A 71,534-nucleotide genomic window follows, 5' to 3' on the forward strand; every position below is an offset into this window, starting at 1 on the left:
GCACTTTCCTGCGTTTGCTTTGGTGTAACTGGCTTCCCCTGCATGGGCGAATGTGAAGAAGATCCTTAGTAAGTCATTGAAGAAACCCGAGAAGAGGTCGGAGTGGTCTCTGTCGTTCATCAACGATCCAGTCAGGCAGTACTCCTCTGTAAAGCGCCGTTCGTTCACATCAATTGGCTTTTTTTTGCCTTCATTCGTGCAAGTAGTAAAAGCAGACGCCCCTATTCTGCCGTGACCCGGATTCGAACCGGGGTTGTTGCGGCCACAACACAAAGTACTGACCACTATACGATCACGGCGAGTTACCGATACACACGTGGCAGGGCGGAAAAGGCTGTGCTCTCTTCGTGTGACATAATTCGGGAAAGTCCTGACGTTGCATTTCAACTGAGCCCCAGTATACATCGACCCTTCGACACTCTGAGTGACAGCTCTCTTGCGTGTTTTCTCATATTTATGTAGTTTGCTTGCATGATGCCCGGAACAGCAGGGTTGTGCACTCCCATATGGTCTAGCGGTTAGGGTTCCTGGTTTTCACCCAGGCGGCCCGGGTTCGACTCCCGGTATGGGAACGTGTCAATTTTGCCTCCTGCTTTCCAAAAGATCAGCACTGTGTACGAAGGAGCCGCATTAAAACTACTCAACGTGCAAAACGTGCGAGAAGAGGGGGCGCTTGTTTCCAGCCGAAACTTCACGCGTGTGAGACGAGCTGACCATCGCTGCAGGAGGTGGGAGGGTCACTCTGGTAGACAGGGCTGACCTTCGGCAATAGGATTTATACTCTCCAAGATGATATTTGCACTTTCTGGAGAGGCGATTTTCTCCACTTCAGTAGCCCGATTTCGTCGATTGCGTGGAGAGGGCTGTAGAATGTGGCGCCGTCTTTCCTGCTCCGTCCATGACAGGCGTGCTGGTCTCTGGAGAGAGAGCATGGTCCATCAGCGCATCCCAATAAAGGCACTGGAAGCAGCTGAATCGCATTGGTGAAGCTCAGCGCTGGGCCGCTGGGCACATCTGACCACAGTTTCCGTAGTGTAGTGGTTATCACGTTTGCCTCACACGCGAAAGATCCCCGGATTGAAACCGGGAGGAAACAGACCAGACTTCTTCTGTCGCCACGCACAAAAGGGGATTGGGGATTCGCCTAGTGCTGTGATCGAACAGACCCACTCACCTCTTAGTGTGGCGGGATCTGCACAGTGCATGTCGCAGCGCATCCTGCTTTCACTTCAATGCGCGTCCTGACGTACCCCGGTCTCCCGCGTGACAGGTGGGGACAGGTGACAGGTCCACGTGACAGGTCCTATACTAACGAGGAAGACATCGCTCTCTCCGACCCCCGGCATCGTGTCCCGACCCACCGTGCTGGAAGCCGACTCGTGCTGTGATTCCTTTACGGAGCAGAAATGACAACCGAGGAGCCGAGAGATCATTTCAGCATTTCGCGTCTGAACGGAAAACACAAACGACCAACTCGGAATGATTTGCCTTTGACGCTTATCAAAGCGTTCTTTGTGCATCGAACAGACCCACTCACCTCTTAGTGTGGCGGGATCTGCACAGTGCATGTCGCAGCGCTCCCTGCTTTCACTTCAATGTGCTTCCTGATGTTGAGTCGTGTGCCGTGCGGAGGCTCTGAAAGCGAGAGCAATGAAAAGGTGCACGACACTGTGAAATAAACATTAATAAACGCATATATAACGTCGAAAACACATCTAACACTAGGAGTATACAGCACTCTGCACAGTGTACGAAGTAAATTATTTTCGCAGTAATTAATTATATTTACTATATTTATTATACACGTGTAAATTAATTACTGCGAAAATAATTTACTTCGTACATTGTGCAGAGTGCCGTATACTCCTAGTGTTAGATGTGTTTTCGACGTTATATATGCATTTATTAATGTCGTCGATTTTACGGTTGCAATTCGACGTTGATTATACGTCGAGGCGACGTATATATACGTATAACCTTATTTTCGCCGTGAATATACGTATATTCGACGAATCAATGCCCACAGCTTGGCATACAAGGGTTTTGCGGAGGGGTCTTGCCACCTGCCTGAAAAAAAAAACAGTAAAATGTTTGAGTGCCTATAGAGTTTCTATTTTTATTTTCTTGAGAAAAGTTGATACCATTTCCTGGAAACCCCGTCTCCCATCAGTGCGCGGTGCCCGGGGAAAAATCTGTAGGGGGGCGTCTGAAATTCTGAGCGGGGGTGATATTTCGGTTGAAACGGAGCTGTACGGTGCAGCTACCCAAATGAAATCTCGCAGCTATGCCATTGATTAGTGCTTCATGATAGAAGATATCGACTAGCAATCTGGTATTTGCGATGAAGTTCAGTTTCACATTTTTCGTCACTCTCACTGGAGAGTATTGCCTGGAGCGAAAAGTACCATAAGCGTTCATTTTTGCAGCTACATGGACGTTCTGAATCGTTAAGAAAAAATGTTGTAAAACCAACAGAAAGCACAGACTGCTATAACTAGTCCTAGTTATATAACGATTTTAAGTATAATGATAAACTACTGCAAGGAATCGGTCCACCTGAGCAAACAGGATCGTAATGTTGACACTCAATAACGACACTGATATGTGCAGTTCCTGGACGGATAGCCCTCCTGCCCATCAAACAGACTGAGTGACTGTTCGTGTCATTTAGTGTTGTCTGACCATTGACAAAGTACAACTATTTTTTTAGGGCGCAAATTAAGTTAGGTAAATCTTTTTGCCCAAAACTGAAGGGGCGACATTCCCCCCTCCCCCCGTGATGCCAGGCCTGTCCCCATCCTATTCCATAATGTCATTATATATAATACCATACAACAGTGACCGATCCTTACTAACTACATGCGTTAAAATTGCACATCAGCTCATAGCAGGGGGCACATAGCCGCGATGTATTTTCAATGTTATATTTCAACCATAATATCGACAACATTAATAAACGCATACGTTGAGAAAATATCGAACCCAGCATATTTTCCGCTTATATACCACAATGCATTGCTAGTATTCGTTGGTCACCATTTTGGACACGTTTTTCAAATGTAGAAGTATATCCGCAAATATCTCAGCAATCCTCTTTTGACGAGTAAGTATGAACAATAATAATACTATCTGAATACATACAGATCTTTCTTAATATTATTTTGATTAAAATAGTACGTGAATAAGCAAAAAATGGCACATAAAATAGTGTGAATGGGGAAGATGACACAAAATCGTTTTGCCGTTTCTCTATTCTTATTCTATGTTGTACTTTCAAACTTTGGGTACTCTTTAATTAGGACAGACTTTATTGCTCAACTGCTATGATGCAAGCTAAATTTTATACATTTATTTCAGTTTTGAGCTTAGTAAACCGTTCATTTTTTAGATTATACTAAAGAAGATATTAATCATCATTTATTTGGGAAGTAATATTATATAATTTTCTCCTAGCTGCGGTGCTGAAGTCCCACCCTACATCAACAGAAAAAGAAATAAAGGACCATGCAATGTGTTACTTGAAGAATGCATATGCAAGGCAGGGGGCCAGGAGATCTGGACACTGAAAATAATAGGTTTTTGGTTCTAACTGTTAGGACAATTAGACAGGGTTTGCAAATAGTGGACAAAAATCATCTTAACTTCCATTGTAATATTTTTTTTTCTTGGAAATATAGAAGTTGTACATTTTAAAATGTATATTTGAATCAAAATGTGGTTTTGAGTTAGTGTGTTAATGTAATTAGTTTTGTGTTTGTCATTACTATACTGTATATTGCCATGTTACCAGAATTTGTAGCTGAAGTTCAAGACTAGTTGTGTTTTTTATGATTATTGCCCATATGTTGATTGTTGATTGATTGTATACAATGTATAATTTGAAATACATGTTTCAGGTGTGAATGTGTATTTTCAGAATACATTTCTAAATCTAATCATTGGCTTGGTTTACTTGTTTCTACACCTATAAAACCTATCTTTGATGTATAATAGACCTCTACCCATATACGTATAATAGACCTCTAACCATATACGTATAATAGACCTCTAAAGTTATCCGTATAATAGACCTCTAACCATATACGTATAACAGACCTCTAACCATATACGTATAATAGACCTCTAAAGTTATCCGGAACTCCAACCATATATGTATAATAGTCCTCTAAATTTATCCGTATAATAGAACTCCAACCATTTATGTATAATGAACGTCTAAACATAGACGTATAATTGACGTATAACTTTAGACGTATATTAGAATTTCATTCTAGACGAATTGTAGACCACATTTAGACGTCTAAGGTATGCGTTTAATAGACGTATATTATACGTCTTTTGCCCACTGGGTGGGCTCCAGATGCACATGGAAGAAATCAAGTGTTTCATCCGAGCTGTTTCAAAGACTGCCCAAGAGCTTTCCTTTCACAGAGGCGCAACGATTAATGATGGGGGTGCACCCTTCAATGCGCCTTACGACTCTAGGGAGTGATTGAGACGATTCGTAGCGTGTGCTCATTTCTCTCTATTCCCCGTGTTGCAGTGGTAGGAAGACGTAAATTACTGCTTCGACACGTAACGGCATTATAATCAAGTGCAGGAGCTGAGGGCTTTAGTTTAGTTTCGTTTTCCATGGCGTTCGTAAGCGCGCAAATCAAAGGCAAGTCCTGCGTCTAACACGAACGTAAATGCTTTTGAAAGTGCAGTGTGGTGCAGCTTGTAAAATCCTTGTCCACATTTGTGGTTTGTTGATGTTTGTTCTGTCTGACAACGTTGCATTTTGACATCCGGACGGGGGGACTTTATCATTTGAACGTGAAGCCAGCCTTAAACCCTCTGAGGCGTGTCTGTCTGCCGGCACGTATCTTGTGAAAGGTATTTTTTTTTTAACGGAGAGCAACTTTAAAAAGGTTTCCGCAGCCACCTCGCAGTCCGTGTTTGATTATAGGAGGAATGCGGCGGCGGCGGCGGGCTCGCTTTTGTCGTGCTCGAGTGGTTAAGGCGATGGGCTCGAAATGCGTTGGGGCTTCCCCGCGCAGGGTCGAAACCTGCCGACTCCGGCGTCTGCCGCACGTTACCTTGTGCCTGCGAGGCAGAGGCTAAGTGCCGCTTCTCCTTTCCTGGTACTATAAGAACGCTAAATCGCTTGGCCCTGCTGCCATGGAAATACATTCTTCAGATAACCACACATTTTGCGTTCGCACCTCTGGTGCTCTACTTATGCCTTTGAAAACCTAATGAATACAGCTGAAAGAACCGACACAATATGTAGGTGCTCGTAAAGCACGCAGTAAAGAACTGTTAACAGCAAGGGTTTCAGTGGGTTAACTGAGGAGAAGGCGTGATCGCTAATTGTTGACTTTTTATTTGGTGTTAGAAACACTCTTACTGTGCATGACGTGCAACAAATGTAGCCACAGAAATTGCATCACGCTTTCATGTATGCTATTGCAGACACCAACGTTGCCTAGATAGAAAACCGAAATAGCCGTGGGTTTGCTTGCTGGTCTGAAGGATCTCTCTTCGAATCTCTGTCATTTGTCAATGGAAGTAAAAGGCGCTGAAATCTCATACGTTCAGAATCAAACCCGCAGCTGTTGTTCGACTTTATTTCTTGACTAATTACAACTCAGTGTCGTATGAGCAGTTACGTAAATGGTATATTTGAACACAAATGCCGTTCTTCAATTAAAACTAACAGTACATTGTCAGGGACATTCAGTTCTATACAAACAAGAGACAGACAAGAGAATATTTCTACCGTTCATGTGGACTACGTGTTGACTTACTGATCGGAATAATTGAAAAGTTCGGGTTCATAGCCGATGCAGTGCGTGCTAATTAGAACAGCAAAGCTGAGCTCTCAGCACCGTACTGAGCCCAGGTGTTTTTCTAAAGCTTTCAGGTGCAGTTCCTTTACATGAAGGGAATCTCTTACTGGGTACTCTTACAATGCAGGAAGTAGCACAGACTACTTAGGGAGTAGCCCGATGCGTTTAAAAACAACCCGAGCCAGGCAGGAGTCGAACTTACAATCTCCTGATCCGTAGTCAGACACGTTATCCAGTGTGATACTGCAGGACTGTAACCCAGTGAGATCAGCACTGCAACTAGTAAAATATTACCCCCAGTCCATTCTTTTCCAAAAGTGAGAAACACCTGTTTTCTACATTTTGTCTGTTTTAAAACCATATCTCTTTAAACCAAACCAAGAGTCTGTCTTTTGCACTGATATTCTGATTCATTTCGATTTCAAAGAAAAAAAAAACATTATCTTCCAAAGCATCATAAAATTGTCCCTTCCTCCAGACTCTACGTCTCTCTTGTAGTAGTACAGCAGACCTTTCCAGGTGAGCAGATCACAGAGTCCGAAATGAGCTTCCTCCATCAAGCAAAGTACCTGAACATGACTCTGTCATCATAAAAGCGCCCCTGTAATAAAGAAATTAAATCCGAAATCAAGAGGGCAGCACAGTGGGCAAAAGACGTATAATATTCGTCTATTAAACGCATACCTTAGACGTCTAAATGTTGTCTGCAATTTGTCTAGAATCTCTGCACAGTGTTCGAAGTAAATTATTTTCGCAGTAATAAATTTACACGTGTATAATAAATATAGTAAATATAATAAATTTATTACTGCGAAAATAATTTACTTCGAACACTGTGCAGAGTGCCGTATACTCCTAGTTGCGGCACACACGATACATACAGTAAAAAGCCTCAGGCACTGTGTTAGATGTGTTTTCGATGTTATATATGCGTTTATTCATGTCGTCGATTTTATGGTTGCAATTCGACGTTGATTATACGTCGAGGCGACGTATATATACGTATAGCCGTATTTTCGCTGTAAATATACGTATATTCGACGAATCAATGCCCACTGGGAAGGCGCATTGAAGGGTGCACCCCCATCATTAATCGTTGCGCCTCTGTGAAAGGAAAGCTCTTGAGCAGTCTTTGAAACAGCTCGGATGAAACACTTGATTGCTTCCATGTGCATCTGGAGCCCATTTCTTATTTTCACTTCACGCCGCCCAAAGCATTTCTAAAACAGGAGATTCGCATTTGGGAATGCGCCCTGCCCTACAAATAAAACAGGTCTGCGGGTCTGAAAGCTGCTCCACGGAAAACAGTTCTGTTGCGCTTTTGATCAAAGGGAGATTCGCTGTTCTTACTTTTTGATGACATAACACCCAAAGGGGCTTCTTTGGAGCTGGATTCCAACCAGCATCCTAAAGTTTCTTGGCGGTATCCTTTACAGTACTCTGTTCGGTCGACAAGGGACAGAAGGGGGCAGCTTTCCTCACACATACAGTGCAATGTACTGTAGTGTTCCCCTTCATTGAATTCGCAGTTCTGCATCAGACATCTAACTCGTTTCCTTAGCTTGGATTTAAGCCACGAAGCAGGCTTCTACTGTATAAACGTCTAGAGGAATCACAAACTATTTGAGAGGCCACCATCCCAGGGGGAACTTACAAAGTCTATCCCTATGCACCTAGCGCAGTCTCTCAAGAGACTGTCAAAAATCGCTTTCTCCGTTTGCGTTGCAAGTAAGTGGAAACGCGGTCTCAACCCAGAGCCACTTGGCAGCAGTGGCACGTAAATACTGTTACTGTCACTGCTCGATACCGACGTTAGCCTACTATACCATGTTCAGCCACCGCTAGAAAATGTACAGCTCTAGATCTGGAGCAAACAACAGGAGGGCCAACGTCACACGTCAGACATGGAAACCGACGAGGATGGGATTCAAACCCATGCGTGCAGAGCACAATGGATTAGCAGTCCATCGCCTTGACCACTCGGCCACTTCGTCAACAAAACTGGGTTGTCCCAACTGGGTTGGCACACTCCAGATGATCTTTTTCTTTTTTTTCCCTTGTACTCGAGGGTCATTTTCCTGTTCCACATGCGATTTCAACATTTTCCTTGGGAGATGTCAAGCCAGCAAGCCACTGCTGTAGTTCAGTGGCCAGTGTGGAGTTCAGTGGCCCTGTTGTACACAGAAAGCACATTGAGCTCCTTGGACATGAAAAGTTCCAGATAAAAGCCATTTGTCATCCTTTCTCTTGGTGTCGATGTTGCTATTGTATGTAAAGGTGGCAACTTGCTCAGCGAGCAGGCGGAGCACACACCGAATGCAGATGTGTCTGAGTGGTGTGTCCAAGTGGCTGCAAAAGGACAGCACTCCCGGGGCTGTTTCAATGTAACAGATTTACTCCAGGGAAAGGCAGCATTGAGAGTAGCTCAAGCTTTCAGCACTCGTATCGGACTGCGTGTATGCAGACACCGCTCAGAATCCCCTGTAAGATTCTCCCTCAATTCCGTTTTGCAGTGCTTTAGCTCTTTCAGAAGGCTTCGCTTTGCTAGTCACAATCCAAGGCTTGTGACAGCATTTGAAAATATTCACCACTGCGTTGGCTGGGAATCAAACCTGGGTCAACTGCATGGAAGGCAGCTATGCTCACCACTATACCACCAACGCTCAAATGAGTTGCATGGCCAGATGGACTGTTTCCTCCAGCGGTATAGTATTGCAGTGAGACAGCAAGATGCCTGCAAGACTATGTCACGCTAAACGCCACAGATTGTGTTTGTCCGTTCGTGTCAGTCGTCCTGCAGTCACGGGAAGTGGGACACAAACATGCTGCAATGCTTTCAAGACGTTAGGATTTGTTTGTGCAACATCCGAGAAGAGTACTTGTGGCTTGAATGTGAACTGTACGTGCCCGCCCCCTTTCCACTGTAGTGCATGAGTTCCTCCCGGCATGCCCTTCGTCATTGTTCTGTCATCTTGTATTTAAAGGGTTGTATTTCTGGTGCTGAAAATAAGCAACTGTTTTCTCACAACGGCCTTTGTTCCCGACGGAGCCCTTGTCTGTCATGAAATTCTTCAAAACCTCAAGCTAGAAGAAGAAGACGACAAATATGAAGCGTTACAGCAACGACATGCCATGAGACGATCGATAACAATTTTCATAGGATCCCTGCGGTTGCCTGGCAACCGTCAGCTTTGCGCAGTGGCAGTATCGTAGCCTGTGAGGTTTAGCCGAGGCGCGATTATTGCTAGTTGAAAACGTTTCCCAATACCCTGCTTCCGCCGGTTTGCAATACAATCGGCGAAAGCAATGTTTGACAGTCTCGTCAGAGACTGAGCAAGGTGTTTAAAGACAGATTTGGTCATGGTGACATCATGGTAGAAAGAAACGAGCTTGTTACGTCTCAACAGAAACGCTCTTTAGCTCTTTCAGCGTTATGCAGAGAACAGCGTCTGTCGAGATCACTTTTGAGTCAGCGCGAACCGCCGTGTGCTGTCAGTTTGATTTCATATTGCTCGTAGCGGCGCCCGGCTTTTGTCTGTCAAACGTTAGGTTGCGCTTCTTCATGCTGCATCGTCGGCATGAGTGGAGCTTTTTAAACGTCTGTACTTACTGCGCCCCATAAGAAATCGTTTGTCCCCGTTCAAAAGAGATTGTGCGATGTCCTGCAGCGTTCGCAAAGCAAACCTTTGACAGTTTGAAAAGAGGAATTTATTCTGCTTCCTGTGCGTGCAGTAGTTACAAAGTTGAACGCCTTTATACGATCTGCTGCAGTTTTCAGTGGGCGGGCGTTGTCAAATGGCTTGGAAAAACGCACTGTGTTTCGGCTCGGGAAACATCGTGAGCAGTGTCCTGCATGTTTTCTGTGTATAGCTGTCTTTTAACGCATACAGAATTCATTCGAAATCATTGATTTCTCCAATTAACAAGGGTCCCTTAAAGGATGAGTCAAAGTAACGTCTAATCGGATTAGTTTCCTTAGAGCTGGTTCAGAGTTTGCTCAAGAGTTTACCTTTCACAGATGCGCAAAGAAGAATGTTGGGGGTGCACGCTTCAAAGCGCCTTACAGCTGTAGGGAGTGATTCGAGACGATTCGTGGCGTGTGCTCGTTCCCATATACCGTACGCCCCGGGGTGCAGTGCTAGGATGACATACAATACCGCTTGGGCACGTAACGGCGTTATATGCAAGTGCGGGACGTGAGGGTTTTCGTTTGTTCGTTTTGTTTTGCTCTGCTTTGCTTTGTTTCGTGGTCAAGAGGCGTAAGGTAAGTCGTAATCCAGGGAGAACACTGGTGGCAAACAGTCCGAGGTGAGAGGCGAGGTCCAAAGTCGAAAAGGCAGAAGGGGAGTCCAATATCCAGAATAAACGAGGTAATGGAAAAACGCCAGGTAGAGCTCTCAAGGAGTAGACTCAATACCGAGCAGCGGGAAGCAGGTAAAGATGGTAAAAATAGCACTGCGTACCGCACGGTGGAGTGTGTGCAGGTGGGTTAACTCGTGCGGCGGCGTTTGTTAATAATCACCCACTGCTGGTGCTGATTAGATCGCTTATGAGTTGGTCTTAACTGCCTGGCGGTCATGACAAGCTCCTCTTTAAGCTGTGGTTTAGTTTTGCGTTCATGTGTTTCTAGAGCAGTTATTTATAGGGGTGGGTGGGTCTTTCACAGAGGCTCAGGACAAATCCCCCACATGAAATTTTACTGTGTGCGTTCAGACAGTCACAGGTCAAGAGCCAGGCAGGAGGACAATGGACAGAAGAGCCAACGAACTAAAAATAAAAGAACGAATATGAAAAAGCCACCATCTTTTTCTTTTTGACATTTTCCGACTTTCATGCAAGCCAGGACAAAGTTGCTCGTACAGATGCAGCCATTCAAAGTAAGCGGTACAGACACGTACAGCAGGTAAGATGACACGCGATACCGCGGTGCGTGATTGGTTGACCGACAGGGGCACTCGTGGTCCGTTGGTCTGTCGTAGAAAGACTTACTGTAAACGTCTTTACTGTGCCCGTTGTAGATATTGAATTTTACCACTGAAGGGAAATCTTAGTAGCTGAGCATAAAAAGAATAGGAGCATACTGTAACGCGTGTGAAGGCCATAAACGATATTAATTTTGGAACGTAAACATACAGTATATAGCTGGTCTTGGTACTTTAAAGAAAAAAATACACACCAGTATTCCATTTCTCCCTAAACATTGTAAGCTTCGAAGTCTTTAACTAACGTGATACCGGAGTCAACAAGCATACTTTTAGAATTTGATTAAAAGGGAATATAATATGGAATCGCGTATCTAAAGAATTTAATAACGGTATGATTATATCCGTGTACTGCGGCAGAGCTATGTAGGGCTGTTTCGCCTGCCTGATCATGCGAGCTGTCTTGTAGCCTACTGGTCTAGGTGCGTGACTACCAACTGGCAGGTTGTGTGTTCGAATCCAGCTGCTGCTGGACTTTTCATTTTTATTTATTTATTTTTTAATCGCGTAACATAAACATATTACCGTATGCAAACTGTACTGTATACAGTATGTATATGTATATTTAATGTCTTAACTGTGCCCGTTTAATTGAATTAAAAAAAAATATTTAACACGATTAAATATTAAGCTGTTTACATCTTCCGCCTGAGAACAGTCACCCGTTGCTACCCAACGCAGAATGGTGATTGGCTGACCCCTCTGATTGGAGAAAAAAGACGTGCTGGTGTGCTATACCAGGAAGAGGATTTCTTTCTATTCAAAACGTGTATTTTAAAAGTTTAAGAAGTAAAAACCTTACAGCGTACACAGATTTCTAAACTGATCAGGATCGTTATCTTTGTCTTATGCATAATAATGTTCACCGCTCTGTCCAGCAAATTAATAATAAACTTTATTTTATATAGCTTTTTAAACGAATAAGTAATTAGATTGCTCATAAACCTAATCACTTGCTTTTTCTTTTTATTTAGGCTCAGATTTCAACTATAGATCGTATTATTAATAACCATAATAACAACCAACCAACAAAAACAACCATATAAACATAATACCAACCAAAAACATAGATAACAACCACAATACAAAATCAAATAATCAAACCATTTTACACTCGCAAAGTCCTCCAATTATCATAATCCCGCCCCTTATGCAAAACCAAACCTTCCTCCCATCCCAGTTTATCCTGTTTATCATAAACAAAATCCACCTCAATTTTCAACATAAAACATTACACAAAATCAATACCTCAACACTCCATACTCAACAACGATAATTCACAAACAGCCAGAACATGTAACTACACATTCCCAAACATACCTACTTTCCATAGCCCCGCCCCTTATGCAAAACCAACATCCCTCCCCTGTTCTCTCTTTCCCCTGGCGGTTGTAATTGTTTTTATTTTCAAATAAATTTTAGCAAAGTCATGTATTTTAAAAATCTTAAGATTTTTCTATTTATGTCTTTATTTAGTGGTTTCATTAGTGACAAAGGCTAAACTTTCTTGGAAAAATGTCTTTTATGTAAACCATGTTTGCTATTAATTCATTCAGGGCTAAAATATGTTCATTGTCTTCTAATGAAAGAAGGGTTCCTTTCGCCGTAGTCGGGAGCCTAGCCTTTAACTAGTAAGTACTGTATTTACTGGGTTTTTGAGGGGGTGTCTTTCGCTGGAAATCTCGCCTCTTACTTTGAAAATACCCGTGAAACCGGTTCAATTCGTCACAGCCAGCACTCCTGCAGAGAGTTGGGTTGTACAGTACTTGCAGTGTATACAGTACACGCGTTATGCTCTTCGTTAATGTCTGTGAAGTTTTATTTAATCTCTGAGCCATACTGATTCTTCTGGAAGCACACCAGTATTCCACTTTCTCCCTAAACATTTTTAGGATCAGAGTCTTACATGTGGTTATTTCGAAAACGTTTGTACGTGCTCCTTCTTACCATGTTACTGTTTACCGTTACTGACCATATTAAGTTTAAGTGCCTGTGGGCACTTTTCCTGTCCGTGGGGGGTGGACCGTCTTTCATTAGAAGGTTAGTCTGTTCTACTCTGAGAATGTAGAGGGGGTGGGAAGTGCCCGCGGTCATTTAATTAGTATTAAAATCTTAGTTATCTTTCTAGTTCACAGGTTTGCATGCATAATTTAATTTTGAAAGCCACTGAGACATCAGGTACTACTGTTGTATTTATGAAAAAGAAACAAAACAAAAAACATACTAACAACTGTGCCATCCTACTCCTTAGTTAATACATTTTATTATTCATAAACAGTTAACATTGTTAGCAAAATATTTTGAATTATATTTAACCCTATTTTTTCTTTAGTTTTGTATTTAACTTATTATATGATAGTCAGACTTAATGTATATTAATGTATATTTGAACAATGAAAATATATTTTTACAAGATTTTACATTAAGCACTTAAAATTAATATGGTTAATAATAGTAAACTGTAACATGCTGTAACAAGATCGGTTAAACTTCGAAGAAAATCCTTTCAGAGAAAATGTTTCAGGTGTGAAGAACAAACCTGTTCCCACACACCCTGCCCCCACTACCATTAGAATATACACAAACATTTTAGCGTTTCATTCTGAGCAGAAGACCCTCACACCTGAAGAGTGCTGGCTGTGACGAATTAAACCGGTTTTACAGGTTTCAATCACAGATTGGGACTCAGTAAAGTAACACACAGCGCCACTGGATTTGATAATACTGTACCTAACCAAAATCAGCAATATGGAAACAGAACCTGTGTAATTGTTGATAGATGATGTACTCATAACATTTTTTCAAGACGAACTACAACATTTAAAAAATGACTTGTATGTACTTGATATCTCTAATCAATCCACGGGTTCCAGCACAAAACGAAACTAAAACGCATACCGTTTCGCGCTTCTTATTAGTTGCTCAAAAGTAATTTGACCGTATGAAATGCATAATATAAACCTAGAAACATATACGTGAGCAGTACTTAAGCACTGTAGTATCGGTGTTAAGACATACCTCTCAAATACTGTAAATCAAGTTAAAAATATCTCAAGACCGATTCTGGTCGTAATGAAACCATGTTTCGTGTATGTTTTCTTTTTCATCTTGAAATAACTCATTTCTAAATACCTTTTTCACTGTTAACATCTTGTAGCAACTTTGCGACAAAATATACACTCTGACAGTTCATCCTGCTACCAACATTAAATAAAACAAATCTTAAGATTTCTATATTTATGTCTTTATTTAGTGGTTTCATTCGAAGCTTACAATGTTTAGGGAGAAATGGAATACTGGTGTGTATTTTTTTCTTTAAAGTACCGAGACCAGCCATATACTGTATGTTTATGTTAAGATTTCCCTTCAGTGGTAAAATTAGATATGAATATTCAATACTTAAACGGGCACAGTTAAGACATTAAATATACATATACATATTGTATACAGTACAGTTTGCATACGGTAATATGTTTATGTTACGCGATTAAAAAATAAATAAATAAAACTGGAAGGTCCAGCAGCAGCTGGATTCGAACACACAACCTGCCAGTTGGTAGTCACGCACCCAGACCAGGAGGCTACAAGACAGCTCGCATGATCAGGCAGGCGAAACAGCCCTACACAGTTCTGCCGCAGTACACGGATATAATCATACCGTTATTAAATTCTTGAGATACGCGATTCCATATTATATTCCCTTTTAATCAAATTCTAAAAGTATGCTTGTTGACGTATCCGGTATCACGTTAGTTAAAGACTTCGAAGCTTACAATGTTTAGGGAGAAATGGAATACCGGTGTGTATTTTTCCTTGTGATATTTTAAGCTCTAGTTGAATGATAGGTGTCGCATTTTAAATCATTCTCGTAGTAGAAATTATGAAACGCCCTGTTAAAAGCAAGGAAGTTTTTATGCCCCGTTGAAGTAAAACAAAATGCCTGACAAAGTATGGCTTGGACAGATTCCAAGTGCTTGTACAAATGTGCTAAAGAAATTATACTTTGAGTATACAGCTTGTCCAAAGTCATCCATTATTAATACTATTAGTAATATCTTCAGTAAAGGCTTTGATGCATAAATATTTCTGATAAAGGTAGGTTGTGTACTTTTGTCCAACTGAGCAATCTTGCTTTCATAAAATATACCAACATTTGAATGACTGATGATTAACATGCTGTGATACACAGTTCAAAATTAAAGGCTCGAATGCTGTACATGAGAGGTTAAGCTCCCCCTGGCGGTTTTACAAGGCGACGCCGGATAGCTAGTCACGTGACACACGTGATACCGCGTGATACCCCGGTGGGCGTGTCGCGGTATGCCGTGAAATACCTCACCCATTTTGAATGGCTATATCTGTAGCTACTTGTGGATTCAAATACTTTATCGAGTGCTTTGATGAGTTTTTGCAATTTGATTGTCGTCCTGTCAGCCTGTTTCTGTTTTTTTTTTCAATCTAGTGATGGAAAGTAAGAGGGAAATGATGGAGCAATCCATAACCGCTCCGGAAAAATGGCAGAAAGAAATGGCCCGTCACTAAGGACATTTGTGAAGCAGAGGAGTGACATCACCACAAAGTGACTTATTCTGCTGATCGTTTTGGTGAATAATGATTGAGGCGCGTTAAGAGAAAGGTAGCTGCGTCAGCATGCTTAGGCTGCAAAGGATCAAACAAAGGTTTACTCCATGCTGAAAAGAGAAGAAAAGAAGCACAACGTTTCGACTGTGGAGCCTTCTGCGCCATCTTCTTTAGCGGTGATGATGTTTACATTGGAAAAACTGAGACATGCGTCTCTGGGTGGGCTTGAACCACCAACCTTTCGGTTAACAGCCGAACGCGCTAACCGATTGCGCCACAGAGACTGACGGCCGCTTGTGCTCCCTACATTTGCAGGTTTATGGTCAAAGAAAACAATCACTTGCGCTTCTTGCAGCCGGCAATCTTTTTCCACTGACAACCAAGAAATGGATTTCATCTTTCACAAGCTGTATGGATTTCTTCAAAAACAAGTTATTCCAGAAAGGAAATGAATTCTTGCATTAAACTGAACCAAGCTGTACATGTTTGTCTGAAATGAGACATTCGGCACAACAAGACACGGAGAGAGGCACCACTGGTATTCAGACCCACGATCGCCTGCTTACTAGGCGGGCACTTTAAGCCACTAGGGAGCACCGCACTTTTACAGACACTTGGACACATCTGCGTTCGGTGTGCACTTAACATGCTCTCTGAGCCCGTTGCCTCCGTCCCATTTAATAGCAGAACTGACGCCAAGAGAAATGATGAGAAATGGCATTTATCGGGCACTTTTCATGTCCAAGCTGTGCATTCTTTGGCAACACCATTTTTTCTTTTGTTTAATTTCTATACTTATTGATAGAATAAAAACGATATGTCATGTACTGTAAGGGAAATGTCTCTTTTTTTTAATGGGGAAAGCTAGCACCAGCAAATGTTGTGTTTAGAAGAAGTGATTTAACATGACACGTGACCTAATTTACCGGAGCAAAAGCTCACCCAGCAAGCCCTGCTTTACTTCTACAGGAGAGAAGTACTGTAGAGTCTGCAAGATGTTCAGCTGGGTAGCTACGTCAGCATGCCTCGGCTGCAAAGGAACAAGCAATGGGTTTATTGCATGCTGAAAAGAGAAGAACGGAAACAGCGTTTCGACTGTGAGGTCTTCTCACACCTGTAAAAGGCTCCATGGTTTTCTTTCTTCTCTTTTCAACATGGAATACACCTATTGTCTGCAAGATGTGACAATTTCATGGTGTTTTGGAAGAAAACCTTTTTTCTTTGAATTCAAAATCAATCGGAATTTCAGCACGACACATCAACACTTTTTCTGTTTTAAGGAGATGATATTTTAAACCTGATAAAAATAGTAGGAAACACAAGTTTCTTGCTGTGAAAATTTAGATGGGGAAGTGTACTACTAGTAGCAGTGTAGAGCTCTCTGTGGTGGAGTGCAAGCGCATGTTCTATGGGCCAGTGGCGTAATGGATAACGCGTCTGACTTCGGATCAGAAGATTGTAGGTTCGAGTCCTGCCTGGCTCGTGAGGCTTTTAAACCTCTCAGGTTCCTCGGTAACAGGTTGCCGTCATGTATATGAACTATAGAAAAGCATTTGCCACAACCCGTAAATTAGCACGCAAGTGCGGGCTAGTGAACACAGAACTGTATGGAGATCATCTCCAGCTCCGAGCTCAATTGCAATGAAAAAACATGCAGAGCAGCTGAATTTGTGCTCGGTAGGGTGGGGAGGACTCAGCATTGCTATTGTTCTAATTGGCATGAACTGCAGGGGATCTGAATCAGAACATGTCAGTTAGTTCGATCATTGCGTCAATATGTAGGGCACGTTAATACAGAATTATTACTTTGTCTGTCTCGTCTTTGTATATAGCTGAATGTCCCTGACAATTTCATGTTAGTTTTTAAGAACGACATTGGTGCTAATATATACATATATAGCATATAAGGAACACGTAAAAGTTTAGTCCATGCTAAAAAGATAAGAAAACCGCCACAACGTTTCATCTTGGAATAAATCTTTACTTGTTGTTTTGCAGCCTACCCATTCTGACCTAACTCCTCCCTTGAAATTCCCTAACAGATAAGGGTACGTAACGGCTCATGCGATGCTCAGTTGCAATTTGTCCCAAAACAAACAAGAACAGCAGCTGAGGGTTTGAGTTTGAACATGCACTGTATTAAAGCAGCTTTTATTTCCATTGATAAATGCTAGATATTCCTACAGAGATTCTCCAGGTGAGTACGCGATTCCTGTTTCTGTTTCTATTTCTGTTTCATATATAAATATATACAGTATATATATATGTTACATGTGTCTCTGCAATAGTACAAATGTGTTATACACTATCAGGGGCTGCTTTTTTGTGCACCTCATCTACAACAAGGGTTTTTTTTCATTTATGTTTGTGGACCTTCACTATTTGAGGAAGTGAGTTAGATAAGAAAGTTACAGGTATGGTGAGCAATGACTGACAAAGGCACGTACTGCGTATTCCTTACAGAAGTGTAAGCAATTTGTTCTAAAAAACACCGGCTAAAGTCCAACATCGTTAGCAATCTTATTACTTAAACAGAATTAACATCAATAAACTGTAAGGTGCTGGTACATGCGAGTAGATTTGATCTTCTATTAAACAAAAATGCAATTACAGCTCTAAAAAGGTCAACCTAGACTTCTGTAACAGATCTGTTCAGGTCATCGCTGTTCCTCTGACCTTGTGAGTCTTTGGAATTTTAAAAGTGTATTTTGCTTGCCTTTCATGTGGTCTGTGTACAAGTCACTGTGGCGTATGCGGTCCTACACAGCCTTGCTATAGACGTGACGAGCCTCCGCTATGTTGCAATGGAGAACAGGTTCAGTACGGAGCTGCCGAGAAAATTCAGCTGGAAAGCTCGTTGCAGAAAAGCATCGGTATCTGTGTCCAGCGGCAAAGCGTCCTTCGTGGGTGCTGAAGAATCGATTTCACAGGCTGCGGGTCCAGGCGATTTAGAGTGTTAAAGGTCCCAGCGAAAACGAAACGGCGCTGGTCCTTTTACACGCACGCACGCAACCAAATGCAAAGGACGCTGTAGTCGGCAGGATTTGAACCTGCGCGGGGAGACCCCAACAGATTTCAAGTCCGTCACCTTAACCACTCGGCCACGACTACAGCGAGCGCCGTGGCCGCTGCCTTCTTGCTACAATCGAACAGGGAGTGCGAGGCGGCGGCGGCAGCGGAGGCAACTTTTTTCAAGTTCGCTCTCCGTTTAAGAAACCTTTTACGCCATACGTGCAAGCACACACACACACACCTCAGAGGACTTAAGGGTGGCATGATAGTCAAGTTGGAATGATAAAGTCTCCCCGTTCGGACATGAAAACAGAACGTTCTTAGACAGAAAGCAATCAACAACGGAGACATGTGGACGACGATTTTAGTCACTGCACTTTGAATAGCATTTTTGCTCCAGTTACAGGAGATGCACCAATGGCCCTTGACCTACGCTCTTACCAATGCCTTGAACATTCAAACAAAACAGCCCTCAAGTCCTGCGGTTTAATATAACGCTGTTACGTGTCGAGGCAGTATTTGACTCTGTCCTACCGTTGAGACACGGGGCGTATATGGAAACGAACACATGCTACGGATCGTCTCTAATCGGTCCCTACAGTTGGAAGGCTCCTTGAAGCGTGCACCCCCATCATTCATCTTTGCGCATCTGTGAAAGGTAGACTCTTGAGCAATGTTTGAGCCAGCTCTAAGGCAACTAGTGCTATTGGATAGAGACCTCTGGAAGATCCTAAGAGTCTCTTAACACCACTTCCAGCAGCAAGCTTAATTGTTCGCTGGAGGTCTCCCACCCAGGTACTGACCAGGCAAAGAATCACCACTACATTGAATGAGGAAATTAATCCTGAAATCCAATTACATATCTCAAGGTAAGACAAATCCATAAGAACATGTCTTAGTATTACTTCGTTTATCCTATTCCATAATGTCATTATATATAATACCATACAACAGTACGATCCTTACTAACTGCATGCGTTAAAATTGCACATCAGCACATAGCAGGGGGCACATAGCCGCGATGTATTATCAATGTTAAATTTCAACCATAATATCGACAACATTAATAAACGCATACGTTGAGAAAATATCGAACCCAGCATATTTTCCGGTTATATACCACAATGCATTGCTAGTATTCGTTGGTCACCATTTTGGACACGTTTTTCAAACGTAGAAGTATATCCGCAAATATCTCAGCAATCCTCTTTTGACGAGTAAGTATGAACAATAATAATACTATCTGAATACACACAGATCTTTCTTAATATTATTTTGATTAAAATAGTACGTGAATAAGCAAAAAATGGTACATAAAAATAGTGTGAATGGGGAAGATGGCACAAAATCGTTTTGCCATTTCTCTATTCTTATTCTATGTTGTACTTTCAAACTTTAGGTACTCTTTAATTAGGACAGACTTTATTGCTCAACTGCTATGATGCAAGCCAAATTTTATACATTTATTTCAGCTTTGAGCTTTCAGCTTTGTCCAACCTTGAACTCACCGGCCATGGTTAACACGTGTTGGATTTTAACGGGCTCTGTGTGTTCGATGTACATAAGCCACTGAATGCTGGGTGTAGAAAATCGTTTTTGCTGGTGGTGGTAATTGTCATGGGGTAGCAACGCTATCGTCTCTTCCTGTAAAAACATAAGTCTGAACATGGCCATGCAGACACTAGCGATGGTCACAAACTGAAAGGGGTCGATGCACACAACGCAGGCGGCCCCTGACTCAGTCACGCGTGTCTGTCTGGTCATATTCATGACCTTGTCCCAAAACCTGACACAGCCTTCTCTTAGAATTGCCACATCCAACTGGCAGTAACGTTTCAACTCTCTCTGTAAGTTAAACACACTTCCCTTGCATTCTTCATACCAAACCAAAAACTCGGCTTTCTCCCTCTGCAGCATGTAGTTAACGCCGTAAAGTTCTGGCGGCGGCATCGGGCTGACATAATTTTGGTTTTCTGAAGTGTTCATCAAGTGTGGAAAATGACCCTTACCCCCGGGGAACCCCATGGCGGCCGACAGTTTGCTTAATTTCATAGGTAGAAAGTTTAAAGAATCGATAAATCTGATGTTCAGAGCTTTTACGGTCATACACATTATCTTACCACCCTGATTAATTAGTTCAACGTCCATCTTTTCATCTTACAACTGTCTGATTACTAGGTAATTGTCATATCCCTTGCCATTGTGCGATATGAATGTATGGTTTTTGAAACGTCTATCGATAAATTTACACACAAAATCCTTTAGACAAGTTTCACCATAAAATTCCCAGCTTCGTTTATTGTTAATATGAAGGGCATGGATGTAATTTGGTATGTGTGTCCCCGTTTCTTGCATGCATTCAAAGTCGAAAAAAATGTACTTGTTTGAAATTTTGGGGTTGTCCAAAGGCAGTATGTAGCACAAATGTGTGTCAGGGGTGTCGATCACGTTGTTACAATGCGAGCACAGTTTCTCTTTACATTTGTGACTAGAGAGGTTATAAACCTCACATTTCTCACAAAAGACCCTGCGCTCACACTTACTAACACCCGTCGCTGCATTCCGAAAGTGTCTCGCCAAACATTGAGAGCTACGACAAAAGACCTTACAGGCCGGACAATTCTGAATTTCTGCATCAATTTCGCAACACTGGGGATCTAAACAGGTTTTACAAGTTTTAACACAGGCGTGTGCGTTCTTGTGGCTATACGCCGCATGGTAGTTAGTGCAAAAATATGCCGCCCCCACAAAAGCTTTAAAATTTAAAACCCCATAAAAATGCTCTTCATGCAGTAGAACAAAAAGTATTTTAGAATTAGGTGGTGTGGGCCCCGTTGTAAAATATTTCCAATCACCCTGGTCATGGTACAAAATTTTAATGACCACCTTTAAATGTTTTTCAAAAGCAGTAATGTCTGACAAACTAATTTTCTGATTCTCTGAAAAACCCAACTCTTTGTGCATTCGTTTAGCGCCCTGTAACATTTCCCCATTGGTACAACCTTCATTCAACAAACCGTACACACTCCCAGTGAAACACAGATTACCGCCCGTGTAATGTAAGTCGATAAGGTGCGCTTTTTTCTGAGCAATTACCCAGAACGGATTTAAATCTTCGACGGGCACCCCCCTGCATATTCCTAACTATCGTCACCACTAATCGGAGGCTGTCATCGGTGAGAATTTCTGTGTGGCTCTGTAAGAGGTCTGAGATGTGGCTTAAAAAATCAGCAGCATTTAATTCTCCGGGTTGTCTCCTGCGTGAGAACAAGGGTTTGTTAAAACCACCCGCAGTCAAACGCAGCTGTACAAAATCATTCGCCCCGATGTTTGGAGAAAGTTCATCCAATATTCTCTGGACTGCACCATGCACATGTTTAGTCATTTATCCCGGTGGGTCTTCGCCAGTGCACCATGAAATAGCATTATCAGGTAACGAAATCCAGAGGTTAGATCAGCATCTTCTTTAGAAAAAAACGTCTAAGAGTCTAGCGGCGTAAACCTGGATCAGTTTTGGAAACACTGAATGTACACTTGCTAAAGCGGCTCTTAGATTCTCTAAACCCCGCTTTTTATCCACCTCATTAGTGCCCACCTTTGATACTAACTGTGCAATATACCGCACTGAGTCTCCCACATCACCAAACACCAAGTCTTTAGGCGTGTTATTATTTCTCTCCGAAGGCTTGACACGTTTGGTTTTGATCAGCGTCTTAACAGCCGTCTCCGATGCAGTCACCACCTTAGGGTCCGACGTTTCCACCACACTTTTTTCACCGCTCGTCGATACAGCTGCTGTGTGAATAACGCCAATGCTCCATATCTCAAAATCAGAAAACTACACTGTGATAAAAATAAAAGACTTTTCAACACAACAATCAATTAAATCTAAATGGTCAAAATCAGAAAACTATGATAACTATGATAAAAACGCCACATATGTGGCACATCCTTACACAAAGGGCTGCGGGTGAATGGAAAAAGTTACCCGGACATGTTGTTACACCGGTTTCCTTTAAGACTGTGGTGGTGCTACTGGGTTAAGCGGCATGGTTAACGGCATACAGACCCCTGGCACAGACCACTTGTGCCAGGGGTCTGTATGCCATTCCCAAAATCCACCTGCTGGATTTTGGGAACTTCAGGATGAGTGGGAATTTTCTCCTATCTGTCAATTCTGTTTTGTTTTGGAGACTCTTGGCTGCCTATGTTGTACAGTGCAGCGTGAAGGAAACATTTTCCAAAACTGTGTCAACTCAAAATTTGTAAGAAAACCTCTCTAGCTGCTTTAACTCTCTTCATTTTTGTCATTTAATGTGACACTCGATGTATAACTGGAGCCTCACATATGCAAATGGTGAGGCTCCAGTTCGACACCACTTTACAGTATCTGACAAAAGCATGGCAGACTGTGCCATGACCGGCAGATAACTTCCGCTTATTTTTACCATATTAAACATTGGAAAACCTCCCACTTGCATTTGTGACACTTGATTTTGGCTCCACCTAAGACACTCTTAAATCTTCAAACACTTTTCTCTTCTCCCGCAACACTCTTGTCTGTCGGCACTATGTGGCAGCGTTGCATGACAACCCATCTCACCACGGAAAGGAACCTAACAGCTTTGGTAAGAGAGGAGAAAAGGACCTGGCCCGTACGGGGCTCGAACCCGTGACCTTGGCGTTATTAGCACCACGCTCTAACCAGCTGAGCTAACCGGCCTCACGACAGTAATCCTCTCTGTGCTGCAAAAAATCGATCTCAGGGAATTTCTTTTGCCCTCCTTTGAATAGAAAGCCGTGTAATTCAGTGTACGGGCTTTCTCGTGCATTTTCATGGTTCTTGTAACCCAAATCCTACACTGGCCTGAATTGCCCCCCCATTTCACAGCATTTTTCAGCTGATTTAAAATGTACCTAAAGGAGAAGCATTATTGAAGACCATCAATTACCAAAAGCTTTTGTCAAAGGTTTTGGTGGTCATTTTTAATGACCACAGAGCGCTGTGATCTCGGTTTTACATCTCATCCAAAAGACAGCGCCCTCTTACAACACAGCATCTCCGTCACTATACTGGGGCATTGGGACCCGCACAGACCTCAGGGTGAGCACCCCCCCCCGCCGGCACCATTAACACCGCTTCCAGCTGAAAGCTTTGTTTTTTCCTGTAGCTCACCCTCATCCGGGTACTGACCTGGCTCACACCTGCTTAGCTTCAGTGGGTTTTTTGAGTTGCGAGTTGCAAGGGGATGCAAGTGATGGAGCCGCTTGCTGCAAAAGCCACTGCATTGGCCGGGAATCGAACCCGAGCCTCCAGCATGGCAGGCGAGAATTCTACCACTGAACCACCAATGCTTAGTGCCTGGGACTTCAAAAAAGACGCTTTTTTGGTGCTCTGTGCAAAACGCGTCGACATCTGCTTCCAGCTGCAAAATGCCATTCACGGACGCTGAAGAATTTATTTCCAAGGCAGCGGGTACAAGCGATTGGGTGTTTTAAAACCACCAGAAACAGCAAAGAGGCGCGCTTCTTTGCTTGCGCCGGAACACACCAACTGGAGGCGGACAACGTAGTCGGCAGGATTCGAGCCTGCGCGGGGAGACCCCAACGGATTTCTAGTCCATCGCCTTAACCACTCGGCCACGACTACAGCAAGCCCCGCTGCCGCTGCGTTCTTGCTACAATCTTACCTGGATCGCGAGGCGCCGGCGGAAGCCTATTTCAAAGTCGTTCTCCGTTTCAAAAAAACATTTCCACAATACAAGCCTTGCAGACAGACACGCCTCAGAGGACTTAAGGGTGGCTTCATGTCGGAATGATAAAGTCTCCCCGTCCGGACATGAAAATGCCACTTTGTTACACACAAAAAAAGAATCAACAACAGAGAAATGCCCACAAGCATTTGAAAAGCCGCACCACGTCGCACTTGAAATAGCTCTTACATTAGTGGTAGATGCAGGAATCGCCTTTTTATTTACGCTCTTACCAACGCGATGGAAAGCAAAACAAAGCAAAGCAGAGCAAAACAAAACGAACAAACGAAAACCCTCACGTCCCGCACTCGCATATAACGCCGTTACGTGCCCAAGCGGTATTGTACGTCATCGTAGCACTGCACCCCGGGGCGTACGGTATAAGGGAACGAGCACACGCCATGAATCGCCTCGAATCACTCCCTACAGCTGTAAGGCGCCTTGAAGCGTGCACCCCCAACGTTCTTCTTTGCGCATCTGTGAAAGGTAAACTCTTGCGCAAACTCTGAACCAGCTCTAAGGAAACTAATCCGATTAGACGTTACTTTGACTCATCCTTTAAGGGACCCTTGTTAATTGGAGAAATCAATGATTTCGAATGAATTCTGTATGCGTTAAAAGACAGCTATACACAGAAAACATGCAGGACACTGCTCATGATGTTTCCCGAGCCGAAACACAGTGCGTTTTTCCAAGCCATTTGACAAAGCCCGCCCACTGAAAACTGCAGCAGATCGTGTAAAGGCGTTCAACTTTGTAACTACTGCACGCACAGGAAGCAGAATCAATTCCTCTTTTCAAACTGTCAAAGGTTTGCTGCAGGACATCGCACAATCTCTTTTGAACGGGGACAAACGATTTCTTATGGGGCGCAGTAAGTACAGACGTTTATAAAGCTCCACTCATGCCGACGATGCAGCATGAAGAAGCGCAACCTAACGTTTGACAGACAAAAGCCGGGCGCCGCTACGAGCAATATGAAATCAAACTGACAGCACACGACGTTTCGCGCTGACTCAAAAGTGATCTCGACAGACGCTGTTCTCTGCATAACGCTGAAAGAGCTAAAGAGCGTTTCTGTTGAGACGTAACCCAGTGGGCAAAAGACGTATAATATACGTCTATTAAACGCATACCTTAGACGTCTAAATGTGGTCTACAATTCGTCTAGAATGAAATTCTAATGTACGTCTAAAGTTATACGTCTATGTTTAGACGTTCATTATACATAAATGGTTGGAGTTCTATTATACGGATAAATTTAGAGGACTATTATACATATATGGTTGGAGTTCCGGATAACTTTAGAGGTCTATTATACGGATAACTTTAGAGGACTATTATACGTATATGGTTAGAGGTCTATTATACGTATAACTTTAGAGGTCTATTATACGTATATGGTTAGAGGTCTATTATACGTATAACTTTAGAGGTCTATTATACGTATATGGTTAGAGGTCTATTATACGGATAACTTTAGAGGTCTATTATACGTATATGGTTAGAGGTCTATTATACGCATAACTTTAGAGGTCTATAATACGTATATGGTTAGAGGTCTTTTATACGGATAATTTTAGAGGTCTATTATACGTATATGGGTAGAGGTCTATTATACATCAAAGATAGATTTTATAGGTGTAGAAACAAGTAAACCAAGCCAATGATTAGGTTTAGAAATTTATTCTGAAAATACACATTCACACCTGAAACATATGTATTTCAAATTATACATTGTATACAATCAATCAACAATCAACATATGGGCAATAATCATAAAAAACACAACTAGTCTTAAACTTCACCTACAAATTCTGGTAACATGGCAATATACAGTATAGTAATGACAAACACAAAACTAATTACATTAACACACTAACTCAAAACCACATTTTGATTCAAATATACATTTTAAAATGTACAACTTCTATATTTCCAAGAAAAAAAAATATTACAATGGAAGTTAAGACGATTTTTGTCCACTATTTGCAAACCCTGTCTAATTGTCCTGTTAGAACCAAAAACCTATTATTTTCAGAGTCCAGATCTCCTGGCCCCCTGCCTTGCATATGCATTCTTCAAGTAACACATTGCGTGCTCCTTTATTTCTTTTTCTGTTGATGTAGGGTGGGACTTCAGCACCGCAGCTAGGAGAAAATTATATAATATTACTTCCCAAATAAATGATGATTAATATCTTCTTTAGTATAATCTAAAAAATGAACGGTTTACTAAGCTCAAAGCTGAAATCAATGTATAAAATTTGGCTTGCATCATAGCAGTTGAGCAATAAAGTCTATCCTAATTAAAGAGTACCCAAAGTTTGAAAGTACAACATAGAATAAGAATAAGAGAAATGGCAAAACGATTTTGTGTCATCTTCCCCATTCACACTATTTTATGTGCCATTTTTTTGCTTATTCACATACTATTTTAATCAAAATAATATTAAGAAAGATCTGTATGTATTCAGATAGTATTATTATTGTTCATACTTACTCGTCAAAAGAGGATTGCTGAGATATTTGCGGATATACTTCTACGTTTGAAAAACGTGTCCAAAATGGTGACCAACGAATACTAGCAATGCATTGTGGTATATAACCGGAAAATATGCTGGGTTCGATATTTTCTCAACGTATGCGTTTATTAATGTTGTCGATATTATGGTTGAAATTTAACATTGATAATACATCGCGGCTATGTGCCCCCTGCTATGAGCTGATGTGCAATTTTAACGCATGCAGTTAGTAAGGATCGGTCACTGTTGTATGGTATTATATATAATTACATTATGGAATAGGATGGGGACAGGCCTGGCATCACGGGGGGAGGGGGGAATGTCGCCCCTTCAGTTTTGGGCAAAAAGTTTTACCTAACTTAATTTGCGCCCTAAAAAAATAGTTGTACTTTGTCAATGGTCAGACAACACTAAATGACACGAACAGTCACTCAGTCTGTTTGATGGGCAGGAGGGCTATCCGTCCAGGAACTGCACATATTATTGAGTGTCAACATTACGATCCTGTTTGCTCAGGTGGACCGATTCCTTGCAGTAGTTCCTTGCAGTAACGATTTAATACTTAAAATTGTTATATAACTAGGACTAGTTATAGCAGTCTGTGCTTTCTGTTGGTTTTACAACATTTTTTTCTTAACGATTCAGAACGTCCATGTAGCTGCAAAAATGAACGCTTATGGTACTTTTTGCTCCAGGCAATACAAACCGTGAGAGTGACGAAAAATGTGAAACTGAACTTCATCGCAAATACCAGATTGCTAGTCGTTATCTTCTATCATGAAGCACTAATCAATGGCATAGCTGCGAGATTTCATTTGGGTAGCTGCACCGAACAGCTCCGTTTCAACCGAAATATCACTCCCCCCTCAGAATTTCAGACGCCCCCCTACAGATTTTTCCTCGGGCACCGCACACTGATGGGGGACGGGGTGTCCAGGAAATGGTATCAACTTTTGTCAAGAAAATAAAAATAGAAACTCTATAGGCACTCAAACATTTTACTGTTTTTTTTCAGGCAGGTGGCAAGACCCCTCAGCAAAACCCTTGTATGCTAAGCTGTGGGCATTGATTCGTCGAATATACGTATATTTACGGCGAAATTACGGCTATACGTATATATACGTCGCCTCGACGTATAATCAACGTCGAATTGCAACCGTAAAATCGACGACATGAATAAACGCATATATAACGTCGAAAACACATCTAACACAGTGCCTGAGGCTTTTTACTGTATGTATCGTGTGTGCCGCAACTAGGAGTATACGGCACTCTGCACAGTGTACGAAGTAAATTATTTTCGCAGTAATTAATTTATTATATTTACTATATTTATTATACACATGTAAATTAATTGCTGCGAAAATAATTTACTTCGTACACTGTGCAGAGTGCCGTATACTCCTAGTTGCGGCACACACGATACATACAGTAAAAAGCCTCATGCACTGTGTTAGATGTGTTTTCGACGTTATATATGCGTTTGTTAATGTCGTCAATTTTACGGTTGCAATTCGACGTTGATTATACGTCGAGGCGACGTATATATACGTATAGCCGTAATTTCGCCGTAAATATACGTATATTCGACGAATCAATGCCCACTGGGAACAAGCTCGCTTCTTTCTACCATGATGTCACCATGACCAAATCTGTCTTTAAACACCTTGCTCAGTCTCTAACGAGACTGTCAAAAATAGCTTTCGCCGATTGTATTGCAAACCGGCGGAAGCGGGGTATTGGGAAAAGTTTTCAACTAGCAATAATCCTGCCTCGGTTAAACCTCACAGGCTACGATACTGCCACTGCGCAAAGCTGACGGTTGCCAGGCAACCGCGGAGATCCTATGGAAATCGTTATCAATCGTCTCATGGCATGTCGTTGCTGTAACGCTTCATATTTGTCGTCTTCTTCTAGCTTGAGGTTTTGAAGAATTTCATGACAGACAAGGGCTCCGTTGGGAACAAAGAAACCCGTTGATTCTTTTCAGCAGCAGAAATACAACCCTTTAAATACAAGATGACAGAACAATGACGAAGGGCATGCCGGGAGGAACTCATGCACTACAGAGGAAAGGGGGCGGGCACGTACAGTTCACATTCAAGCCACAAGTACTCTTCTCGGATGTTGCACAAACAAATCCTAACGTCTTGAAAGCATTGCGGCATGTTTGTGTCCCACTTCCCGTGGCTGCAGGATGACTGACATGAACGGACAAACACAATCTGTGGCGTTTAGCGTGACATAGTCTTGCAGGCATCGTGCTGTCTCACTGCAATACTATACCGCTGGAGGAAACAGTCCATCTGGCCATGAAACTCATTTGAACGTCTAGCTACAGCAACTAACAATATCATGATTTATTCAGGATGTGTGGAATCAGCACGTCCCGGAGACAGCTTCCGAAATCGTGAGCATTCTCTGGTGGTAGGGGCGTTCAAGATGGCGCTCAGGTGGGAGGTAAAGTTTAGTGGTTGAGGATTTTTTTTGAGTTTTTCATGACCTGAATGTTAATTTTTGCTTTTTTTGACTACAGAAAAATAAGGACTTAACACTACTTGTTTAAACTTCAGTTATAATTGAAAGAAAAAAAAACGATTTTTTTTAGGTTTAAGAATTTCGATATGAGAAAAACTGGGAAAAGAAAAGAGAGTGCTGGGTCTTCGAAGGAGAAGTCTAAGAAACCTCAATCGTATATGTATAGCACTACAAGAAAATTGATGGCAACTAAAGGGAAAAGTGAAGCAGCTGGAGGGGACGTGGAAAGAGTGCTGGAGATGCGCTCGTACGCGAGCGTTCGCAGCCCAAGTGAGACTCAGCTGCCAGAGGAAGAGCCGGAGTCCCTGCCCAGCACACCTGTGAAAACCCCGGCAGCCAAGAGGGGAAGGGGCGACCTGACGCTGGAGGAGCTCCAGACCAACATCTTCAACATGATGGCACAGAGCATGGGTGAGCTGAAGGAAATGATTTGATCTAATACAGTCGCAATCGAAAGTCTTAAAAAGTCCATGGACTGTGTGTTTAAAGAGGTTGAAGACTTAAAGAGTGAAGTAAAAGTTCTTAAACAAGTAAATACCAAACAAGAAAAGCATATTAAAGAACTTGAATTGAAAGTGAACGATGTAGATAGATACCGTCGATGATGGAGTTTAAAATTATTTGGAGTTAAAGAGGAACGTGATAAGGACCTTGTTGCAACAGTGAAGGGTATCTGTAAAAGGACCCTGCCGGACCAGGAGGACGTAATATCGGCCATTGACTTTTTTCACAGGCTCGGGAGAGCGAACATGTCTGGGCAAGTGCGCCCCAGATCGATTATAATACAGTTCACCAAGAGGACGGCGAGGGACATGCTGTGGCGAGCGGCGAGGGGGAATGAGTATTTGAATGGGAACAAACTGAGGTTTGCAGAGGACCTGTCTGCCGCGGACAGGAGTACCAGGAACCAGCTGTGGCCCCAGGTTGAAGCTGCCAGAAGAGAGGGGAGGAGAGCCTACTTTGTGGGAGCGAGGGCCTTTGTGGACGGGAAGGAGATTTGCTCCCAGTGACTGCTCAGTTAATGATTATGTTTGGTTTTATTTGTTATACCAGTATATACTAGTGTTTCTTTAGTGTTAGTTTGGAATGGTGTAGTTAAGTGTTAAGGACTGTTATAGTTCTGGTTCTTTGAAAAACTCAATAGTTTAGACAGTCTTAGAGTTAGTTATTTGCTTTTGTGTATGTCTTTTTCATGAATGCCAGAGGTACTCGAAATGTTGTTAAAAGAAAAACTGTGTGCTGAGTTTTATTTTTTACAGGAAACGCATGCATGTTGAAACTAAAGTTTATAAATAATTGAGAAATATTAAAGCAAGGAAAATATGATACGTGTAAAATATACAATTTGATCACATAATTACTTAATTACCTCTGGTAGTTAAATGCTTTTTTCTGCTGCGTTTCTTTTCTCTTGTACATGACTCTGATCCTCTTTTTGTATTTGTATTTGTAAATTCTATGTTTAATAAAAAAAAAATTAAAAAAAGCATTCTCTGGTGGTGTCCTGCAGGCTTCCTGCGGGTGTGCGTTGGTGGTATAGTGGTGAGCATAGCTGCCTTCCAAGCAGTTGACCCGGGTTCGATTCCCGGCCAACGCAGTGGCGAATGTTTTCAAATGCTGTCATGAGCCTTGGATTGTGACCAGCAAAGCGAAGCCTTTTGAAAGAGCTAAAGCACTGAAAAACGGAATTGAGGGAGAATCTTACAGGGGATTCTGAGCGGTGTCTGCATACACGCAGTCCGATACGGGTGCTGAAAGCTTGAGCTACTCTCAATGTCATGCTGGCTTTCCCCGGAGTAAATCTGTTACATTGAAAGAATGCTTCTCGCAGGTTCAAAAAGGGACCCTTGTTAATTGGAGAAATCAATGATTTCGAATGAATTCTGTATGTGTTAAAAGACAGCTATACACAGAAAACATGCAGGACACTGCTCATGATGTTTCCCGAGCCGAAACACAGTGCGTTTTTTCAAGCCATCTGACAAAGCCCGCCCACTGAAAACTGCAGCAGATCGTGTAAAGACGTTCAACTTTGTAACTACTGCACGCACAGGAAGCAGAATAAATTCCTCTTTTCAAACTGTCAAAGGTTTGCTTTACGAACGCCGCAGGACATCGCACAATCTCTTTTGAACAGGGACAAACGATTTCTTATGGGGCGCAGTAAGTACTGTTACTGTCACTGCTCGATACCGACGTTGGCCTACTATACCATGTTCAGCCACTGCTAGAAATTGTACGGCTCTAGCACCGGAGCAAACAACAGGAGGGCCAATGTCAAACAGGCACACGTGTCGAACATGGAGAGCGATGAGAATGGGATTCGAACCCATGCCTGCAGAGCACAATGGATTAGCAGTCCATCACCTTAACCACTCAGCCACCTTGTCGACGAAACTGGGCTGTCCGGACATGGGTTGGCGCGCTCCAGATGATCTTTTTTTTTTTTTCCCCACGTACTCGAGGGTCATTTTCCTGTTCCACATGTGATTTCAACATTTTCCTTGGGAGATGTCAAGCCAGCAAGCCACTGCTGTGGTTCAGTGGCCAGTGTGGAGTTCAGTGGCCCTGTTGTACACAGAAAGCACATTGAGCTCCTTGGACATGAAAAGTTCCAGATAAAAGCCATTTGTCATCCTTTCTCTTGGTGTCGATGTTGCTATTGTATGTAAAGGTGGCAACTTGCTCAGCGAGCAGGCGGAGCACACACCGAATGCAGATGTGTCTGAGTGGTGTGTCCAAGTGGCTGCAAAAGGACAACACTCCTGGGGCGCCGTGGCTTAGTTGGTTAAAGCGCCTGTCTAGTAAACAGGAGATCCCCGCCTACGGCTAGACTTAATTAAAGGCAAGTATTCATTTCCTGTCTTTAACGCGACTTGTTTTTCTTAAAATGGATGCAACTTGCAAAACATGAAATACAAGCCTTGCTAATCAGCGCTAGCGGCTGGCAAAAAAAAGGAGTCAGCTATTTTTTTTTTCTTTAACCTTAACCCTGCTAACGGAGAAGAGTTAAACGACCGAGTCTATGCAGCTTAAACGGTGCGCAAGTCGGGTTCTTAGCTGAAAGGGTGGTAAATCACGCTCACCCCAGTCCTTAATCTTTTAAAGAGGATACAAAATTGAACCTAGTCGCCACATCACATACATCCTGTTAAATGATAAAAAGGTAACATCTATCCTCGCTCCAGAGTAAATCTCACGTTGAGGGCATCTTTTTTTTCACTTTACCGTGAGTCGGGCTCGGCTGCACAGAGGAGAGAGCAGAGCAATGAGGTCACAGGGACAGGGGAGTCACACGCTGGCGGTTTGAATACGCGGAAGATCACTGAGGGATCCACAGTATGTGGACCCTCCGCTCGCCATCAGTCCACACTCCGGACTCTGAATCCTGCCATCCGAGTTAAGATCTCGGCGGAACCTGAGGCGCAGTTCCTTCTTAAAACGTAATCTGGTGAGCATTTCTAGAATCGCACTTGTATATATGCAGCCTTTAATGTGTTGCTAGGTTAAAATTGATGACTTCTTGTATTTCAGTAGGCAACTGCCCTCTTGATTTTGGATTTAATTTCTTTATTACAGGGGCGCTTTTATGAAGACAGAGTCATGTTCAGGTACTTTGCTTGATGGAGGAAGCTCATTTCGGACTCTGTGATCTGCTCACCTGGAAAGGTCTGCTGTACTACTAAAAGAGAGAAGTAGGGTCTGGAAGAAGGGACAATTTTATGATGCTTTGGAAGATAGTTTTTTTTTTCTTATACTGAAAATGAAAAGTAGTTGTTTCTATATGGACTCAGTCTTTGGAATTTGTATATTTATACATTTCAGTGAACCCTCAGCCATTCCTTCTGTATTGTAATTCAATTTCTCTTTTAAAATTCCTTCCCCACTTCTAGGACCTGCAGTTGCTGAACTCCACAATGGCTTCTATTGGAAAGTCTGTGACTGAGACCATTATTTATTTAGGAGCAATGAGCAATTCTTATATAAATGCAATAAAATCATTATGCTCAAACTATGAGAGAGAATTTTAAGGATAATTTAAGAAATCAGTCTTAGCTTGTTTCTATACACAGATGGTATTATTTATTTTCAAAGGAAACCCGTGAGGATTCCCCTGGTGTGCAAGATGTGCCTGAATACTTTTGATCAGCTTCCTGCTCACTTCAAGAGGGCGTGTATGAAGCACGCCACGGCAGAAGAGATCAGGTGGCCTCTCAACAGGCGAGGGAGGACATGATGAATCACCTGAAGAACGGGGTCATCGTGGATTACCACAGAATAGAGATCAAAGGACACTTTGTGGGCTTGAAATACAAAGAAAATCATGTTCTATGGGACAAGATAAATACAAAACTTAAGCTTTTATTTTAATTAGATTTATTTATAAAGCATAAACAATCATTTATTACATTAATATATGTGAAAATAACATTTTAGTATCATACGTTTAGTATATTTAGTCCCTAATGCTGAAAGAAATGATCATAGAACATGACATCTAACCTTACCTGCTGTGTTTTTAATCCCTATTGCTCAATGCACGGTGAAAGCATTGCATACATATGTCTGACAATGAGGAATGGGCCCCTGAGACAGTCATTTGCCTGTTTCACAAATGATCGTATTTTACTAGAGATTCTGTTTGGGATTCAGATGTGCATTCGGACAGCAATCCCTTTCAAGAAATGATATGTTCTGGATGAGGTCAAAGGTGCTGGAACACTGTATTTAGGATGTGTTTGCAGAGACTGTGTGTCTCCTGCTTCAACGCAGTGAGAAATAGATGTGCTCCTGTAATTCATTGGTACATGCCCAGGGCAGTAAGCAGTCTGAGGATTTATTTCCAGACGGCATAGAGCAGTGAAGCAGTGAAGTAGTGCAACACACTGGATCATTATATTATTAGAATCTATTCTACTTAAATTATTACATTATACACAATTTGAGTTCATTTTAAAAAGTAAAAGGTAATGAAAGGAATGCATTTTCGTAAGAAAGATAATACCGATATGCATGTGATAATCTTCCTTATATCATGTAGTGCGTCATTTGGACACTTTGTGGGATTGAAATACAAAGAAAATCATGTTCTATGGTACAAGATAAATACAAAACTTAAGCTTTTATTTTAATTAGATTTGTTTATAAAGCATAAGCAATCATTTATTATATTAATATATGTGTGTAGCGGCGAGGCTTATTAATAAGGCAGAATTAAGTGTTCTGAGCCTTCCCAAATGAGGCCCCATTTCTCTGTTCATCTCTGTGGTGCAGCCACAGAGAGACTATGCATGCAGGGTGATTTAAGGTCCTAGGACAGCTCCCAAAGGGGGATGCACTTAGCTAAGCCTGGCTATCATGATCAATGGTCATCCATTGGCGCCTTTCTGTCTAGGGAGTGCCAGTTGGACATCTGGACTGCATTACTAAGTGTCAGGACTAAGTGACTCATATCTCACCTTGATCAATCAATCAGGGACTGGTAGGGCCGAGTAACCCACGTGGGACTCTGATGCCCATGGAACTTTCAGCCAATCAATGAGCTGAAGTTCCTCCAGGTAAAAACAGGCAACACAGAGAGCCTGTGAGATTCAGTAAGATTCAGAAGGGAGGATTCAGAGGATTCTGTGAACAATTCTAAAGGGAATTCAAAGGAGAATTCCAGGGCAGGGCGGCCCAGGAGCAGAAGGCTCCCAAGGGCAGGACATTCTCGCAGCGCGCCTCCTGACCATCCTGAGACTCAGCCCGGACAACCACGGAACGGCCAGTGTGTCCGAGTGCCAGAACTTTCCTTTGTTCTAAGAGTCTAGAGCGGAGGTTGCCAGAGAATAACCAGAGGATCCACCCGAGGTTAGCACCAGCAGCAGGCCTCGTGAACAGGTCGGAACTGTGGACAGCTGAATCACTATTCAGAACTAGCTCTTCATCAGAAATGAACCGGTCCTCTTCCTGACTTGCTGGGACCCACAGTCATCTTTTCTCCTGTGCACAAACTTTGCTAGTTAAAGCCCACAGTGAGCATCAGCAGCGCAGCGTCGCAAGCCGCACAGCACAGCCTGGCACGGAGCCAGAGAGCGCGGATTGGACAGCAACAGCCTGCAACTGTTTCTTTGTGCCCGCAGGAAGATCTGAATCCCCAAAGATTGGATGAGTATTCAACTTCAATGCATTGGAGCTCGAGAATTCAATTGTTATCCCAACCAGTTGATATCAATTTAATTCCTAAGAGTTATGTACTTGTTTGAGTATCTAATGTAGAAGTTATAACCAAGTTCATTAACGAAACGGTCTTAATGATATACTGAACGTATGTCCTCTTGATATGTGTAACACTTCGTAACTGACTGAATATATATCTTTTGTATTCTGATAACCCTCTCGATAAGATCTGTTAGGTTTACATGCATATTTTATGTATTAATAAATGTATCCTCGTGTATTAGTACCTGTGTGTGCGCGTTGTTTGAGTTATGTCACATGGTTGGATTCTAAAGCCATCAAAAGAATCAACTTTGTGATTTAATGCTACAATTAATAATTGTCTCAGTAAATGCCCAAACCCTACAGAACTGGTGCCTTCAGAGAGCCACTACATTTAATTTTGCTATGGCAACATTACATATTTGGCATCCCTGAGCCGGTTTTCTTACATGTGAAAATAACATTTTAGCATCATATTATTACATACAGGTCTCTAGCTTCAACACAGTGATATATATATATACTCAGTGATTTATTGGTACATGCCCAGGTCAATAATCAGAATGAGGATTTATTTTCAGACGGGCTACAGGTAGTGTTGTGAAATACTTCAACACACTGGATCGCAGATTTAGACCCCCTGCACTCTTACTCCTTAAAAACCAAAGAAATGAAGATATGTAGCAATCACATTGCAACAGGGCTGACAGTGACTTAATGCTTATACTAGTGGACTTCTGGTACCTTTAGGGTACGGTGTTCCCTGAAGGGCTCTCAAACCCCACATTTCAGATGCCTAGCTGTTTTGCTGATGTGTTGCACCTCAGAATTACTTTTAAACCTTACCTCTGGTATCTTTAATCCCTATTGCTCAACGCATGGTGAAAGTATTGCATAAATGTGTCTGAAAATGAGCAATGGGCACCTGAGAGACTCATTTGCCTGTTTCATAAATGATCATATTTGACTAGAGATTCTGTTTGGGATTCAGTTGTGCATTCTGACAGCAATCGCTTTCAAAAAACGATACATTCTGGATGAGGTCAAGGTGCAGGAACACTGTATTTAGGATGTGTTTGCACTTATTCTGTGTCTCTAGCTTCAACACAGCGATATATGTATATGCTCACTGATTTTTTGGTACATGCCCAGGGCAATAATCATTATGATGATTTATTTCCTGATGTGCTAGGGGTAGTGTTGTGAAATACTTCAACACACTGGATCGCAGGTTTAAACCGCCTGCACTCTTACTCCTTAAAAACCAACAAATGCAGATATGTAGCAATCATATTGTAGCAGACACTCATTTGCCTGTTTCACAAATGATCATATTTTACTAGAGATTCTGTTTGGGATCCGGATGTGCATTCTGACAGCAATCTCCTTATCGCGGCTTTGCCCTTCTTGCCTCTTTGGACAATATCTCCATCTTGTGGTCGTTATTGGTAATGTCTAGACAACATCTCCATCTTGTGGTCGTTGTTGGTAATGTCTTCTTATGCCCTTTTTTATTTTAATTCTCTATTAGTTGATTCTAGAATCTCTACAATGGAGATGAAAACATCAGTTTTATAGCAGACAATATGACATTATTTATAGTCCAATTAGAAACTTATTACCCTGTTTTTAACATAATAACAAATTAAAATTGATTAAAACTAAGTTTGGAACACCAGGGAACATAACAAATGATTTTTAGGAAAACCATGAGGTTCTCTGTGTCCAATGCCTGCAAGGGGAGAAAGCTAGAATCCTTTGATTTTTTCAAAATTTGAAAATAAACATCATATAACAACAGCTTTCATTCCTAGGAGTGAAAAATAACCATTTGTGAAGACATAGTAGTTTCTAAAACACTACAATAAAGTTAAAAACATCAGTTTTATATTACATTATTTTTAGTGAAATTAGTCATTTTTTGCACTATTTTTAATAAAATATCTAATTAAAAGTGATTAAAATTAAGTTTGGAACAACAAGGAACACAAAAAAAAAAGATTTTTAGGAAAACCATGAGGTCCTCTGTGCCCGATGCCTGCAAGGGGAGAAAGCTAGAATCCTAAAAAAAAGTTTTCATTTCTAGAGCCTAAGAGGAAAACAAGACAAATGTATATCTCCAAATAATTTTATGTGCTTCAGATGAGCCCAGGAAAGTTTTTTGCATACATGAAACCACGCCCGTTTGCACATAAGCAGACATGGTTTACGCTCTTACCAACGCGATGGAAAGCAAAACAAAGCAAAGCAGAGCAAAACAAAACGAACAATCGAAAACCCTCATGTCCCGCACTTGCATATAACGCCGTTACGTGCCCAAGCGGTATTGTAGTCATCCTAGCACTGCACCCCGGGGCGTAAGGTATATGGGAACGAGCACACGCCACGAATCGTCTCGAATCACTCCCTACAGCTGTAAGGCGCCTTGAAGCGTGCACCCCCAACATTCTTCTTTGCGCATCTGTGAAAGGTAAACTCTTGAGCAAACTCTGAACCAGCTCTAAGGAAACTAAACTGATTAGACGTTACTTTGACTCATCTTTTTACTCTCAGTGCTGGATTGCTCAAACTCCAGCTAGGGTTAGGTTTAACATTCCCACGCTACTTAGACACTTTGTTTACACTCAGTGCTGGATTTTGGGAACTTCAGGACGAGTGGGAATTTTCTCCTATCTGTCAATTCTGTTTTGTTTTGGAGACTCTTGGCTGCCTATATTGTACAGTGCAGCGTGAAGGAAACATTTTCCAAAACTGTGTCAGCTCAAAAGTTGTAAGAAAACCTCTCCAGCTGCTTTACCTCTCTTCATTTTTGTCATTTAATGTGACAATCGATGTATAACTGGAGCCTCACATATGCAAATGGTGAGGCTCCAGTTCGACACCACTTTACAGTATATGACAAAAACATGGCAGACTGTGCCGGACCAGCTGGTAACTTCCGCTTATTTTGACCATATTAAACATTGGAAATCTTCCCACTTGCATTTGTGACACTTGATTTTGGCTCCACCTAAGACACTCTTAAATCTTCAAACACTTTTCTCTTCTCCCGCAACACTCTTGTCTGTCGGCACTGTGTGGCAGCGTTGCATGACAACCCATCTCACCACGGAAAGGAACCTAACAGCTTTGGTAAGAGAGGAGAAAAGGACCTGGCCCGTACGGGGCTCGAACCCGTGACCTTGGCGTTATTAGCACCACGCTCTAACCAGCTGAGCTAACCGGCCTCACGACAGTAATCCTCTCTGTGCTGCAAAAAATCGATCTCAGGGAATTTCTTTTGCCCTCCTTTGAATAGAAAGCCGTGTAATTCAGTGTACGGGCTTTCTCGTGCATTTTCATGGTTCTTGTAACCCAAATCCTACACTGGCCTGAATTGCCCCCCCATTTCACAGCATTTTTCAGCTGATTTAAAATGTACCTAAAGGAGAAGCATTATTGAAGACCATCAATTACCAAAAGCTTTTGTCAAAGGTTTTGGTGGTCATTTTTAATGACCACAGAGCGCTGTGATCTCGGTTTTACATCTCATCCAAAAGACAGCGCCCTCTTACAACACAGCATCTCCGTCACTATACTGGGGCATTGGGACCCGCACAGACCTCAGGGTGAGCACCCCCCCCCCGCCGGCACCATTAACACCGCTTCCAGCTGAAAGCTTTGTTTTTTCCTGTAGCTCACCCTCATCCGGGTACTGACCTGGCTCACACCTGCTTAGCTTCAGTGGGTTTTTTGAGTTGCGAGTTGCAAGGGGATGCAAGTGATGGAGCCGCTTGCTGCAAAAGCCACTGCATTGGCCGGGAATCGAACCCGAGCCTCCCGCATGGCAGGCGAGAATTCTACCACTGAACCACCAATGCTTAGTGCCTGGGACTTCAAAAAAGACGCTTTTTTGGTGCTCTGTGCAAAACGCGTCGACATCTGCTTCCAGCTGCAAAATGCCATTCACGGACGCTGAAGAATTTATTTCCAAGGCAGCGGGTACAAGCGATTGGGTGTTTTAAAACCACCAGAAACAGCAAAGAGGCGCGCTTCTTTGCTTGCGCCGGAACACACCAACTGGAGGCGGACAACGTAGTCGGCAGGATTCGAGCCTGCGCGGGGAGACCCCAACGGATTTCTAGTCCATCGCCTTACCCACTCGGCCACGACTACAGCAAGCCCCGCTGCCGCTGCGTTCTTGCTACAATCTTACCTGGATCGCGAGGCGCCGGCGGAAGCCTATTTCAAAGTCGTTCTCCGTTTCAAAAAAACATTTCCACAATACAAGCCTTGCAGACAGACACGCCTCAGAGGACTTAAGGGTGGCTTCATGTCGGAATGATAAAGTCTCCCCGTCCGGACATGAAAATGCCACTTTGTTACACACAAAAAAAGAATCAACAACAGAGAAATGCCCACAAGCATTTGAAAAGCCGCACCACGTCGCACTTGAAATAGCTCTTACATTAGTGGTAGATGCAGGAATCGCCTTTTTATTTACGCTCTTACCAACGCGATGGAAAGCAAAACAAAGCAAAGCAGAGCAAAACAAAACGAACAAACGAAAACCCTCACGTCCCGCACTCGCATATAACGCCGTTACGTGCCCAAGCGGTATTGTACGTCATCGTAGCACTGCACCCCGGGGCGTACGGTATAAGGGAACGAGCACACGCCATGAATCGCCTCGAATCACTCCCTACAGCTGTAAGGCGCCTTGAAGCGTGCACCCCCAACGTTCTTCTTTGCGCATCTGTGAAAGGTAAACTCTTGCGCAAACTCTGAACCAGCTCTAAGGAAACTAATCCGATTAGACGTTACTTTGACTCATCCTTTAAGGGACCCTTGTTAATTGGAGAAATCAATGATTTCGAATGAATTCTGTATGCGTTAAAAGACAGCTATACACAGAAAACATGCAGGACACTGCTCATGATGTTTCCCGAGCCGAAACACAGTGCGTTTTTCCAAGCCATTTGACAAAGCCCGCCCACTGAAAACTGCAGCAGATCGTGTAAAGGCGTTCAACTTTGTAACTACTGCACGCACAGGAAGCAGAATCAATTCCTCTTTTCAAACTGTCAAAGGTTTGCTGCAGGACATCGCACAATCTCTTTTGAACGGGGACAAACGATTTCTTATGGGGCGCAGTAAGTACAGACGTTTATAAAGCTCCACTCATGCCGACGATGCAGCATGAAGAAGCGCAACCTAACGTTTGACAGACAAAAGCCGGGCGCCGCTACGAGCAATATGAAATCAAACTGACAGCACACGACGTTTCGCGCTGACTCAAAAGTGATCTCGACAGACGCTGTTCTCTGCATAACGCTGAAAGAGCTAAAGAGCGTTTCTGTTGAGACGTAACCCAGTGGGCAAAAGACGTATAATATACGTCTATTAAACGCATACCTTAGACGTCTAAATGTGGTCTACAATTCGTCTAGAATGAAATTCTAATGTACGTCTAAAGTTATACGTCTATGTTTAGACGTTCATTATACATAAATGGTTGGAGTTCTATTATACGGATAAATTTAGAGGACTATTATACATATATGGTTGGAGTTCCGGATAACTTTAGAGGTCTATTATACGGATAACTTTAGAGGACTATTATACGTATATGGTTAGAGGTCTATTATACGTATAACTTTAGAGGTCTATTATACGTATATGGTTAGAGGTCTATTATACGTATAACTTTAGAGGTCTATTATACGTATATGGTTAGAGGTCTATTATACGGATAACTTTAGAGGTCTATTATACGTATATGGTTAGAGGTCTATTATACGCATAACTTTAGAGGTCTATAATACGTATATGGTTAGAGGTCTTTTATACGGATAATTTTAGAGGTCTATTATACGTATATGGGTAGAGGTCTATTATACATCAAAGATAGATTTTATAGGTGTAGAAACAAGTAAACCAAGCCAATGATTAGGTTTAGAAATTTATTCTGAAAATACACATTCACACCTGAAACATATGTATTTCAAATTATACATTGTATACAATCAATCAACAATCAACATATGGGCAATAATCATAAAAAACACAACTAGTCTTAAACTTCACCTACAAATTCTGGTAACATGGCAATATACAGTATAGTAATGACAAACACAAAACTAATTACATTAACACACTAACTCAAAACCACATTTTGATTCAAATATACATTTTAAAATGTACAACTTCTATATTTCCAAGAAAAAAAAATATTACAATGGAAGTTAAGACGATTTTTGTCCACTATTTGCAAACCCTGTCTAATTGTCCTGTTAGAACCAAAAACCTATTATTTTCAGAGTCCAGATCTCCTGGCCCCCTGCCTTGCATATGCATTCTTCAAGTAACACATTGCGTGCTCCTTTATTTCTTTTTCTGTTGATGTAGGGTGGGACTTCAGCACCGCAGCTAGGAGAAAATTATATAATATTACTTCCCAAATAAATGATGATTAATATCTTCTTTAGTATAATCTAAAAAATGAACGGTTTACTAAGCTCAAAGCTGAAATCAATGTATAAAATTTGGCTTGCATCATAGCAGTTGAGCAATAAAGTCTATCCTAATTAAAGAGTACCCAAAGTTTGAAAGTACAACATAGAATAAGAATAAGAGAAATGGCAAAACGATTTTGTGTCATCTTCCCCATTCACACTATTTTATGTGCCATTTTTTTGCTTATTCACATACTATTTTAATCAAAATAATATTAAGAAAGATCTGTATGTATTCAGATAGTATTATTATTGTTCATACTTACTCGTCAAAAGAGGATTGCTGAGATATTTGCGGATATACTTCTACGTTTGAAAAACGTGTCCAAAATGGTGACCAACGAATACTAGCAATGCATTGTGGTATATAACCGGAAAATATGCTGGGTTCGATATTTTCTCAACGTATGCGTTTATTAATGTTGTCGATATTATGGTTGAAATTTAACATTGATAATACATCGCGGCTATGTGCCCCCTGCTATGAGCTGATGTGCAATTTTAACGCATGCAGTTAGTAAGGATCGGTCACTGTTGTATGGTATTATATATAATTACATTATGGAATAGGATGGGGACAGGCCTGGCATCACGGGGGGAGGGGGGAATGTCGCCCCTTCAGTTTTGGGCAAAAAGTTTTACCTAACTTAATTTGCGCCCTAAAAAAATAGTTGTACTTTGTCAATGGTCAGACAACACTAAATGACACGAACAGTCACTCAGTCTGTTTGATGGGCAGGAGGGCTATCCGTCCAGGAACTGCACATATTATTGAGTGTCAACATTACGATCCTGTTTGCTCAGGTGGACCGATTCCTTGCAGTAGTTCCTTGCAGTAACGATTTAATACTTAAAATTGTTATATAACTAGGACTAGTTATAGCAGTCTGTGCTTTCTGTTGGTTTTACAACATTTTTTTCTTAACGATTCAGAACGTCCATGTAGCTGCAAAAATGAACGCTTATGGTACTTTTTGCTCCAGGCAATACAAACCGTGAGAGTGACGAAAAATGTGAAACTGAACTTCATCGCAAATACCAGATTGCTAGTCGTTATCTTCTATCATGAAGCACTAATCAATGGCATAGCTGCGAGATTTCATTTGGGTAGCTGCACCGAACAGCTCCGTTTCAACCGAAATATCACTCCCCCCTCAGAATTTCAGACGCCCCCCTACAGATTTTTCCTCGGGCACCGCACACTGATGGGGGACGGGGTGTCCAGGAAATGGTATCAACTTTTGTCAAGAAAATAAAAATAGAAACTCTATAGGCACTCAAACATTTTACTGTTTTTTTTCAGGCAGGTGGCAAGACCCCTCAGCAAAACCCTTGTATGCTAAGCTGTGGGCATTGATTCGTCGAATATACGTATATTTACGGCGAAATTACGGCTATACGTATATATACGTCGCCTCGACGTATAATCAACGTCGAATTGCAACCGTAAAATCGACGACATGAATAAACGCATATATAACGTCGAAAACACATCTAACACAGTGCCTGAGGCTTTTTACTGTATGTATCGTGTGTGCCGCAACTAGGAGTATACGGCACTCTGCACAGTGTACGAAGTAAATTATTTTCGCAGTAATTAATTTATTATATTTACTATATTTATTATACACATGTAAATTAATTGCTGCGAAAATAATTTACTTCGTACACTGTGCAGAGTGCCGTATACTCCTAGTTGCGGCACACACGATACATACAGTAAAAAGCCTCATGCACTGTGTTAGATGTGTTTTCGACGTTATATATGCGTTTGTTAATGTCGTCAATTTTACGGTTGCAATTCGACGTTGATTATACGTCGAGGCGACGTATATATACGTATAGCCGTAATTTCGCCGTAAATATACGTATATTCGACGAATCAATGCCCACTGGGAACAAGCTCGCTTCTTTCTACCATGATGTCACCATGACCAAATCTGTCTTTAAACACCTTGCTCAGTCTCTAACGAGACTGTCAAAAATAGCTTTCGCTGATTGTATTGCAAACCGGCGGAAGCGGGGTATTGGGAAAAGTTTTCAACTAGCAATAATCCTGCCTCGGCTAAACCTCACAGGCTACGATACTGCCACTGCGCAAAGCTGACGGTTGCCAGGCAACCGCGGGGATCCTATGGAAATCGTTATCAATCGTCTCATGGCATGTCGTTGCTGTAACGCTTCATATTTGTCGTCTTCTTCTAGCTTGAGGTTTTGAAGAATTTCATGACAGACAAGGGCTCCGTTGGGAACAAAGAAACCCGTTGATTCTTTTCAGCAGCAGAAATACAACCCTTTAAATACAAGATGACAGAACAATGACGAAGGGCATGCCGGGAGGAACTCATGCACTACAGAGGAAAGGGGGTGGGCACGTACAGTTCACATTCAAGCCACAAGTACTCTTCTCGGATGTTGCACAAACAAATCCTAACGTCTTGAAAGCATTGAGGCATGTTTGTGTCCCACTTCCCGTGGCTGCAGGATGACTGACACGAACGGACAAACACAATCTGTGGCGTTTAGCGTGACATAGTCTTGCAGGCATCGTGCTGTCTCACTGCAATACTATACCGCTGGAGGAAACAGTCCATCTGGCCATGAAACTCATTTGAACGTCTAGCTACAGCAACTAACAATATCATGATTTATTCAGGATGTGTGGAATCAGCACGTCCCGGAGACAGCTTCCGAAATCTTGAGCATTCTCTGGTGGTAGGGGCGTTCAAGATGGCGCTCAGGTGGGAGGTAAAGTTTAGTGGTTGAGGATTTTTTTTGAGTTTTTCATGACCTGAATGTTAATTTTTGCTTTTTTTGACTACAGAAAAATAAGGACTTAACACTACTTGTTTAAACTTCAGTTATAATTGAAAGAAAAAAAAACTATTTTTTTTAGGTTTAAGAATTTCGATATGAGTAACACTGGGAAAAGAAAAGAGAGTGCTGGGTCTTCGAAGGAGAACTCTAAGATACCTCAATCGTATATGTATAGCACTACAAGAAAATTGATGGCAACTAAAGGGAAAAGTGAAGCAGCTGGAGGGGACGTGGAAAGAGTGCTGGAGATGCGCTCGTACGCGAGCGCTCGCAGCCCAAGTGAGACTCAGCTGCCAGAGGAAGAGCCGGAGTCCCTGCCCAGCACACCTGTGAAAACCCCGGCAGCCAAGAGAGGAAGGGGCAACCTGACGCTGGAGGAGCTCCAGACCAACATCTTCAACATGATGGCACAGAGCATGGGTGAGCTGAAGGAAATGACTTGATCTAATACAGTCGCAATCGAAAGTCTTAAAAAGTCCATGGACTGTGTGTTTAAAGAGGTTGAAGACTTAAAGAGTGAAGTAAAAGTTCTTAAACAAGTAAATACCAAACAAGAAAAGCATATTAAAGAACTTGAATTGAAAGTGAACGATGTAGATAGATACCGTCGATGATGGAATTTAAAATTATTTGGAGTTAAAGAGGAACGTGATAAGGACCTTGTTGCAACAGTGAAGGGTATCTGTAAAAGGACCCTGCCGGACCAGGAGGACGTAATATCGGCCATTGACTTTGTTCACAAGCTCGGGAGAGCGAACATGTCTGGGCAAGTGCTCCCCAGATCGATTATAATACAGTTCACCAAGAGGACGGCGAGGGACATGCTGTGGCAAGCGGCGAGGGGGAATGAGTATTTGAATGGGAACAAACTGAGGTTTGCAGAGGACCTGTCTGCTGCGGACAGGAGTACCAGGAACCAGCTGTGGCCCCAGGTTGAAGCTGCCAGAAGAGAGGGGAGGAGAGCCTACTTTGTGGGAGCGAGGGCCTTTGTGGACGGGAAGGAGATTTGCTCCCAGTGACTGCTCAGTTAATGATTATGTTTGGTTTTATTTGTTATACCAGTATATACTAGTGTTTCTTTAGTGTTAGTTTGGAATGGTGTAGTTAAGTGTTAAGGACTGTTATAGTTCTGGTTCTTTGAAAAACTCAATAGTTTAGACAGTCTTAGAGTTAGTTATTTGCTTTTGTGTATGTCTTTTTCATGAATGCCAGAGGTACTCGAAATGTTGTTAAAAGAAAAACTGTGTGCTGAGTTTTATTTTTTACAGGAAACGCATGCATGTTGAAACTAAAGTTTATAAATAACTGAGAAATATTAAAGCAAGGAAAATATGATACATGTAAAATATACAATTTGATCACATAATTACTTAATTACCTCTGGTAGTTAAATGCTTTTTTCTGCTGCATTTTTTTTCTCTTGTACATGACTCTGATCCTCTTGTTGTATTTGTATTTGTAAATTCTATGTTTAATAAAATTTTTTTTAAAAAAAGCATTCTCTGGTGGTGTCCTGCAGACTTCCTGTGGGCATGCGTTGGTGGTATAGTGGTGAGCATAGCTGCCTTCCAAGCAGTTGACCCGGGTTCGATTCCCGGCCAACGCAGTGGTGAATGTTTTCAAATGCTATCATGAGCCTTGGATTGTGACTAGCAAAGCGAAGCCTTTTGAAAGAGCTAAAGCACTGAAAAACGGAATTGAGGGAGAATCTTACAGGGGATTCTGAGTGGTGTCTGCATACACGCAGTCCAATATGGGTGCTGAAAGCTTGAGCTACTCTCAATGTCATGCTGGCTTTCCCCGGAGTAAATCTGTTACATTGAAAGAATGCTTCTCGCAGGTTCAAAAAGGGACCTTTGTTAATTGGAGAAATCAATGATTTCAAATGAATTCTGTATGCGTTAAAAGACAGCTATACACAGAAAACATGCAGGACACTGCTCATGCGTGTGGAGTTCAGCCGAAACACAGTGCGTTTTTTCAAGCCATCTGACAAAGCCCGCCCACTGAAAACTGCAGCAGATCGTGTAAAGACGTTCAACTTTGTAACTACTGCACGCACAGGAAGCAGAATAAATTCCTCTTTTCAAACTGTCAAAGGTTTGCTTTACGAACGCCGCAGGACATCGCACAATCTCTTTTGAACAGGGACAAACGATTTCTTATGGGGCGCAGTAAGTACTGTTACTGTCACTGCTCGATACCGACGTTGGCCTACTATACCATGTTCAGCCACCGCTAGAAAATGTACGGCTCTAGCACCGGAGCAAGCAACAGGAGGGCCGACGTCAAACAGGCACATGTGTCAGACATGGAGAGCGACGAGAATGAGATTTGAACCCATGACTGCAGAGCACAATGAATTAGCAGTCCATCACCTTAACCACTCAGCCACCTTGTCGACGAAACTGGGCTGTCCGGACATGGGTTGGCGCGCTCCAGATGATCTTTTTCTTTTTTTTCCCTCGTACTCGAGGGTCATTTTCCTGTTCCACATGTGATTTCAACATTTTCCTTGGGAGATGTCAAGCCAGCAAGCCACTGCTGTGGTTCAGTGGCCAGTGTGGAGTTCAGTGGCCCTGTTGTACACAGAAAGCATATTGAGCTCCTTGGACATGAAAAGTTCCAGATAAGAGCCATTTGTCATCCTTTCTCTTGGTGTCGATGTTGCTATTGTATGTAAAGGTGGCAACTTGCTCAGCAAGCAGGCGGAGCACACACCGAATGCAGATGTGTCTGAGTGGTGTGTCCAAGTGGCTGCAAAAGAACAGCACTCCTGGGGCGCCGTGGCTTAGTTGGTTAAAGCGCCTGCCTAGTAAACAGAAGATCCTGGGTTCGAATCCCAGCGGTGCCTTCTTTGTTGTGTCTTCTCGAACAGAACTGGTCATTACAGACAACCGCCTACGGCTAGACTTAATTAAATGCAAGTATTCATTTCCTGTCTTTAACGCGACTTGTTTTTCTTAAAATGGATGCAACTTGCAAAACATGAAATACAAGCCTTGCTAATCAGCGCTAGCGGCTGGCAAAAAAAAAAGAAGTCAGCAATGTTTTTTTCTTTAACCTTAACCCTGCTAATGGAGAAGAGTTAAACGACCGAGTCAATGCAGCTTAAACGATGCGCAAGTCGGGTTCTTAGCTGAAAGGGTGGTAAATCACACTCACCCCAGTCCTTAATCTTTTAAAGAGGATACAAAATTGAACCTAGTCGCCACATCACATACATCCTGTTCAATGATAAAAAGGTAACATCTATCCTCGCTCCAGAGTAAATCTCACGTTGAGGGCATCTTTTTTTTCACTTTACCGTGAGTCGGGCTCGGCTGCACAGAGGAGAGAGCAGACCAATGAGGTCACAGGGACAGGGGAGTCACACGCTGGCGGTTTGAATACGCGGAAGATCACTGAGGGATCCACAGTATGTGGACCCTCCGTTCGCCATCAGTCCGCACTCCGGACTCTGAATCCTGCCATCCGAGTTAAGATCTCAGCGGAACCTGAGGTGCAGTTCCTTCTTAAAACGTAATCTGGTGAGCATTTCTAGAATCGCACTTGTATAGATGCAGCCTTTAATGTGTTGCTAGGTTAAAATTGATGACTTCTTGTATTTCAGTAGGCAACTGCCCTCTTGATTTTGGATTTAATCTCTTTATTACAGGGGCGCTTTTATGAAGACAGAGTCATGTTCAGGTACTTTGTTTGATGGAGGAAGCTTATTTCGGACTCTGTGATCTGCTCACCTGGAAAGGTCTGCTGTACTACTACAAGAGAGAAGTAGAGTCTGGAAGAAGGGACAATTTTATGATGCTTTGGAAGATAATGTTTTTTTTTTCTTATACTGAAAATGAAAAGTAGTTGTTTCTATATGGACTCAGTCTTTGGAATTTGTATATTTATATATTTCAGTGAACCCTCAGCCATTCCTTCTGTATTGTAATTCAATTTCTCTTTTAAAATTCCTTCCCCACTTCTAGGACCTGCAGTTGCTGAACTCCACAATGGCTTCTATTGGAAAGTCTGTGACTGAGACCAAGTAAGTGTTCACTTTTTTATGAAACCATTATTTATTTTGGAGCAATGAGCAATTCTTATATAAATGCAATAAAATCATTATGCTCAAACTATGAGAGAGAATTTTAAGGATAATTTAAGAAATCAGTCTTAGCTTGTTTCTATACACAGATGGTATTATTTATTTTCAAAGGAAACCCGCGAGGATTCCCCTGGTGTGCAAGATGTGCCTGAATACTTTTGATCAGCTTCCTGCTCACTTCAAGAGAGCGTGTATGAAACATGCCACGGCAGAAGAGATCGGGATGGCCTCTCAACAGACGAGGGAGGACATGATGAATCACCTGAAGAACGGGGTCATTGTGGATTACCACAGATAAGAGATCAAAGGACACTTTGTGGGCTTGAAATACAAAGAAAATCTTGTTCTATGGTACAAGATAAATACAAAACTTAAGCTTTTATTTTAATTAGATTTATTTATAAAGCATAAGCAATCATTTATTACATTAATATATGTGAAAATAACATTTTAGTATCATACATTTAGTATATTTAGTTCCTAATGCTGAAAGAAATGATCATAGAACATGACATCTAACCTTACCTGCGGTGTTTTTAATCCCTATTGCTCAATGCACGGTGAAAGCATTGCATACATATGTCTGACAATGAGGAATGGGCCCCTGAGACAGTCATTTGCCTGTTTCACAAATGATCGTATTTTACTAGAGATTCTGTTTGGGATTCAGATGTGCATTCTGACAGCAATCCCTTTCAATAAATGATACGTTCTGGATGAGGTCAAAGGTGTTGGAACACTGTATTTAGGATGTGTTTGCAGTGATTGTGTGTCTTCTGCTTCAACGCAGTGATATATAGACGTGCTCCTGTAATTTATTGGTACAAGCCCAGGGCAGTGAGCAGTCTGAGGATTTATTTCCAGACGGCATAGAGCAGTGAAGCAGTGAAGTAGTGCAACACACTGGATCATTATATTGTTAGAATCTATTCTACTTACATTATTACATTATACACAATTTGAGTTCATTTTAAAAAGTAAAATGTAATGAAAGGAATGCATTTTCATAAGAAAGATAATACCGATATGCATGTGATAATCTTCCTTATATCATGTAGTGTGTCATTTGGACACTTTGTGGGATTGAAATACAAAGAAAACCATGTTATATGGTACAAGATAAATACAAAACTTAAGCTTTTATTTTAATTAGATTTGTTTATAAAGCATAAGCAATCATTTATTACATCGCTTCTTGAATTAAATCTTTTGACAAGAGGTAAGACTTCTATTTTACATTTAAACCCATGTTTAGCTGTGTTTTTTAGATTTAACTGAACCAATTTCTGTGTGTGATAATGTCCTTGAATTCTGACAACATCACACTAAATTACATGATATAAAACAGCTAATGTTTCTAGAGATAGAATGTTTCTAGAATGTTTCTGGGATGCTGGGATGTTTCTGGGATGCTTCTAATTACTTTTTATTACCAGGGACAGTTTAATTCACCTTGTACAGTACTGAAAGACCAAGATGCTTTTTTCTAAAGTTATTTAACATTTTATAGAACTTTGTCTACTATGGCAACATGATGAGCTTGGTGAAACTTGGAAAAATACTGCTTGGACACTTATCTTAAGATAAAGATAGGATAAAGGTTTATCTTTTGCACCTACCTGACCCCCAGGGAAGGCCAATGCTTTCTAAGTTGATGGTTCCCTACAGTAGACTGTACCTTATCTTCAAAGGTAATGTATATTGACCCAAATCAGTTTTGGACTCCAATCTACTGACGAAATGGAGCCTATCCTTTTTTCAGGATTTTAGCATCATACGTTTGGTATATTTAGTCCCTAATGATGAAAGAAATGATCATAGAACATTTGGACACTTTGTGGGCTTGAAATACAAAGAAAATCATGTTCTATGGTACAAGATAAATACAAAACTTAAGCTTTTATTTTAATTAGATTTATTTATAAAGCATAAGCAATCATTTATTACATTAATATATGTGTGTAGCGGCGAGGCTTATTAATAAGGCAGAATTAAGTGTTCTGAGCCTTTCCAAATGAGGCCCCATTTCTCTGTTCATCTCTGTGGTGCAGCCACAGAGAGACTATTCATGCAGGGTGATTTAAGGTCCTAGGACAGCTCCCAAAGGGGGATGCACTTAGCTAAGCCTTTCTATCATGATCAATGGTCATCCATTGGCGCCTATCTGTCTAGGGAGTGCCAGTTGGACATCTGGACTGCATTACTAAGTGTCAGGACTAAGTGACTCATATCTCACCTTGATCAATCAATCAGGGACTTGTAGGGCCGAGTAACCCACGTGGGACTCTGATGCCCATGGAACTTTCAGCCAATCAATGAGCTGAAGTTCCTCCAGGTAAAAACAGGCAACACAGAGAGCCTGTGAGATTCAGTAAGATTCAGAAGGGAGGATTCAGAGGATTCTGTGGACAATTCTAAAGGGAATTCAAAGGAGAATTCCAGGGCAGGACGGCCCAGGAGCAGAAGGCTCCCAAGGGCAGGATATTCTCGCAGCGCGCCTCCTGACCATCCTGAGACTCAGCCCGGACAACCACGGAACGGCCAGTGTGTCCGAGTGCCAGAACTTTCCTTTGTTCTAAGAGTCTAGAGCGGAGGTTGCCAGAGAATAACCAGAGGATCCACCCGAGGTTAGCACCAGCAGCAGGCCTCGTGAACAGGTCGGAACTGTGGACAGCTGAATCACTATTCAGAACTAGCTCTTCATCAGAAACGAACCGGTCCTCTTCCTGACTTGCTCGGACCCACAGTCATCTTTTCTCCTGTGCACAAACTTTGCTAGTTAAAGCCAACACTAACTAGCCGGTCAGTGAGCATCAGCAGCGCAGCGTCGCAAGCCGCACAGCACAGCCTGGCACGGAGCCAGAGAGCGCGGATTGGACAGCAACAGCCTGCAACTGTTTCTTTGTACCCGCAGGAAGATCTGAATCCCCAAAGATTGGATGAGTATTCAACTTCAATGCATTACAGCTCGAGAATTCAATTGTTATCCCAACCAGTTGATATCAATTTAATTCCTAAGAGTTATGTACTTGTTTGAGTATCTAATGTAGAAGTTATAACCAAGTTCATTAACGAAACGGTCTTAATGAATGATATACTGAACGTATGTCCTCTTGATATGTGTAACACTTCGTAACTGACTGAATATATATCTTTTGTATTCTGATAACCCTCTTGATAAGATCTGTTAGGTTTACATGCATATTTTATGTATTAATAAATGTATCCTCGTGTATTAGTACCTGTGTGTGCGCGTTGTTTGAGTTATGTCGCATGGTTTGATTCTAAAGCCATCAAAAGAATCAACTTTGTGATTTACTGCTACAATTAATAATTGTCTCAGTAAATGCCCAAACCCTACAGAACTGGTGCCTTCAGAGACCCCCTACATTTAATTTTGCTATGGCAACATTACATATTTGGCGTCCCTGAACCGGTTTTCTTACATTATTTGGCGTCCCTGGGTGGGCGTGGCAAGACTGAAATGAGTCAACCAAGCGGAATAATTCAATATAAAACGCCGCGGGTTTCATACACAACAATACGGTGTGCTGAAAGCCGAAAGAAAAAAAAGTTCCCCTTGCTCTTTAAGCAGTGCTTGATTGTTTTGTGATCTTTTGCGATCTACCGGGTTGATTGCATACTTGATCTTGTGGTTTTCTGTGGTAAAACTGTGATTTCGTACTTAAAAGTAATACTCTTTAAGTTTAACGATGGTTGCTAAAAGGTCTGAATTCGAGTCGCTATTAAGCACTCTCTCTAGCAGCGACAGGTCTGACCACGATCTCTTCCATATCTCCGTCAGCGGAGAAGCTAGAAGGATAAATCTCCATTCTCTGAGAGAGCTAGCGAAGGACATAGAGAGATTTGACCCCGCAGTGTCAAAGAATAATATCGAGAGTTATATTCAGGACCTCAGGTATACCCTGCAGTATCTGCCAAACGCCACAGAACAGGAGAAAGTGTTTCTGGTCAGGAAAACTACCAGCAGAGCTGTACATGAGTGGATGGCTAGGCAGATGAAAGAAGTCTGTAATGATTTTGAGCAGCTTTGTCAAGCACTTATCGAAGAAAACAGTGCGTTTATTGACCCGACTGCTGCGATAGCCGCCGCTCTTAACATTAAGCACAAGAGAGCAGAGTCCCCTCGCGAATATTACGAGAGACTTAGACGAACTTATTTTGCAGGGCGAAATGATGAGGGTTGCGAAGAGAACACACATTTCAAGGGTTTATTCATTGCGAATCTCCACCCGTCAGTCAGAAAGATGATCTTAATGCATACAGATGCACAGACCATGAAAATGACTGATATTAAGAGATTCGTGCAGAAAGCCTGGGAGTATGATGTCCAAAGTCGCTCTGAGCAAAAAGCTGTTAAAGTGACTGTGTTTGCCGTCAGAGCCAGCAGGGTTAATTCCCCCCTGCTCGAAGGAGCACAGGCTCCTGAGCTGGCTAAGCCCCGTTCCAAAGCATGCACACAGGACCACACCCAGCGTCCTAAGTGCCATGAGAACACCGGGGGAGGGAAAGGGCTAGATAAAGCTGAACAAAAGGATTCAGTAGCCACCCGCCTGGCCAGGCTTGAACAAGCTTTATTAGGACAGGGACAACCGCTCCCCAAGGCTGCCGGAAGCGTGAATGAGCTGATACTCTCCATGAGGAGGCGGAGACCCGCCCCCTCTCCCTCCCTCAGTCTATCTGATTGAGCAGAAGGGTTCCTGCCTGGATGAATTCAGCCACTCCCAAGTGAGTGCTGACTCCACCCCTGAAGTCACAGAGCAGGCAGTAAAACACAGAGGAAAAGCAAGAAGCTTTTACCTCAAGGCTGCCATGGGAGATGTCTTACACTGTGAGACACTGATTGACACTGAGGTTGAAAGGTGTTTGATGTCACACGGCAAGCTCAAACGGGTTGAAAAAGAAAAGGGCATGCGACTCAGAGAGGAACCTTTGGTGGATCACCAGAAAGGCAAAGTGTGGAAACAGGTCAAGGCTCCTAAGCCTTCTGTACAGAAGGAAAGGGGGGCCAAGAGGCAGACTGTGCTCACACAGTGCCCACCGAACACAGAAGCCTATGTGGAGATTCCTTCTGTTCCCTCTGGACAAGAAATAAAAATATTTCCTTGTTCCCCGGATATACAGTGCCTTGCGAAAGTATTCGGCCCCCTTGAACTTTTCAACCTTTTGCCACATTTCAGGCTTCAAACATAAAGATATAAATTTTTTATTTTATGTGAAGAATCACCAACAAGTGGGACACAATTGTGAAGTGGAACAAAATCTATTGGATTTTTGAAACTTTTTTAACTAATAAAAAAATGAAAAGTGGGGCGTGCAAAATTATTCGGCCCCTTTACTTTCAGTGCAGCAAACTCACTCCAGAAGTTCAGCGAGGATCTCTGAATGATCCAATGTTGTCCTAAATGACTGATGGTGATAAATAGAATCCACCTGTGTGTAATCAAGTCTCTGTATAAATGCACCTGCTCTGTGATAGTCTCAAGGTTCTGTTGAAAGCGCAGAGAGCATCATGAAGACCAAGGAACACACCAGGCAGGTCCGTAATACTGTTGTGGAGAAGTTTAAAGCCGGATTTGGATACAAAAAGATTTCCCAAGCTTCAAACATCCCAAGGAGCACTGTGCAAGCGATCATCTTGAAATGGAAGGAGTATCAGACCACTGCAAATCTACCAAGACCTGGCCGTCCCTCTAAACTTTCAGCTCAGACAAGGAGAAGACTGATCAGAGATGCAGCCAAGAGGCCCATGATCACTCTGGATGAACTGCAGAGAACTACAGCTGAGGTGGGAGAGTCTGTCCATAGGACAACAATCAGTCTTACACTGCACAAATCTGGCCTTTATGGAAGAGTGGCAAGAAGAAAGCCATTTCTCAAAGATATCCATAAAAAGTCTCGTCTAAAGTTTGCCACAAGCCACCTGGGAGACACCCCAAACATGTGGAAGAAGGTGCTCTGGTCAGATGAAACCAAAATCGAACTTTTTGCCCACAATGCAAAACGATATGTTTGGCGTAAAAGCAACACAGCTCATCACCCTCAACACACCATCCCCACTGTCAAACATGGTGGTGGCAGCATCATGGTTTGGGCCTGCTTTTCTTCAGCAGGGACAGGGAAGATGGTTAAAATTGAGGGGAAGATGGATGCAGCCAAATACAGGACCATTCTGGATGAAAACCTGTTGGAGTCTGCAAAAGACCTGAAACTGGGACGGAGATTTATCTTCCAACAAGACAATGATCCCAAACATACAGCAAAATCTACAAAGGAATGGTTCACAAATAAACGTATCCAGGTGTTTGAATGGCCAAGTCAAAGTCCAGACCTGAATCCAATCGAGAATCTGTGGAAAGAGCTGAAAACTGCTGTTCACAAACGCTCTCCATCCAACCTCACTGAGCTCGAGCTGTTTTGCAAGGAAGAATGGGCAAGAATTTCAGTCTCTCGATGTGCAAAACTGATAGAGACATACCCCAAGCGACTTGCAGCTGTAATCGCAGCAAAAGGTGGCTCTACAAAGTATTAACGCAAGGGGGCCGAATAATTTTGCACGCCCCACTTTTCATTTTTTTATTAGTTAAAAAAGTTTCAAAAATCCAATAGATTTCGTTCCACTTCACAATTGTGTCCCACTTGTTGGTGATTCTTCACATAAAATAAAAAATTTATATCTTTATGTTTGAAGCCTGAAATGTGGCAAAAGGTTGAAAAGTTCAAGGGGGCCGAATACTTTCGCAAGGCACTGTACAGGGAAGTCGTGTCCCGGCCAAGGTCCCAACAGCCTCCATGCCACAGGAGCGGTGCTCCAAGCAGCCGCCTGATCCACCAGGTAAAGCACACACCTTTTACATCCCTAAAGAGGAGCAGATCTCCCCACCTGGCGATGAAAAGGAGCTTTCCCTGTGCACCCTGGCACCCAAGAGGGGTCAGGAACACCACCCTGCAGTGGTGGAAGGGATCCAGATGGCAGGAGAGCAGGTTGGTGATGTAGCCCTCACCCTTAGCCCTGAGAGGTCCTCTATTAGTAAGGATCTGCTTGAGCAGCTGTCACAGGGCCACCGCCAGGTGCCCCTGGTGCAACATTCACAGGTTAGACAGGAGGTCCAGCTGGACGCTGAGACTACTGCGCTGTGGACACACCTGATCCCAGATGCCGATTCCCTCTGCTGTGACCCAGGGAACCTGCAGTCAGGTAACATTATTTCTCACAACTACCAGGTAGTGAGTGAGACTGACCTGATTGTTCCTGCCTCAACGGCAGGGTTGCCAACACACCCAGTCCCCCAGAAGGGACAGGGAATGAAAGCCGAGCCGGTTTTCTTACAGCCACCAGCTCAGTCTGTCAGTCTGAGTCTGACCAACAGTGGTTCAGCCAGACTGGAGCTGGATGGTCAAGTCACCCGCCTGCCAGTGCAGGACATCGCAAAGAGGGGTGTCAGAATCCCCGCCTGCACTGACATGGGCCTGGTGAGTGATAGTAAGTTCAAAGACAGTGAACTAGCTATCCCAGTGCTGGGGCAGCTCCCTGAACCCCTAGCAAGGGAAGGGGGGAGCGAGCAGGTGTCCTACACCCACGCCCAGCGAACGATTGTAAACATGCCGATAGAGGGATTCCTCAATCAGGAAGTGTGCAGGGTGGACCTGAACAGTGAGAATGGGGTAACAATCCCAGATCACTCAGGTGCTCCAGATGACCACTCAGCCGAGGGTCAGGCATGCTCTACCGCTGCACCACCCCCTGCAGGGTTCCTAGAGCACAGGCATGAACAAATCGAAAAAGCAGATGCCCTGGAAAAGGAGGAGCAGCATCAGCAGCTGCGTCAGATCTCCCCATATTTCCAGGATGTTGGTGCCCAAGATGCCACAGGGCATACTGAGAAAGACACCATGTACACGCTGCGCCAGCTTAGAAAGGCGACAGTCACTCAGAAGGAGATGACTGGGATCAGCCACCCGAAAAGACTTTTGGGAGGACTGATTGCTGCCGCCACTGTTGCACGTTTGCTTTTTTCTGGTAGGTTTGTGTGCTACTGGCACTCTCACCCTGACTGCCCCAAGAAGGCAGGGGTCAGAGATGCCGGAGGGTAGTGACAGACTGTATCGACAGCAGCAAAAGTTGGAAAGCTTAGGGAAAACCCTACAGGCAATTTCCTATGCAACAGGGTTAAACCTTATTCCCCAACCAGTGGACATGATTGTTGGTGTTATACAGTGGGTTTATGCTTGTGTGCAACAGGCCAGAATGTTGACACAAGACCTATTAAGGGAGCTTAGTGCCACTGTAGCTAGTCTAACCACGGCACGATTCCCAACCCACTTGATTCCACTCTTCTCAGTAGAGGAGTATGTGACATTAACCCCATCGCTCATAGCTCACCCAGAAGGCAATCCAAGATTGAATTTGGTTCCAAATCTTGAGATGGGTATGGCCACCAAAGCTATCCATTGGCTGTGTCTAAACGATTCACCAATGAAGGGTGTAAAGCTACTAACGAGCAGAGGGAGGTTAATGAACCCCATGAAGAGCAGGTAGGAAGTAAATGGCTGGTCAGCACACCACATTTAACTGACACTATGACTTGTGACAGGCATGATACAGCTACCACAATGCAGCTACCTAATCAAACAGTTTTCCTGCAAGTTCCCGAGGAGGCCATAGTACAGCATGGTAACTTAACACTGTACGGTCTGGAACCAGACAACATAAGACCAAACTTGAGGTCATGGATGCCTTCAGGTGCCACACTATTGAATTGGATAGAAATCCAAGAAACAGTAAGCCCTGAAGAGGTACAGGTAGTTAGTTTGCTTTAATGGAACAAACCTCCAAACCACCCAAGCAGATACCCAACACAGGTGTTGTGGTTTATCGCGGGGCTGGGAACAGGAACTGTTGTTATTGTAACACTGCTGCTGGGAAGCTGGATCATGACTGACAGTGTACTCTGAATGCTGTACTCTTGCATCAAAATGTAATCTGGGTAGCATGAATGAGTCAAAGGTAGCATGTCAAAAGAAAGGAAGTGATTTCTCCCCAAATATGTACTACAGAGGTATCAGATATTGACAGTGAACTTCCTGATGTGTAATTCCTAGACTTAGATAATGTCTCCTACCGTGTTTATACATACTCCAGATGTTATTCATCCTGTTTGTATCCAACGCTGGTTCCGGTATGAATTCTCGAGGAGTAATGTGGACATTTAAGATTAATGTTCTAATGGCAAGGGACATCACTTAACTCTGTTTTGTTTTGAAGGCAACAACGCCTCAGGACCTCATGACCTTCAAAAAGGGGGGATATGTAGCGGCGAGGCTTATTAATAAGGCAGAATTAAGTGTTCTGAGCCTTCCCAAATGAGGCCCCATTTCTCTGTTCATCTCTGTGGTGCAGCCACAGAGAAACTGTTCTGCAGGGTGATTTAAGGTCCTAGGACAGCTCCCAAAGGGGGATGCACTTAGCTAAGCCTGGCTATCATGATCAATGGTCATCCATTGGCGCCTATCTGTCTAGGGAGTGCCAGTTGGACATCTGGACTGCATTACTAAGTGTCAGGACTAAGTGACTCATATCTCACCTTGATCAATCAATCAGGGACTGGTAGGGCCGAGTAACCCACGTGGGACTCTGATGCCCATGGAACTTTCAGCCAATCAATGAGCTGAAGTTCCTCCAGGTAAAAACAGGCAACACAGAGAGCCTGTGAGATTCAGTAAGATTCAGAAGGGAGGATTCAGAGGATTCTGTGGACAATTCTAAAGGGAATTCAAAGGAGAATTCCAGGGCAGGACGGCCCAGGAGCAGAAGGCTCCCAAGGGCAGGACATTCTCGCAGCGCGCCTCCTGACCATCCTGAGACTCAGCCCGGACAACCACGGAACGGCCAGTGTGTACGAGTGCCAGAACTTTCCTTTGTTCTAAGAGTCTAGAGCGGAGGTTGCCAGAGAATAACCAGAGGATCCACCCGAGGTTAGCACCAGCAGCAGGCCTTGTGAACAGGTCGGAACTGTGGACAGCTGAATCACTATTCAGAACTAGCTCTTCATCAGAAACGAACCGGTCCTCTTCCTGACTTGCTGGGACCCACAGTCATCTTTTCTCCTGTGCACAAACTTTGCTAGTTAAAGCCCACAGTGAGCATCAGCAGTGCAGCGTCGCAAGCCGCACAGCACAGCCTGGCACGGAGCCAGAGAGCGCGGATTGGACAGCAACAGCCTGCAACTGTTTCTTTGTGCCCGCAGGAAGATCTGAATCCCCAAAGATTGGATGAGTATTCAACTTCAATGCATTACAGCTCGAGAATTCAATTGTTATCCCAACCAGTTGATATCAATTTAATTCCTAAGAGTTATGTACTTGTTTGAGTATCTAATGTAGAAGTTATAACCAAGTTCATTAACGAAACGGTCTTAATGAATGATATACTGAACGTATGTCCTCTTGATATGTGTAACACTTCGTAACTGACTGAATATATATCTTTTGTATTCTGATAACCCTCTTGATAAGATCTGTTAGGTTTACATGCATATTTTATGTATTAATAAATGTATCCTCGTGTATTAGTACCTGTGTGTGCGCGTTGTTTGAGTTATGTCACATGGTTGGATTCTAAAGCTATCAAAAGAATCAACTTTGTGATTTACTGCTACAATTAATAATTGTCTCAGTAAATGCCCAAACCCTACAGAACTGGTGCCTTCAGAGACCCCCTACATTTAATTTTGCTATGGCAACATTACATATTTGGCGTCCCTGAGCCGGTTTTCTTACATGTGAAAATAACATTTTAGCATCATATTATTACATACAGGTCTCTAGCTTCAACACAGTGATATATATATATACTCAGTGATTTATTGGTACATGCCCAGGTCAATAATCAGAATGAGGATTTATTTCCAGACGGGCTACAGGTAGTGTTGTGAAATACTTCAACACACTGGATCGCAGATTTAGACCCCCTGCACTCTTACTCCTTAAAAACCAAAGAAATGAAGATATGTAGCAATTACATTGCAACAGGGCTGACAGTGACTTAATGCTTATACTAGTGGACTTCTGGTACCTTTAGGGTACGGTGTTCCCTGAAGGGCTCTCAAACCCCGCATTTCAGATGCCTAGCTGTTTCGCTGATGTGTTGCACCTCAGAATCACTTTTAAACCTTACCTCTGGTATCTTTAATCCCTATTGCTCAACGCATGGTGAAAGTATTGCATAAATGTGTCTGAAAATGAGCAATGGGCACCTGAGAGACTCATTTGCCTGTTTCACAAATGATCATATTTGACTAGAGATTCTGTTTGGGATTCAGTTGTGCATTCTGACAGCAATCGCTTTCAAAAAACGATACATTCTGGATGAGGTCAAGGTGCAGGAACACTGTATTTAGGATGTGTTTGCACTTATTCTGTGTCTCTAGCTTCAACACAGCGATATATGTATATGCTCACTGATTTTTTGGTACATGCCCAGGGCAATAATCATTATGAGGATTTATTTCCATATGTGCTAGAGGTAGTGTTGTGAAATTCTTCAACACACTGGATCGCAGGTTTAAACCCCCTGCACTCTTACTCCTTAAATACCAACAAATGCAGATATGTAGCAATCATATTGTAGCGGACACTCATTTGCCTGTTTCACAAATGATCATATTTTACTAGAGATTCTGTTTGGGATACGGATGTGCATTCTGACAACAATCTCTTTCAAAAAATGATTTTACCTTATCGCAGCTTTGCCCTTCTTGCCTCTTTGGAAAATATCTCCATCTTGTGGTCGTTGTTGGTAATGTCTAGACAATATCTCCATCTTGTGGTCGTTGTTGGTAATGTCTTCTTATGCCCTTTTTTATTTTAATTCTCTATTAGTTGATTCTAGTATCTCTACAATGGAGCTGAAAATTTTCCAGAAAGTGGTTGCAAGCCCGATATCATGCGAAGAAACTTCAGGATTCGGGGATCAGTCAATGGATTTTCTTCAAAGTTGGATTTTTGCACTCTGTGGACCAAGAGATGTTGTTCTATAATGTTTTTTTTTTTTTCAAATTTAAAAATATCATTTTTTCATGGAGCTTTGAATGGGATGGATTCACCCTCCTTTAGCCAGGACAGAGCTCCAGGAGCCTGGGTAGGATTCTAGCTTTCTCCCCTTGCAGGCACGTGGCACAGAAGACAATATTTTTTTCCTTAAAATCTTTTTTTTGTGTGTTCCTTGTTGTTCCAAACTTAATTTTAATCACTTTTAATTAGAGATTTTATTAAAAATAGTGCAATAAATGACTAATTTCACAAAAATTAATGTAATATAAAACGGATGTTTTCAACTTTATTGTAGTGTTTTAGAAACTAATATGTCTTCAAAAATGGTTGTTTTTCACTCCTATGAATGAAAACTATTGTTATATGATGTTTTTTTTTTTCAAATTTTAAATGATCATTTTTTCATGGAGCTTTGAAGGGGATGGATTCACCCTCCTTTAGCCAGGACAGAACTCCAGGAGCCTGGGTAGGATTCTAGCTTTCTCCCCTTGCAGGCACCTGGCACAGAAGACATCATTTTTTTCCTTACAATCTTTTTTTTTTGTGTTCCTTGTTGCTCCAAACTTAATTCTATTCACTTTTAATTAGAGATTATATTAAAAATAGTGCAATAAATGACTAATTTCACTAAAAATACTAAAAGTAATATAAAACGGATGTTTTTAACTTTATTGTAGTGTTTTAGAAACTAATATGTCTTCAAAAATGGTTATTTTTCACTCCTAGGAATGAAAGCTGTTGTTATATGATGTTTATTTTCAAATTTTGAAAAAGCAAAGGATTCTAGCTTTCTCCCCTTGCAGGCATCGGACACAGAGAACCTCATGGTTTTCCTAAAAATCATTTTTTATGTTCCCTGGTGTTCCAAACTTAGTTTTAATCAATTTTAATTTGTTATGTTACAAACAGGGTAATAAAGTCTTATTTGGACTATAACTAATGTCATATTGTCTGCTACAAAACTGATATTTTCAGCTCTATTGTAGAGATTCTAGAATCAACTAATAAAGAATTGAAATAAAAAAGGGCATAAGAAGACATTACCAACAACGACCACATGATGGAGATATTGTCTAGACATTACCAACAACGACCACAAGATGGAGATATTGTCTAAACATTACCAACAACGACCACAAGATGGAGATATTTTCCAAAGAGGCAAGAGGGGCAAAGCTGCGATAAGGTAAAATCATTTTTTGAAAGAGATTGTTGTCAGAATGCACATCCGTATCCCAAACAGAATCTCTAGTAAAATATGATCATTTGTGAAACAGGCAAATGAGTGTCCGCTACAATATGATTGCCACATATCTGCATTTGTTGGTATTTAAGGAGTAAGAGTGCAGGTTTAAACCTGCGATCCAGTGTGTTGAAGAATTTCACAACACTACCTCTAGCACATATGGAAATAAATCCTCATAATGATTATTGCCCTGGGCATGTACCAAAAAATCAGTGAGCATATATATATATATCACTGGGTTGAAGCTAGAAACACAGAATAACTGCAAACACATCCTAAATACAGTGTTCCAGCACCTTTGACCTCATCCAGAACGTATCATTTCTTGAAAGGGATTGCTGTCCGAATGCACATCTGAATCCCAAACAGAATCTCTAGTAAAATACGATCATTTGTGAAACAGGCAAATGACTGTCTCAGGGGCCCATTTCTCATTGTCAGACACATGTATGCAATGCTTTCACTGTGCATTGAGCAATAGGGATCAAAAACACAGCAGGTAAGGTTAGAAGTCATGTTCTATGATCATTTCTTTCAGCATTAGGGACTAAATATACTAAACGTATGATGCTAAAATGTTATTTTTACATATATTAATGTAATAAATGATTGCTTATGCTTTATAAACAAATCTAATTATAATAAAAGCTTAAGTTTTGTATTTATCTTGTACCATAGAACATGATTTTCTTTGTATTTCAAGCCCACAAAGTGTCCAAATGATGCACCTTTGACCTCATCCAGAACGTATCATTTCTTGAAAGGGATTGCTGTCCGAATGCACATCTGAATCCCAAACAGAATCTCTAGTAAAATACGATCATTTGTGAAACAGGCAAATGACTGTCTCAGGGGCCCATTTCTCATTGTCAGACACATGTATGCAATGCTTTCACTGTGCATTGAGCAATAGGGATCAAAAACAGAATGGAAACAGACATGGAAACCAACAAGGATGGGATTTGAACCCATGCGTGCAAAGCACAATGGACTAGCAATCCATCGCCTTAACCACTCGGCCACCTCATCAACAAAACTGGGCTGTCCCAACTGGGTTGGCGCGCTCCAGATGATCTTTTTCTTTTTTTTCCCTCGTACTCGAGGGTCATTTTCCTGTTCCACATGCGATTTCAACATTTTCCTTGGGAGATGTCAAGCCAGCAAGCCACTGCTGTGGTTCAGTGGCCAGCGTGGAGTTCAGTGGCCCTGTTGTACACAGAAAGCACATTGAGCTCCTTGGACATGAAAAGTTCCAGATAAAAGCCATTTGTCATCCTTTCTCTTGGTGTCGATGTTGCTATTGTATGTAAAGGTGGCAACTTGCTCAGCGAGCAGGCGGAGCACACACCGAATGCAGATGTGTCTGAGTGGTGTGTCCAAGTGGCTGCAAAAGGACAGCACTCCCGGGGCGCTGTGGCTTAGTTGGTTAAAGTGCCTGTCTAGTAAACAGGAGACCCTGGGTCTGAATCCCAGTGGATAACTGCCTATGGCTAGACTTAATTAAATGCAAGTATTCATTTCCTGTCTTTAACACGACTTGTTTTTCTTAAAATGGATGCAACTTGCAAAACATGAAATACAAACCTTGCTAATCAGCGCTAGCAGCTGGCAAAAAAAAAAGAAGTCAGCAAGGTTTTTTTTCTTTAACCTTAACCCTGCTAATGGAGAAGAGTTAAACGACCGAGTCTATGCAGCTTAAACGGTGCGCACGTCGGGTTCTTAGCTGAAAGGGTGGTAAATCACGCTCACCCCAGTCCTTAATCTTTTAAAGAGGATACAAAATTGAACCTAGTCGCCACATCACATACATCCTGTTCAATGATAAAAAGGTAACATCTATCCTCGCTCCAGAGTAAATCTCACATTGAGGGCATATTTTTTTTTCACTTTACCGTGAATCGGGCTCGGCTGCACAGAGGAGAGAGCAGAGCAATGAGGTCACGGGGACAGGGGAGTCACACGCTGGCGGTTTGAATACGCGGAAGATCACTGAGGGATCCACAGTATATGGACCCTCCGTGCGCAATCAGTCCGCACTCCGGACTCTGAATCCTGCCATCCGAGTTAAGATCTCGGCAGAACCTGAAGCGCAGTTCCTTCTTAAAACGTAATCTGGTGAGCATTTCTAGAATCGTACTTGTATAGATGCAGCCTTTAATGTGTTGCTAGGTTAAAATTGATGACTTCTTGTATTTCAGTAGGCAACTGCCCTCTTGATTTCAGATTGAATTTCTTTATTACAGGGGCGCTTTTATGATGACAGAGTCATGTTCAGGTACTTTGCTTGATGGAGGAAGCTCATTTCGGACTCTGTGTTCTGCTCACCTGGAAAGGTCTGCTGTACTACTACAAGAGAGAAGTAGAGTCTGGAAGAAGGGACAATTTTATGATGCTTTGGAAGGTAGTTTTTTTTTTCTTTGAAATCGAAATGAATCAGAATATCAGAGCAAAAGACAAACTCTTGGTTTGGTTTAAAGAGATATGGTTTTAAAACAGACAAAATGTAGAAAACAGGTGTTTCTCACTTTTGGAAAAGAATGGACCGGGGGTATTTTACTAGTTGCAGTGCTGAGCTCACCGGGTTGCAGTCCTGCAGTGTTGCACCAGGGTCAGTGGTGCAATGGATAACACGTCTGACTACGGATCAGGAGATTGTAGATTCGACTTCTGCCTGGCTCGGGTCGTTTTTAAACGCATCAGGCTACTCCCTAAGTAGCCTGTGCTACTTACTGTATTGTAATCGTACCCAGTAAGAGATTTCCTTCATGTAAATGAACTGCACCTGACAGCTTTAGAAAAACACCTGGGCTCAGTACGGTGCTGAGAGCTCAGCGTTGCTGTTGTTCTAATTAGCACGCACTGCATCGGCTATGAACCCGAACTTTTCAATTATTCCGATCAGTAAGTCAACACGTAGTCCACATGAAAGGTAGAAATATTCTCTTGTCTGTCTCTTGTTTGTATAGAACTGAATGTCCCTGACAATGTACTGTTAGTTTTAATTGAAGAACGGCATTTGTGTTCAAATATACCAGACAAGTTTACGTAACTGCTCATGCGACACTCAGTTGTAATTAGTCAAGAAATAAAGTCGAACAACAGCTGCGGGTTTGATTCTGAACGTATGAGATTGCAGCGCCTTTTACTTCCATTGACAAATGATAGAGATTCGAAGAGAGATCCTTCAGACCAACAAGCAAACCCACGGCTATTTCGGTTTTCTATCTAGGCAACGTTGGTGTCTGCAATAGCATACATGAAAGCGTGATGCAATTTCTGTGGCTACATTTGTTGCACATCATGCACAGTAAGAGTGTTTCTAACACCAAATAAAAAGTCAACAATTAGCGATCACGCCTTCTCCTCAGTTAACCCACTGAAACCCTTGCTGTTAACAGATCTTTAATGCGTGCTTTACGAGCACCTACATATCGTGTCGGTTCTTTCAGCTTTATTCATTAGGTTTTCAAAGGCATAAGTAGAGCACCAGAGGTGCGAACGCAGAATGTGTGGTAATCTGAAGAACTGCTTTCCATGGCAGCGGGTCCAAGCGATTTAGCATTTTTATAGTACCGGGAAAGGAGAAGCGGCACTTTGCCTTTGCCGCGCAGGCACAAGGCGACGTGCGGCAGACGCCGGAGTCGGCAAGTTCCGAACCTGCGCGGGGAAGCCCCAACGCATTTCGAGTCCATCGCCTTAACCACTCGGCCATGACAAAAGCGAGCTCGCTGCCGCCGCATTCCTCCTATAATCTAACACGGAGTGCGAAGTCGCTGCGGAAACCTTTTTAAAGTTGCTCTCCGTTAAAAAAAAAAATACCTTTCACAAGATTCGTGCCGGCAGACAGACATGCCTCAGAGGGTTTAAGGCTGGCTTCACGTTCAAATGATGAAGTCCCCCAGTCCGGATGTCAAAATGCAACTTTGGCAGACAGAAAAAACATCAACAAACCACAAATGTGGAAAAGGATTTTACAAGCTGCACCACACTGCACTTTCCAAAGCATTTACATTCGTGTTAGACGCAGGAATTGCCTTTGATTTGCGCGCTTACGAACGCCATGGAAAACGAAACAAAACTAAAGCCCTCAGCTCCTGCACTTGATTATAATGCCGTTACGTGTCGAAGCAGGAATTTACGTCATCCTACCACTGCAACACGGGGAATAGAGGGAAATGAGAACAATCTACGAATTGTCTCTAAACAGTCCCTACAGTTGTAAGACGCCTGGAAGCGTGCACCCCCATCATTAATCTTTGCGCATCTGTGCAAGGTAAACTCTGGAGCAGTCTCTGAAACGGCTCAAAGGAAACACGTGATTGATTCCATGTGCATCTGGGGTTCATTTCTTATTTACATTTAATTCAAGGGAAAGGCTTGGGTCAGATTCAGACGGCCTCCAACAGCGAGATTCAAGCGTCCCACCTTCAGCCCAATCTGCGCCGCCAGAACGCCAATGGCTCCTCTGGTCTCCGGGGTGCGGTTGTGACTCCGTAACCTAAAGTGTTGGTGGCAGACAAATGGAGACTAACAGGTGATGTCCTAGGACATGACTACATTGTGACACTCGGTGGGGATGGTGACCATTGCTTGGAAAAGAGTGCGAGGCCCCTTTAGAAAAACATTTTGTTAACAGGCATTCTGCCTCAGCCTAAACACCTATAGCTTGCAAAGCACATGCTATTAGACAGGCACCTCTGCAAGACCTTAAGAGTCTCTTAAACTAGTGATAGAAAGGTGTTCCCAATAGGCGATGTTCGGCTTTCAAATCATCTCTCCGTGGAAGCGCCGAGATGCAGCTGTTTAAGGCTTAGAAGCAGCTGACTGTTTCACTACCTAGCTGATCACTGTCAGTCAGGGAGCTCAGAGGTGAAAAGCCTGTCTGAGACAATTCGTCGTCGATCAGTTCAATATGTTCCGTACCAGCTCGGCGCACCTGAGATCATCTTGGTAGCCGTGTAGCTCAGATGAGTGAGAGCGTGTGTGTGTGTACCACCGTGATTGGATGCCGGTCCTTCTCAGGTCACAGTAAACCTTCTGCTGCCTAACTTCCCTAATTTTGGGGATCCCTTTGAAAAAGCAAAGGAAAAAAAAACTGTCTCTCATCAGCGTGATTGACCCTCCCCAGTGTGCCCCAGTGGCCTAATGGCTAAGACACTGGCCTCCTAAAACAGTGATTGTGGGTTTGAGTCCCATCTGGGGTGCTCCTGTCCCATTTTGAGCGTACAAATGTCCTTGTGATTTGCAAAGCTACAACCCCACCTTACTCAGTGAGCGTCTCTGCTTTTCTCTCACATACAGTTGGGAGAAAAACTTTTGTAAACAGCCCTTCGGAATGATGTGGATTTCTGCATGAATGGCTCCTAACATGTGATCTTATCTTTATCTAAGTCATAATAATTAATAAAGAGAGTCTGATTTCACAAACAACACACGCCCAACATTTGACATTGCTGTTTCTTTATTGACCAAATGGTTTAAACAATCAAGGTCATTGATGGAAAAAGTATGTGAACCCTTATATTAAGGAGCTAGTGGAACCTCCTTTATGACAAAAACCTCAATCCCCACTTTCTGTAGCGGCTGGTCAGACCTGAGCAGCGGTTAGGAAGTATTTTGGCCTATTCCTCTATGCAAAACTGTTTCAGTTCATGTATATTTTTGGGATGTCTTGCGCTGAACGGCCTGCTTCAGATCACGCCACAGCACTTCAATGGGATTGGGGTCAGGACTCTTACTTGGCCATCCCAAAATATGGAATTTCTTCTGTTTCAGCCACTCTGTTGTTGATGTACTCCTTTGTTTTTGTCATGCTGCATGACCCAGCGTCTTTCGAGTTTTAGATCACAGGCAGACACCCTGACATTCTGCTGTAGAATTTCCTGATACATCTTGGAATTCATCGGTCCCTCGATGATTGCAAGCCGTACAGCCTCCGCCATGCTTCCCAGGTGGGATGAGGTTTTGGAGTTGGTATGCAGTGTTTTGTTATCTCCAAACATAACGCTGTGCACATTTACCAACAAGTTCAACTTTTGTCACGTCTGTCCACAGAACATTGTTCCAGGAGTTGCTGTGGAACATCCATGTGGTCTTTAGCAAACTTGAGAGGGGCAGTGGTGGTTTTTTTTGGGGGGAGAGCAGTGGTTTCCTCCGTGGTGACCTCGCATGATCACCACTCAGATTTCTGTTCAGATTTCTTCTTATGGTGGACTCATGGACACAGACGTAAGACAAAGTCAACCACCTGTTCGCTAGATCCCATACCCACTCAGCTAGTCAAAGATTCCCTCGAAGGACTGGCAGGACCTATAATTAGTATGATGAATGCATCGCTTGCGTCAGGCGTTGTACCTGATCAATTTAAGGTAGCGGTTGTTAGACCGCTCCTTAAGAAGTCAAATTTGGATCCACAAGTTCTTAACAACTACAGGCCTGTCTCAAAGGTCCCATTTCAATCTAAAAGTTTTGAGAGAATAGTTGTTGCCCAACGTCAATCGTATCTGGATTCAAATAATATACTTGAGAAATTTCAGTCTGGTTTCTGAAACAGCATTAACAAGAGCCTTAAATGATATTCTCTTAGCTACTGATGCGTGGAATGCAACAGTGCTAGGTTGCAACAGTGCTAGGAATGCAAACGTTAGGTTGCGCTTCTTCATGCTGCATGGTCGGCATGAGTGGAGCTTTTTAAACGTCTGTACTTAGTGCGCCTCATAAGAAATCGTTTGTCCCCGTTCAAAAGAGATTGTGCGATGTCCTGCAGCGTTCGCAAAGCAAACCTTTGACAGTTTGAAAAGAGGAATTTATTCTGCTTCCTGTGCGTGCAGTAGTTACAAAGTTGAACGTCTTTACACGATCTGCTGCAGTTTTCAGTGGGCGGGCTTTGTCAGATGGCTTGGAAAAACGCACTGTGTTTCGGCTCGGGAAACATCATGAGCAGTGTCCTGCATGTTTTCTGTGTATAGCTGTCTTTTAACGCATACAGAATTCATTCGAAATCATTGATTTCTCCAATTAACAAAGGTCCCTTAAAGGATGAGTCAAAGTAACGTCTAATCGGATTAGTTTCCTTAGAGCTGGTTTAGAGTTTGCTCAAGAGTTTACCTTTCACAGACGCGCAAAGAAGAATGTTGGGGGTGCACGCTTCAAGGCGCCTTACAGCTGTGGGGAGTGATTCGAGACGATTCGTGGCGTGTGCTCGTTCCCATATACTGTACACCCCGGGGTGCAGTGCTAGGATGACGTATAATACCGCTTGGGCAAGTAACGGCGTTATACGCAAGTGCGGGACGTGAGGGTTTTCGTTTGTTCGTTTTGTTTTGCTCTGCTTTGCTTTGTTTTGCTTTCCATCGCGTTGGTAAGAGCGTAAATAAAAAGGCGATTCCTGCGTCTACCACTAATGTTTGAGCTATTTCAAGTGCGACGTGGTGCGGCTTTTCAAATGCTTGTGGGCATTTCTCTGTTGTTGATTCTTTTTTTGTGTGTAACAAAGTGGCATTTTCATGTCCGGACGGGGAGACTTTATCATTCCGACATGAAGCCACCCTTAAGTCCTCTGAGGCGTGTCTGTCTGCAAGGCTTGTATTTTGGAAATGTTTTTTTGAAACGGAGAACGACTTTGAAATAGGCTTCCGCCGGCGCCTCGCGATCCAGGTAAGATTGTAGCAAGAACGCAGCGGCAGTGGGGCTTGCTGTAGTCGTGGCCGAGTGGTTAAGGCGATGGACTAGAAATCCATTGGGGTCTCCCCGCGCAGGTTCGAATCCTGCCGACTACGTTATCCGCCTCCAGTCGGTGTGTTTCGGCGCAAACAAAGAAGCGCGCCTCTTTGCTGTTCCTGGTGGTTTTAAAACGCCCAATCGCTTGTACCCGCTGCCTTGGAAATAAGTTCTTCAGCGTCCGCGAATGGCATTTTGCAGCTGGAAGCAGATGTCGACGCGTTTTGCACAGAGCACCAAAAAAGCGTCTTTTTTGAAGGCCCTGGCACTGAGCATTGGTGGTTCAGTGGTAGAATTCTCGCCTGCCACGCGGGAGGCTCGGGTTCGATTCCCGGCCAATTCAGTGGCTTTTGCAGCGAGCGGCTCCATCACTTGCATCCCCATGCAACTCGCAACTCAAAAAACCCACTGAAGCTAAGCAGGTGTGAGCCAGGTCAGTACCCGGATGAGGGTGAGCTACAGGGAAAAACAAAGCTTCCAGCTGGAAGCGGTGTTAATGGTGCCGGCGGTGGGGCGCTCACCCTGAGGTCTGTGCGGGTCCCAATGCCCCAGTATAGTGACGGAGATGCTGTGTTGTAAAAGGGCGCTGTCTTTTGGATGAGATGTAAAACCGAGGTCACAGCGCTCTGTGGTCATTCAAAATGACCACCAAAACCTTTGACAAAAGCTCTTGGTAATTGATGGTCTTCAATAATGCTTCTCCTTTAGGTACATTTTAAATCAGCTGAAAAATGCTGTGAAATGGGGGGGCACTTCAGGCCAGTGTAGGATTTGGGTTACAAGAACCATGAAACTGCACGAGAAAGCCCGTACACTGAATTACACGGCTTTCTATTCAAAGGAGGACAAAAGAAATTCCCTGAGTTCGATTTTTTGCAGCACAGAGAGGAGCACTGTTGTGAGGCCGGTTAGCTCAGTTGGTTCGAGCGTGGTGCTAATAACGCCAAGGTCACGGGTTCGAGCCCCGTACTGGCCAGGTCCTTTTCTCCTCTCTTACCAAAGCTGTTAGGTTCCTTTCCGTGGTGAGAGGGGTTGTCATGCAACGCTGCCACATAGTGCCGACAGACAAGAGTGTTGCGGGAGAAGAGAAAAGTGTTTGAAGATTTAAGAGTGTCTTAGGTGGAGCCAAAATCAAGTGTCACAAATACAAGTGGTTGGATTTCCAATGTTTAATATGGTAAAAATAAGCGGAAGTTATCTGCCGGTCCGGCACAGTCTGCCATGCTTTTGTCATATACTGTAAAGTGGTGTCGAACTGGGTGTCGAACTGGAGCCTCACCATTTGCATATGTGAGGCTCCAGTTATACATTGAGTGTCACATTAAATGACAAAAATGAAGAGAGTTAAAGCAGCTGGAGAGGTTTTCTTACAACTTTTGAGCTGACACAGTTTTGGAAAATGTTTCCTTCACGCTGCACTGTACAACATAGGCAGCCAAGAGTCTCCAAAACAAAACAGAATTGACAGATAGGAGAAAATTCCCACTCGTCCTGAAGTTCCCAAAATCCAGCACTGAGCGTAATCAAAGTGTCTAAGTAGCGTGGGAATGCTAACCCTAACCCTAGCTGGAGTTTGAGCAATCCAGCACTGAGCGTAAAAAGATGAGTCAAAGTAACGTCTAATCGGATTAGTTTCCTTAGAGCTGGTTCAGAGTCTGCTCAAGAGTTTAC

At 42.7% G+C, this 71,534-nt stretch overlaps 18 non-coding genes across 18 annotated transcripts; 8 read left to right on the top strand and 10 right to left on the bottom strand.

Moving 5' to 3' along the window:
* Positions 1–227: 227 nt before the first annotated feature.
* On the bottom strand, positions 228–299 carry trnah-gug (transfer RNA histidin (anticodon GUG)). Its single transcript has one exon. It is a non-coding gene; the product is annotated as a tRNA-His (tRNA).
* Positions 300–500: 201 nt separating this feature from the next.
* Positions 501–572, top strand: trnae-uuc (transfer RNA glutamic acid (anticodon UUC)). The gene has a single exon. It is a non-coding gene; the product is annotated as a tRNA-Glu (tRNA).
* A 7,171-nt stretch (positions 573–7,743) lies between these two features.
* On the bottom strand, positions 7,744–7,825 carry trnas-gcu (transfer RNA serine (anticodon GCU)). The gene has a single exon. It is a non-coding gene; the product is annotated as a tRNA-Ser (tRNA).
* A 1,193-nt stretch (positions 7,826–9,018) lies between these two features.
* On the top strand, positions 9,019–9,160 carry LOC148637703 (U4 spliceosomal RNA). Its single transcript, XR_015931255.1, has one exon. It is a non-coding gene; the product is annotated as a U4 spliceosomal RNA (small nuclear RNA).
* A 6,444-nt stretch (positions 9,161–15,604) lies between these two features.
* trnan-guu (transfer RNA asparagine (anticodon GUU)) lies at positions 15,605–15,678 on the bottom strand. The gene has a single exon. It is a non-coding gene; the product is annotated as a tRNA-Asn (tRNA).
* Positions 15,679–16,804: 1,126 nt separating this feature from the next.
* On the top strand, positions 16,805–16,877 carry trnar-ucg (transfer RNA arginine (anticodon UCG)). The gene has a single exon. It is a non-coding gene; the product is annotated as a tRNA-Arg (tRNA).
* A 1,546-nt stretch (positions 16,878–18,423) lies between these two features.
* Positions 18,424–18,505, bottom strand: trnas-uga (transfer RNA serine (anticodon UGA)). The gene has a single exon. It is a non-coding gene; the product is annotated as a tRNA-Ser (tRNA).
* A 4,550-nt stretch (positions 18,506–23,055) lies between these two features.
* On the bottom strand, positions 23,056–23,129 carry trnai-aau (transfer RNA isoleucine (anticodon AAU)). The gene has a single exon. It is a non-coding gene; the product is annotated as a tRNA-Ile (tRNA).
* An 845-nt stretch (positions 23,130–23,974) lies between these two features.
* trnas-aga (transfer RNA serine (anticodon AGA)) lies at positions 23,975–24,056 on the bottom strand. Its single transcript has one exon. It is a non-coding gene; the product is annotated as a tRNA-Ser (tRNA).
* Positions 24,057–28,358: 4,302 nt separating this feature from the next.
* On the bottom strand, positions 28,359–28,500 carry LOC148637709 (U4 spliceosomal RNA). Its single transcript, XR_015931254.1, has one exon. It is a non-coding gene; the product is annotated as a U4 spliceosomal RNA (small nuclear RNA).
* Positions 28,501–30,746: 2,246 nt separating this feature from the next.
* trnag-ucc (transfer RNA glycine (anticodon UCC)) lies at positions 30,747–30,818 on the top strand. The gene has a single exon. It is a non-coding gene; the product is annotated as a tRNA-Gly (tRNA).
* A 7,757-nt stretch (positions 30,819–38,575) lies between these two features.
* On the bottom strand, positions 38,576–38,649 carry trnai-aau (transfer RNA isoleucine (anticodon AAU)). Its single transcript has one exon. It is a non-coding gene; the product is annotated as a tRNA-Ile (tRNA).
* A 562-nt stretch (positions 38,650–39,211) lies between these two features.
* trnag-gcc (transfer RNA glycine (anticodon GCC)) lies at positions 39,212–39,282 on the bottom strand. The gene has a single exon. It is a non-coding gene; the product is annotated as a tRNA-Gly (tRNA).
* Positions 39,283–43,879: 4,597 nt separating this feature from the next.
* LOC148637713 (U4 spliceosomal RNA) lies at positions 43,880–44,021 on the bottom strand. Its single transcript, XR_015931256.1, has one exon. It is a non-coding gene; the product is annotated as a U4 spliceosomal RNA (small nuclear RNA).
* Positions 44,022–46,267: 2,246 nt separating this feature from the next.
* trnag-ucc (transfer RNA glycine (anticodon UCC)) lies at positions 46,268–46,339 on the top strand. The gene has a single exon. It is a non-coding gene; the product is annotated as a tRNA-Gly (tRNA).
* A 1,174-nt stretch (positions 46,340–47,513) lies between these two features.
* On the top strand, positions 47,514–47,587 carry trnat-agu (transfer RNA threonine (anticodon AGU)). The gene has a single exon. It is a non-coding gene; the product is annotated as a tRNA-Thr (tRNA).
* A 22,253-nt stretch (positions 47,588–69,840) lies between these two features.
* trnas-aga (transfer RNA serine (anticodon AGA)) lies at positions 69,841–69,922 on the top strand. The gene has a single exon. It is a non-coding gene; the product is annotated as a tRNA-Ser (tRNA).
* An 843-nt stretch (positions 69,923–70,765) lies between these two features.
* trnai-aau (transfer RNA isoleucine (anticodon AAU)) lies at positions 70,766–70,839 on the top strand. The gene has a single exon. It is a non-coding gene; the product is annotated as a tRNA-Ile (tRNA).
* Positions 70,840–71,534: the final 695 nt, after the last annotated feature.

Source organism: Lepisosteus platostomus, unplaced genomic scaffold, assembly GCF_059453375.1.
Source record: "Lepisosteus platostomus isolate fLepPlt1 unplaced genomic scaffold, fLepPlt1.hap1 Scaffold_107_H1, whole genome shotgun sequence".
Lineage (NCBI taxonomy): Eukaryota > Metazoa > Chordata > Actinopteri > Semionotiformes > Lepisosteidae > Lepisosteus > Lepisosteus platostomus.